The following is a 69,388-nucleotide window of genomic DNA, read 5'->3' as shown; positions in this document are numbered from 1 at the left end:
ATGGCCCATGCCTCTTCGCACTTTTTGTATTTTCTACCCCCTGAGTCTCGAGCCCCGATGCCCCCCCACCCACACTTAAAAGGCCCAGTTGCCTCTGAGCAAGTCTGGAGGGTGCTGGGGTCTTTACCCAACTGTGCAGTTACCAATGTCCTCTGTGTTTATCTGACCCACTCTCCTGGCAAGCCCCTCAGACCCCTCCAGTAGTGGAGGCAGCAGCGTGCAGGAATCCCACTGTTCAAAACTCAAAGGCTGGTCTGGGGCAGGTCGGGACCCAGGCTTCCCCCTTCTGGTAGGGCCACCATTCCCACAAAAGGTAAGGCCCCAGGGCACCCCGGGGCCTGCCAGAGCTACCAGTTGGCTGAGGCCCTCGCCCAGGCCCCCACGGCTCTCCCTCTCCGAGGACCCAAGGACAGTCAGACCCTGACTCCGCAACCCATTCCCATGGCCAAGCCCTCCCAGAAGCCAACACGCCTGGGGTCGCGGTCTCCAAGCCCTGTGGTGGCCTCTGTGCCCAAGTGGACTTTCTCTCTGCAGCACGACTCCCCCTTCCTCCACCAGCCTGGTGCCACCGCCCCCACCCATGTCAGGAGACCCCACCCCTTGTCCAGAGAGCCCCTCACCCCAGGTCCCGGGACACCCCCACCCCCCACCCCACTTAAGGTCTAGAGACTCCACCTCATGTCCGGAGACCCACTACAGATCCGGGGACCTCGCCACCCTAGGTCCCGGGACCCCACCCCAGGTTGAAGCCCCCCTCCATGTCTGGAGACCCTGCCCCAGATCCGGGGACCCGACCCCCCCCATTTAGGGTCCGGAGACCCCACCTCACCTCCGGAGACCCACCCCATGTCCAGGGACATCCCCTGCCCAGGTCGGAGCCCCCCGCAGGGGGATCCCTCCACCCGGATCCGCCCCCCATTCGAGGCTCCTCGCCCCGGGTCGGAGCCCCTCTCCCCGTCCGGACCCCGCCGGGTGGGCCCCTGGCCGCGCGCACCAACCTTGGGCGTCTCCGTCGGTCGTCGGCGCAGGCAGCGCGGCGGGCAGCCCGACCCGGCCAAGGCCCCAGGCTGCGGCGGCGGCGGCGGCGGCGGCAATGGCGGCGCTGTGGGGATCTGCCAGGCGCTTCCGGTGGCGCGTGCGGGCCGTGCCGGGCGGAGCGCGGGGCGCGGCAGGTCTGCGGAGCGCGAGCTGGCGGGCGCAGGATCGGGGTCCGCGCGGGGAGGCGGGGCGGGGGCCGAGGGGTCCGCGCCGGCGCCCTTTCCCCGCGGGGAACAGCGCGGGGAGAGTGGCCGCCTCCCGATCCCCCGGCCCAGCATTACCTGTGGTCCCGACCGTGGTGACGGTGGCTCATCTCCCGAGGTCACCAGGTTTCGCACCCTGCGCACCCCACTGGACAGGCCTCCCACCTCCTCCCCAAGGCCCCGTGGGCGCACACAGCAGGTGCTCAATAGATGCACGTGCAGGGAATCAAGGAGGGGACGCTGAGTCCGGCGGTCTGCGCTCTGTGGGTGCCATGGGGGAGCGGAGCACACTCTGCTGGTCCTCCTGGAGCCACCAAGGGTCATGGACCAAACCAGACAGCAATCCGATGACCGCGAGTGCTGGGCCTGCTACCGGCTGGGCACACAGGGCGGGGGTGGGGTGGTGGTTCCCGGTTGGGGGGCTCCCCCAGAGCTGGCCACAGTGCCACCATATCTGCCACCGTAGTGTGGCCGGTCCCACGCATGACAACATTCTCCCCACCACATCCCTGCAGGGACCATCCCCCAGACCCTACCCCTGGACTGCCCCACAGGGAGTGAGTGCTGAGGTGCTGGAGCAGGGACAGGGGGAGGGCTCCTTCACGGATAGGGTGCTGTGGGAGGAAGATTAGCGGCTCTGGCCAGCTGTGTGCCACCCGGCCTTGGGGAGCAGGGCTAGGTATACCTGCGGAGTCTGGGGAGGCGGTCACCAGCTCCTGAGGTGGGGATGGAGGGCTGCTCTCGGTGGCTTTGCTGGCCCCTGGGCCCCCCTTGCTGCACGTGTCAGGCAGGACCTTCACGATTAAAGCCCTCAGTCCTCATGCTGCAGCTGCTGTGACAGCCCAGGCCATGCAGGCTGGCAGGAGGCCATGCACCCAGAGTTCTGCCCCCACACTCAAGGGCAGAAGGGGGACCCCCAGGGCCAGGGTGAGGAGGAACAAGTAGGGCCTGGGGACGGTGCCAACACCTAGTCAGCAGGGTCTGATTTTGAGCCTCAGCCTCCACTTCAGCCCCAGAGCTCATGATAGGAACATGCCTGCCCCATCCAGGCAGGGGGGTGGCAGACGTGGCCCCTGAACAGGAGCCAGAGTGACCATGATGCCGGTGTCACCTGTCCCCTAACCCCTGCTGCCAGCAGAGAGCGTGCAGGGGGGACAGCTATGGGGACGCTCCCCCAGGTGGCTCCTGAGGTGGCCAGCGGCCTGTGGGTTCACGGGGGCCTCCACCTCCCCAGAACGCTGTTCCCGAGGCCTCCCTGTCCTGGTGGGGCTCCGCTCTTTTCAGGCCCCATACCAGCCGCTGTGTTCAGGGAGGAGCAGAAAATCAGAAGAGGGTGGGCTCAGGACACAGGGGCAGACACACCTTCCCGGCTGAGCCCCTGCATGCGGGAAAGGGAGCCAGGCTGTGAGGTGCCCCAGGGCACCCCACAGAGTGCACGGGTGCGTCCCCAGCTAACACCCTAAGGGCAGCACCCGCCCTGCCCGTCTTGGGGTCCTTCAGGGCCCTTCCTCCCCCACAGTCTACCCAGACCCCCCAGTTGTTTAAAGGCAGATTTCCTGCAGTGGAGCCTACAGAGGCCCCACGGAGGCCTCTGCTAAGTGCTTATCAGACAGAGAGGGCTGCTGGGCGTGCACGTGGGGAGAGCCCACCGCCAAAGATAAGCCCACAATCCACGCAGCCAGCTGCTCACGCTGCCCTCTGCCTGATAGAGTGGGGCTGTGGGGTGACACAGCCGAGATCCTGTAGTGGCGGCAGGAGGGATGGGCATCTGCCATGGAAGGTAGGGACATTCTCCTGGTCAGAGCCTCCCTGAGCAGCGGATATGAGAGAGCAACTGGATGCAGCCCCTAGCTGCCTCGACCTCCCTGCCTCCCTCCCCACATCCTGATGATCTTGTTATTTCTTCCTCCCTCCATGGGGAGCAGGCCGGAGCCTGGTGCTGTGGGTCCCCAGCTCGGGGCTCTCACAGGTTGGCCACACCTAAGGACACACCTGCCCTTGCCGTCCCCCTGCTTCAGTTGTCTCTGGCCTGCCTTCCGTGCCAGCATTTACAGGAGACGGATAGCGGCTTCTGCAGGGAGGAAGGACTCCAGCGGCCTCTGTGCTGGGGGGCAGGGGTGGAGGGTGCAAATGGCCTCCAAGGAACCCAGAGGCGTTTCAGAGCCGCTGTCCTGCCAGGCCCCGCCGGGCACTGAGAGAGGCCAGGCCGTGTTGCCCAACGCAGGGGCCGCCCTTGTTCTCCCTCACTGGTGACAGAGGGTGACCTTTACAACGGAAAGACAGGTGGAGTCAAGACAAACGTTTTAATCCCGTGTCTGCTAGAACGTTGGGTGAAGTTGAGTTCAGGGCAGTCCTGCCAGTTCAGTTACCTTCCTGATGTGGGGAGATGGGGATTACACCCCCGCCAGCCTCACCTGCTTAGTCTCGGGACCTGGACAGACAACATGCACCCCGTCATTGCCTCCTGCCTGCTGGGGGATGTGTGGTCACCCCATACCATCACAGGACGGGACTCCGATCCCCTAAAGTGGACCCTGTACCACACTGGAAACTGTGGCCTCCTGGGATCGCGCCCCAGGCTGCTCCTGGTCCTTCCTTCTCAACGTCTCCCCCTCACCCCTGCAGGGCGGCAATGCTATGACCTCCTGGTGATTGGCGGTGGATCCGGCGGCCTAGCCTGTGCCAAGGAAGGTACGTGTCCTGCGTCCTGCATCCCGCCAGCATGGCAGGGCCTGCAGGCTTCCAGGTCTCCTGGAGAGGGCAGTGGTGCTCTCCAGGCTGGGTGGGGATCCTCCTGAGCAGCCAGGAGCTGAATGCATTGTCTCTGCAGTTGGCCCACTCCTCCCGCTGCAACCCCAGGCAACCACTGATCTGCTTTCTCTCATTGTAGATTAGTTTGCATTTTCTAAAGTTCTGTCTAAATGAAATCATGCTGTGTGTATTCTTACTTTCTGGGCTTCTCCCACAAAGCACAATTATTTGGAGATTCATCTGTGTTGCTGTGTGTATCTAGAGTTCACGCCTTTTCATTACTGATAAGTATTCCACTGTATGTCTAGACCATGTTTGGTTGGTTCATTCACCTGTGGATTGGGTTGTTCCAGTTTTTGGCTGTTGTGAACAGTGCTGCTGTGAACATTCGTGCGTGTGTGTGTGTGTGTATGTGTCTTTGTGTTTTAAATCTCTTGGATAATCTAAAAGTGGAACAGCTGGGTCATGTGGTGTATCTCTCATTTAGGTATTTTTTCATTTCTTTCAGCAGTATTTTGTCATTTCAATATACAGGTCTTTCACATCTTATGTCAGATTTATCCCTAGTGTTTCATATTTTTAAAACAGCTTTACTGAGGTACAAGTCACACACCATACAGATCACTCATTTAAACTGCCTATTTCAGTGGATTTTATATTCACAGTTGTGCAACCATCACCACCACCAATTTCAGAACATCTCATCACCCCCAGGTACTCTGTACCCACTGGTAGTCACCTGTCCCCCTCCCCTCCTCAGCACCAGGCTACCACTAGTTTCCTTTCTGCCTCTATGGACTGGCCTGTGTTCTGGATGTTTCATAGAAACGTGTGGTTTTGCTCTCACTCAGCATGATGTTTTTAGTGTTCATCTGTGATACAGCGTGTGTTAGTACCTCGTTCCTTTTTTAGGGCTGAATAGTGTGGATGAACCACATTTTGTTTATCCACTTGTCCGCTGGTGGATGTTTGGGTTATTTCTGCTTGGGGCAGTTATGAGTTATGCTGCTCTGAACATACCTGCAGGTTTTGTATGGACGTGTGCTTTTATTTCCCTTGGGCAGATTCCCAGGAGTGGAATTGCTGGGTGATAGGATAGCTCAAGGTTTAACCTTTTGAGGAGCTGCCAGACTATTTTCCAAAGTGTCTGCACCATTTTATATTCCCACTAGGAAGTGTGGGGTTCGAATTTCTCCACATCCTCGCCAACACCTGTTACTGTCTTTTCTATCGTAGCCCATCCTAAGTAGGTGAGAAGTGGGTGGTATCTCATTGTAGTTGACTTGTATTTCCCTCATGGTTAATGGAGCATCTTTTCATGTGTTTATTGGCCATTTCTATATTTATGGAGAGATGTCTATTTAGAACCTTTGCCCATTTTTAAGTTCAGTGGCCTTTTCATTATTGAGTTATGAGAATACACACACACATACACAGACGTATATTCTGGATATTAGATCCGTATCAGATGCATAATTCTCAGTTACTTTCTCCCATCCTGGGGGTTATCTTGTCACTTTCTTGATGGTGTCCTTTGCAGCACAAAAGTGTTTAATTTTGATGAAGTCAGTTGATCTGTTGTTTCTTGTGCTTTTGGTGTCACATCCAAGAAACAGCATCCCGATCCAAGGTCACAAAGACTTAGGCCTGTTTTCTTCTGAGAGCCTCACAGCTTCAGTTCTTACATTTAGGCCTTTGGTGCATTGTGGATTAACATGCAGACGTGGTGAGGTCATTGCCTCCGGGTGCACCTTTCCGTGTCACGGTCCCCCTTCAGGTGACACTCTCCCACCAGTCACGTTCCACTTCTACATGCTACAAACCCCACAGCACATTGTACAATTTTTGTTTAAACAGTGACCTTTTTTTTTTATACTGATTATTTTTTTGTTGTTTTTATTTTTATATATTTATTTATTTGGTTGCACTGGGTCTTAGTTGTGGCAGGAGGGCTCCTTAGTTGTGGCTCGCCAGCTCCCTAGTTGTGGCATGCAAACTCTTAGTTGTGGCATGCACGTGGGATCTAGTTCCCCGACCAGGGAACGAACCCGGGCCCCCTGCATTGGGAGCACAGAGTCTTAACCACCGCGCCACCAGGGAAGTCCCTAAATAGTGACCTTCTGAAGAGATTTCAGCGATAAGGAAAAAGCTAACACACCTGCCCATGTGGTCATCATTTCTGGGGCTTCCGTTCCTTTCTGTGGATCTGAATTTCCACCCGGCATCATTTTCCTCCTACTGGAAGGATGTCCGTGAACATTTCTTGTCGTGTGGCTCTAGGGGTTATAAATTCTTTCAGCTTTTGTGAGTCTGAAGACATCTTTACTCTGCCTTCATTTTAAAAAGATATTTTCTCTGAGTATAGAATTCAAGGGGACAGTACAGCCGGCCCTCTGTATCCACAGTCTCCACGTTCACAGATTCAACCAATCACAGATCAAAAAAATATTTTTATTTTTATTTATTATTATTTATTTATTTATTTATTTTTTGCGGTACGCAGGCCTCTCACTGTCGTGGCCTCTCCCGTTGCGGAGCACAGGCTCCGGACGTGCAGGCTCAGAGACCATGACTCACGGGCCCAGCCGCTCTGCGGCATGTGGGATCTTCCCGGACCGGGGCACGAACCCGTGTCCCCTGCATCGGCAAGCGGACTCTCAACCACTGCGCCACCAGGGAAGCCCCAAAAAAATATTTTTAAAAAAATTCCAGAAAATTCCAAAAAGCAAAACTTGAACTTGCTGCATACTGGCAACTATTTATCATTTACACTGTATTTACAACTACTTACGTAGTGTTAACGTTGTGTTAGGTGTTATAATCTAGAGGTGATTTAAGGTAAAGGTTACTGCAGATGCTGCACCGTTTTCTGTAAGGGACTTGAGCATCTGGCTGCTCTGGGTTGTCCCAGAGCCCATGAGCGCTCTTTCCATTGTCGATAGTTTCTATTCCTGTTTTCAAATTCACTAATAAAAGAGTGTGCGATGTCTACTCGACCATGAACCCCACTCGGTGCAGTATTCATCTCTACAGTTCAACTGGGTTGGGTCCTTTTTTCTATCTTCCATGTTATTTCTTGACTATTTGAACATGTGGAATACAGTTAAAACACCTGTTTTACTTTTTTTCCCACTAATTCTGACGTTGGTGTCAGTTCTTGGTCAGTTTCCATTGACTATTTTTCCCTTTAAGGGCTGTATTTTCCTGCTTCTTTGTGTGCCTGGTAATTTTAGTTTGAGTGCCAGACACTTTGGACTTTACCTTGCGGTTTCTGGATATTTTTATATTCCTAGAAATATTTCTGGGCATGTTCTGGGATATAGCTACAGACAGTTTGATCTTTTTGAGTCTTCTGCTTAAGATTTGTTAGGCACTCTGGCACTGTGCCCAGTCTAGGGCTAATTATTCTCAACTGCTGAGGCATGACCTTCCTAATGCTCACCCAGTGCTCCAGGAGTTAACGTTTCTCCAGGCTGGCTTCTGGGAGCAGCACTGTCCCGGCCTTAGGTACTTTCCCCTCTCTCTCCTCTCTCTCCTCTGTCCCAGGAACTCTCAGCCCGGGAGCCTGCTGGACCTGCCTGGGCCCCCTCCGTGCTGTGTCCTTCAGACTCTCTGGTCGCGGGGCTCACCTCGTCCCTTTCCTGTCTCTCAGAGATTGCTGGCCTTTGTTTTCGTTTATTCAGTTTCTTGAAACCATTATTTCACGTATTTTGTCAGGATTTTTGGTTATTTTGAGCAGCAGGCTAACTCTGGTCCCCGTTGCTCCATCCTGATCAGACCTGGGAGCCGGGCGTTGGTATGTCTGAGGTGTCCCCTTGGCCAGAGACTTTAAATCAAGCACTGGGATCCCATCTTGATTCAGTTGAATGAAATGGTTTTGTTAATGAAGACTTCTAAAATTTGGTTCTATCTTGGTAGCTGGTAGCCATGAATCAAGCATGTTCTGTAGTGTTTCAAACACTCGTGAGCTCGTGACATACAAGTGGGGCGTGCCCTCGGGGCCGTCACGGCCAGGGACCAGGGCTGGCTGATGCAGTGCCACAGGCAAGCCAGCGGGAAGTCCGTGATTAGTCCTGGCCTCAGAACCTGGGGCTTGTGGCTGGGGGAGCCTGCTGATAGCTGGGGGCTCCAGGCAGGGGTGCAGTTTGGAGCCCTGGTCTTGGGGCCTGGCTGACCTGGACCTGCCATTTGACCTCCGAGCTTCCATTTCCTCACCTTGAGAGGAGGCAGCAAACGTCCACCTGGGGGCTTTGACCAGGGTAGACCGAGGGGCACCCCACATGGTGTCTGGGGAAGAGAGGAGTGAGGGAGGGCCTGAGGAGCGAGCCGGGGGCCTCCCTGTGATGCCTCCAGGGAGTGTGCTTGGGGTGGGCCCTGGGCCTGTGCTGGACTTGCAACCAGGTGGCGGGGGGGCACATCCCAGCACTGCTGTGGTGGGTGGTGCAGAGCCTGCGGTCAGGAAGAGGTCGGGGTGCCCATCTAGGGGCAGCATAGCTGGGAACAGAGGCAGTGGGAGACCCGGCTGCATAGCTCGTGGGCGGCTGCTGGCCCGGTCCTTCCCCAGCCTCCTCTGGGCCTCATGGGCTCCTGGGGTCCCCGACCCTGAATCAGTCCCTGGTTGTACTCACCTGCCTGCTTCTCTGGTCTTTCTAGCCGCTCAGCTGGGGAAGAAGGTGGCCGTGGTGGACTACGTGGAGCCTTCCCCCCGAGGTAGGCAGCCCCCACCGGGAGCCGCGTGTCCTGGGGAAGGTGGGGGGATCACATACAGAGGGTGGCTGAGCCCTGGACTGCTTCCCAGTCGCCGGACGGCGTCCTGCTTCTTGGGGAAGCTGCCATCACTGTAGGTTCCTCATCCTCCTCATTTAAACCAAGTCTGAATGCAACCGCAGCCGACGCGTCCACACGGCAGGTTCACCTGGGCCGCGTTGGAGTTAAAGCAACTAAAAGGAATTGGAAACAGCTGTAGAGCAGGGCTGGCCTGGCTCACCTGAACCCTGTCTGTGTGCTCTTCCCACCTCCCCAGGCACCCGGTGGGGCCTTGGTGGCACCTGCGTGAACGTCGGCTGCATCCCCAAGAAGCTGATGCACCAGGCGGCGCTGCTAGGGGGCATGATCCACGACGCCTCCCACTACGGCTGGAAGGTGGCCCAGCCCCAGCACGACTGGTGAGAGCGCATGGGGGACGGCCGATCCCATCAGCCTCGCAGGAGCTGCAGGCACGATTCTCACCTGGGGACACGTCTGGGCCCCCAGCAGTGGGCAAAGTCTAGAGACGTTTTTGGTGATCTCCACAGTGGGGGCTGCACATCTCCTGGGTGGAGCCTGGGATGCTGCCACTTGCCCCACGGTGCCCAGGACACCCCTGGAAGGACGCTCGGCCCAAAGGCTGCAGTGCTTCAGGCCTGGCGGGTGGCACGTGGTCCGCTCGGAGCCCCTCGGTCTGAAGCCCCAAACCTAGCCTGGGGGCGGCAGCCGTGGGGACAGACGTCACCTTTACCACCTTGAGAAACCCCTCTGCCTCTGGGCATTTCTGTTAAGGGCTGTTTGCCTCTAATAATCTGTGGCGGGACCTGCAGCTGACACTTGTGTGGTGGCTTTACACATCGTGCTTTGTGTCAACAGGGGGAAAATGGCAGAAGCCGTTCAGAACCACGTGAAGTCCCTGAACTGGGGGCACCGGGTCCAGCTGCAGGACAGGTACTGACACCACGCTAGGCTCTGGGCGGGTCCTGGGACACGTGAGGACTCCCTGGGAGGAGGAGGCGTGAGACCCGGGTTAGAAAGCCCAGCCACCTCGCCCCTCGCGGTGCCTGCTCTTTCCGCCTCCCTGCTGGGCACCCCCCTCACCAGCAGGAGGTCCGTGGGTGTTTTGGGGGGAGGGTAACTGGATGCATGTGGGGGCCTCCCCTTCCTGGTGGAGGGTGTCCAGGTAACAGGACTGACCTCGGGGGAGGCCCGGCCACCTCTGTCCTCACACACCGGGGCTGAGCTTGGGCCCTTAAGACACCCCTCCATGGCAGCTGTGGTCACCACGTACCAGGGAACCCAGGGGAGACAGCAGCTGCTCCCCATGCTTCCCGGTGCAGGTCCGCACACTCCTTTTGCTCCTCGTGAGCCGTGGGTGGCCCGAGCTCACATTGTAGCCATCTGCCTAGTGCTCCCTATTTAATCCTGAGGTGATGCCTCATTTGCAGAGGAAATGTTTGAACATCCTATTTTTATTTTGCAGAAAAGTGAAGTACTTTAACTTCAAGGCCAGCTTTGTCAACCCACACATGGTTTGTGGTGTCTCAAAAGGTGGGGAAGAGGTGAGCGCCTGCATCCCGGGGCCCCTGGGGCAGCACGGGCCAGTCCATGAGTCAGTCTGTGGCCCAGGCGGGTGGACCTCAGCTCTGCTTGGTCTCAGTGCTGTCCTTGGAGATCAGCACTGCTGGGATTGATAGGACGTTCCTCTGGGCCGAGGCCAGTCTAATTCTTTGTGAAGGAGGAAGTGACCACGCCAGGCTGCCCACTGCTCAGGCGGCTGCAGCCCTGCAGGGGTTTGTGGGGATTCCAGGAGACCTTACACCCCGTGCAATGCTGTGTAAACTGTGAAGTGCTTGGACTTAGAGGCTCTCCTGCCAGTCCCTGGGGCTGCTGCCACAGGGTCCACACTGCAGGGCAGAGGCTGTGATGGGGAAGCTGGTGGAGCCCTCGAGTGGGGACTGCAGGTGACCTGGGTGACTGGCTTTCTCGGTTTCTTCTCAGACTCTGCTTTCAGCCGACCACATCGTCATCGCCACTGGAGGGCGGCCGAGGTACCCCACGCACGTGAGTGTCCTCAGGAGCCCCCACCCCTCCACCCTGTTCATGGTGTGGTGACATGCACCTCCCACTCCCCGCTTTCCTCCAAGTGGCCCTGTGCTCACGGCTGTCACTTTCTACTGCCCGTGCTCTCGAGTGCCCTCTGCTGAGCCAGGTTCCCACATCCCCACTTGGCTGAGTCCCGAGAGCGGCTCTCACGTTCCTCAGCTGCTGGGCCGGCCCCCGCCTGCCCTCTTCCTGTCCCCACATCACTTCTCCTCTATCTCCCTTGTTGATTCCTCCTTTTTAGCCTCAGAATGTTGGAACATTTGGGACTTAAGCCTGGTTCCTCCTCCCCCAAACCCAAATCTTGTTCTTTAGTTGACATGAAACTCACATACCATAAAATGCACCCTTTCAAAGGGTACAGTCCAGTGAGTTCCAGTTTATTCAGAGTCGTTCACCCGTCGGACCCACTACTGAATCTCAGAATGTTTCATCCGCCCAGAACGAAACCCTGGCCCCATCAGCCGTCGCTCCCGCCCCCCTCCCCTGGCCCCAGCAGCCTGCTCTCTGTCTCTGTGGATTTGCCTGTTCTGGACGTTTCACATCAGTGGGATGAGATGCATAGCCTCTTTGACCAGCTTACCGCTGAGTGATGTTCCACGGTGGGTGTGACATTCTGTTGTCCGCTTGCGTGGTGGACCTCTGGGTTGTTTCCACTTTGTTATGAGTGACGCTGCTGGGAGCCCATGTGGATGCGAGTTGTCCCTTCTCCTGGGCAGACACCTGGGGGTGGAGGTCCCAGGCCCCGGGGGCGGGGGGCAGCCTCACCGTTTACATCCCCACCTGCAGTGCGTGGGGTTCATCCTTTTTGGTTTCTTCTCGTGTCTTGTGATGTTTTGCTGAAAAGTGATCATTTCAAATAAAATGACATGTTCACTCTGGAAGCTAGGATCTCCCTCCACTTTGGGATTTCGTTTATTGCTGCTTGGCTGTTGGGTGATTTTTCTGGACCGATTTTGTAAACTCTTTATTCTGTGTCCTGTGAGGCTACTGAGGTCTCTGCTCAGTGGCCAGCTAGTGACTGGGCAGAGATGTGCTTAAACACCAGACCCAGGAAGTCTTCCCGTCTTTGCGAGGCGCCCCACCCTCAGCGCTCAGCCTGGTGGGGGACGCTCTGCCTTCTCCCCCACCACCTGCCTCTGCGGGGCTTGGAGGCCAGTGCTCAAGGCCGCCCCAGACCCAGACATAGGCCCAGACAGGTGGATGGGGAGGACCAAGGGCGTGGTTCTGCGTCCTCGCAGACTCATAAATCTGAACCTCCGTCCAGTTCTGTGCTTCCACTGGAAACAGGAGCTGGGAGGGCGCCAAGGCAAGTGCACACGCCAGTTCTCAGGACCGCAACGCGGCCCCTGCCGCTGTCAGCCCAGCAAGAGCAGCTTCCAGAGGGGACCAGACAGCTGTACCAGGTGGCCCTGGGCAGGACGTGTGGCTCCATAGGAGGGGAGGGTGCTTGTTCCAGTAGCCACATAGGCAGGGGCCAAGTGGTGACCATCAGTGATCCCTCACCCACAGCTGGGCCCACGTTGGCTCCACTCAAAGCCCCTGATGGCCGTGGTCAGTTCCTGGGACCCAGGGATCAGCTCAGCTCCACCCTGCACGTGGCTGCCAGAGTGCCTGCGAGGGGACTGGCCCGGCCTCTCCCTGCTGTCCGCTTGCCTGAGGGGCGGGGTGGGGGTGGGGGTGGGGTGAAGCGGGAGCCTCGGGTCCTGGGGAAGCTCAGTGACCACTCTGCTCTTGGCTGCCCGCCCTGGTGCCTGCCAACACTTGTTGTGTTTTAGTCCCTTTGATATCCAGACCTTTCGATCTTCTTGAGCAAACTTAAGAAATTCCTGACTTTATTTTTTTTGCCAATTGGAACCGTAAACTGTTTGAAATCCATTTCCTCTCTCCCAGCACATCTGACTCTCAGGGGCCATAGAGAGGACGTGTCCTGTGTCCCCCACCTGCTGGGGTATGGGGTGACCTGGACAACTCCCAGGCACAGGGCCCACCATGCTGTCCCTCAAGGGCCCCCGGTCGGTCGCATCCAGCCTCCAGCCTTCAACCTGGTGCCCTGGGAGCCGGCCCACCCCGCTTCACCCCTCGCTCCCCACAGCCCTGGGTCTGGATCTGGGGGGAGTCCTGGAGAGCGAGAGGAAGGAGCCGCTGCTCCGGGCCCCCCAGGGAGCGGCCGTGTCCCCGTCCCAGAGGCTGCACCCGAGGAGGTACAGCCACATGTGGGAAGGTGGTTCTGGCCCAGTTGTGTCTGCAAACTGGGCGTCCTCTGAGGGAGCCCTGGGGGCAGCCGGGGACGCGGGCCTCACATTGACCCTTTTCCCGGATAGATCGAAGGTGCCTTGGAATACGGAATTACGAGTGATGACATCTTCTGGCTGAAGGAGTCCCCTGGAAAAACGTAAGGCCTGGGGGTGCCCAAGAGGCCCCACTCCCCTGTGCACAAAGCCAGGCGGGGAGCACATGCCACTGCCCCTCTGTAGCGCATTCTTTCCTGCCTACCTGAGGGAAGGGCAAAAAGCCCGGCCCTGTGCCCGTTTGGGGCTGACACTCTCCCAGGACTGAGTCACAGTGCGTGGCCGTTATTGTCTGGGGCGCAGGTTTTCACCAGGGTTCCCAGGAGCCGCAGGTCCCAGCGGGTCCTCAGGGCCATCTGGGTGGGCGGGTAGGTGGGTGGGCCCTGGGGGAAAGCCCTGGTCCCCCTTCAGCTCCAATCAAACGTCCCCGTTTTCATGTTTGTCACCTGGGCTTCCCTGAAATCAGCAAAGGCTCGGGCTGCCAGAAACCAGAGCCCAGCTGTGAAGCCAGGCCTGCAGCGTGACTGGCCCCCCCGTGGCCAAGGCCCGGCTTCACTCCTGGCATGGGGTCCAGGTCTGGGTGCTGCTGCCTGGGCACTGAGGAGACCTCATGCTCGCAGGGACCATAGAGGCCACCAGAGGGCGAAAGAGGCTCAGCTGTCACAGTGCTGGGCTGCGGGGGACCAGCTGCCGATGGCCCGAGGGCATGCCTGGGGTGGGCAGGCGTGTGCAAGTGTGTGTGTCAGCATGGGTGAGGGCATGTATGTGTACACGTGAGCACGTGTGTGAACACGTGAGCACATGTGTGAGACCTTGTGCGTGTGCTCGTGCCGTGCTCTGCTTGTCCTTGCTATCCCAGCCTCATGAGGTGTCCTTGTTCAGGGCTGGGCACAGCCCCTGGCATGGGGGTGGCTTGGTGTGACCTCCCACCACTCACGGCCACCTCATTGTGAAAGGCTGCAGTGAAAACCCCGACGTGCGTCTTCTTGTTGTCTCAGTGTTTCTTATGGGTCGTGTGCGCGGTCAGGGCTGTGTCCGCAGTAGAGAACTGCGGTCCCGGCCAGGCGCCTGTGCTGAGGTCCCGGCTGGGCGCCTGTGCTGCGCTCCCTGCCTGATGCTGCCTCAGCATTTCCATGGGGCCTGAAGGGAAGGGAGCCTCTCCTGCTCCCTGTGGGGGGGTGGAGGGAGTGCAGCCACTTCCATCTGCGGTCAGGCTCCTGGCCCTGGCCACCGCCTCGCCTCCCACAGGGGCCCCAGGCTGTGGTTGGTGCTTCGACTTGGCAATAGTTGTTAATTTTTCTGATGTCACATTTATCACATTTTCTCTTTACGCCATAGTGTCTGGGCTATTTGTTGTTTTGTCTCTGACTAGTAGGTTAAATGTGGCCTGGTTTCATTTGCGTTTGCTATTATGTGGTCTTTTGTGTAATTATTGGCCATTTAAAATTGAGTGTGTGAGTCGTGAGTGTGTGTCTGTGAGTGAGCGTGTGTCTGTGTCTGTGAGTACGAGTGTGTGTGGCTGTGAATGGGGGCTGCTCGCTCCTGGGCCTGCTCTCTGGCTTTTCTCTTTCTTATCTTCCTGCAGGTTTGCTGTCAGGGCTGAGATCCCATGTTGTTTACAATTGCAGATTTTCTCAGCTTGTCCTTTTAACTCATGTAACATACAAATGTGACATACAAATGTTTTGGGTTTTTTTTTTTAAGTGTAGCTTAGGCTCTTTTACACTTAATGGCTGTTAGATTTATTGCATGTTCAGGAGGGCCTTTCCCCCCCCAAGATCTTTTTTGACAAAAGCCCTGGACTTCCTGTGGGTCCCGGGGCCTTGGGGCGTCTGCAGCACATCTGCAGCAGAGACGGGGTCCCATGCATCCACCACCAGCCCTTCCCACCAGCCTGGAAGCTCCTCCAAGCAGAGCCCAGTCCTGCTCTGGCCCTGATTCGGGGTCCCTACCGCCGCGCAAGTGCCCAGTGTGATCTTCAGACCTGCGTTGTTTTCTTGCGCATTGATTTCTCTGGGTCACTGAGGCACTTTGCCAGCCTCTCCGAGGTGGACTGTGGAGACCATGGTGCCGATGGCCTTCAACCTGCGGCTGCCTGGACACTGGCTCCCCGCTTGGTGCTTCTGGCCTGGCCGAGGCCGCCCGTGTGGCCCGGTAATCTCCGCCCATTACCGAAGGCCAGCAGTTTCTGAATCCTGGTCTTTTCTTAAATTAGTTCCTGTGCGTTTTATTTTCTCTTGTTTGCTATTTCCCTGTTACATTTTGAGAGCCAAGTCTACCTCCAGGAGGGGCCGGTGTCTGGTGGCTCTCACTGCCCGCTGCTCACCGGAGGCTGGTGCGCGGAGAGGCCGCACAGGCCGGAAGGAGGCCCGGGCGCAGGGGCCCCACGCAGCTGCCCCCAGTGACCACGTGCTGGGGCAGCGGCCTGCGCAGCCGGGAAGACAGCCCCAGATATTGGGGTCAGGAAAGTGTTTATTTTCTTCAGAAAAAAAAACGTTTAGAAGACTTTTTTTTCAAAAGCTCTTTCGTTTAGAAGGAATCTAGGTATGTTATTGTTTAAGGAAAAAAGTGTTTGCAATGTATCAGTCACCCGTTTCGTTCTGAGCATGATTTATGTGAGGAAATGGTTTTTTTAAAAATTAAGCTGGAGATATATCCCTGTACGATGCTTCTGTGAAACGCAGCTTTTGTGCGGAGCTGTGGATGCAAGTTGTAACAGTGTGATACGGGAGTCAGTGTTTACTCCTTACATTCCTGCCCGCAGTCAAAATAAGCCCGAGGGTCTACAGTAGCATTTCTGTATTTTATCAGCTTGGGCTGGGCCGGGGGGGCCTCTGCTCACACTCCGAGGGGCTGTTTCTGCCAGATTTATTTGCCTTATAAATATTCCCCGTGTTTATTTTAACTCGCCTTTAAAATGGAGCTGAAATGAATATGGACCCGGGGGCTGCCCCCGGCCCTGGAGGCCTCCCGAAGCCGGGCGGGACCTTTCCACTTGGCCCCGGCCAGGAGGCCAACCGGCGGCTGAGGGTGCCCAGTGTGCCTGGCCTCGGCCTGCAGTGGTGGAGCCTCCACTGGCCGGCTCCCAAGGGCCCGTGGGCTCCGTGGTGTCCTGTCTTCCTCCCCACGATGGGGTGCGGGCCGCGGCTGGCGGCTCAGAGGCATCTGCGTGAGGCTGGGTGGCCAGCAGCTCAGGCCTGGAGAGCCGGCCCTCAGCCTCCGTGGTTGCCCCACCTGCCTTTGCCCCTGAGAGTCTTGGTGCTTTCTGGACATCCTGTGTCCAGCTGCTCCTGGGGGCCCCGAGCTCCGTGGCCCCAGCATTTCCTGCGCTGGCGGGACAGCTGCAGGGCCCCCATGCTGTGTGGGTGCACCCCCGGGGAGCGGATCGGGGCCTTCAGACTCAAGAGGCAGGGGGAGAGCTCTTTAAGCTGGGGCTCCAAGGTCTGAAGGAAGGCTTTGTTTCTGCTTCCTCCCCCTTCAGACTTTAAGGAGAGAGCCAGCCCTGTGATCAGGCTAATCCCACGGCAGTTACGCCTTGGAGTACAGTGTTTGCAGCACCGAAGGGCACACAGGGGGGCTCCCCGAACACACACACAGCTGAGCGGGGCTCTGGGTGCAGGTGGAGCCCCCGTGGGGTGTCCTGCTGCAGTGTGAGGCCGTGTGTCCAGTCCTCAGAGGCCCTGCCACCCCAGGTCCTTCCTTTGCTGGCAGGGCCTGCCCTGGGCACTGTGCCTTGGCACCAGCCTCAGCCCCACCCAGGCTGGGGTCTCCTAGGTGGCCGGCAAAGCCCATCTTCAGCTTCAAACCTGCCAATAAAAACGCAGTGTCCCTTCAGGGCTGCCTGCACCCCACCCGCAGGCGCCAGCTCCATTTTTGCTGTTTTCTCACTCCAGCCCATTTGAAGGGAGTTCTCTAGTTAAGACCTTGAATCCTGCATTTTTCGAAGAATAATACTTATTTGATGAACTGGGGGCAAGGTGGAGTGAAAACCAACACTGTTGACCGTCTTTCCTCTTGGAGACAAGATGAGGCCCAAGGTGACCATCAGGGCCAGTGGACGCCTGCCCACTCTGAGGTTTCAGCCGCCCATGCTTGGTCAAGGACGCCCACTGAGGCCCAGCCTGGCTAGTGCCTATCCCCCAGATGTGCCCTCTGTTGGCGGCTTGGAGCCAGTAGCCTGGGGCTCGGGGTACCATGACCTGGAGGTGGGAGTGGGGGGCCCACCCCGCCTCCCTACCCTACTCCCTGCAGGGCTTGGGGAGGTGCCCGGGGGCTGCAGGAACAAAACGCTTTTGCCAAAATCAGGAGACCATGTTGCTGCGTTGCCTGGAGCTGGGCTGCGGGCTTCAGGCCGCAGCCACCGCCCCCCGCAAGAGGGTCTGCTCTACGGAGACAGGAAGGCTCGGACGAGCAGGACAGCCCAGCAGGCGGGCAGTGGGCTCCCCGGCAACTGGATGTCACAGTTGCCCAGGCCATGGCCACCCTGAGTGGGAGCACAGGGCACTGTGAGGTCCACACGGATGCTCTCCATTGGTCCTTGCGTTGGGGCAGGATGTTCAAAGCAGCTCAAGCCTGTTTGCATTTTAAGTAACTTGTAGTTTCATATTTTAAAGAAAGGCTTGCCCCCTTCCCCATACACGTCGAGACTGAGGGAGGGCAGATTGTGTAACGTTGAGTGTACCCACACGCAGACATGTGCATTGTGCCTATGTGTGTGCGCCTCACACGCCGAGCTCTCCCCACTCACCCTGCACAGGATGCCAGCAGTCCTGTCCCAGCTCCTGAGAGGAAGCCGTGTGCCAGTTGCTTCCCGCAGGGCACTGGCAGCAGTATTCCCAGAGATGTGCTGCTGTTTGAAATGGAATTATATCATTAGTACCTGCTGGGATCAGAGCTGACATTTGCTTATCCATCCTTGCATCACCTCCTCTCGTTCAAAGGCTGAGGGGTGATCTGACAAGCCCACCCACACGCCGCCCGGGCTGGGAGTCTCCACTCTGTGTTCAGTTCTGTTCATGGGTACACGTGTGCAAGTGTGTGTGTGTGTGTGTGTGTGCACGTGTATGCATGCAGGGTGTGTGCAGCTGAATAACAGGAGAGGACCTGCTGGGTCCCAGCGTCCTGTGTCCCTCTCCCTGGCTGCCCTTGCTCGGGGAGCTGACTCTCCTAGCCACAGGCCTGTGTGCAGTGGGGCTGGGTGGGCATGGGGTGGGCCATCTGCCTGGGCCCCATGGTCCCAGAGTGTTCTGCCCACAGACAGGGCTTCTAGGAGCCGCCCCACGTCTGGCGCCTCCCCGTCTCTTTCCAGCCTGGCTGCAGGAGGTCCAGAGGAACCCAAGGCAGAACTTTCCTTAGGAGAGAAGGAAAATCCTCCTGCTTCTTCTGACTGGGTTTCGTCCATGTTTGTCCCGCCTTCAGTCCCATCCCCGGGACGTGCTGTTTTGTCCCTGGCCACTCATTCCTTCGCCACCAGGCAATTTCCCAAACCAGCAGCTCTGTTTGTCATTCACAGCTGGAGCTCCGGGAAGTGGGTTTTGTACATTGGGACAGCCTGTTTGAACAGTTAGCCGCAGGGACCCCGCAATAGTGACATGTCAGCTGACAGGCGCCCTGCATGAATGCTGCAGGGCCCCGTCCCCCTCAGAGCCCCACCAGGGACGGCTGCGTGCATCATGGCGGCCACATGTGAGACTCAATTTCTCTCTCTCTGTCCATCTCTCTTACAGGTTGGTGGTTGGGGCCAGCTGTATCCTTTGCTGCGTGCAGGTGACAGACAGATAGACAGCTGTGTTCACCATCCTGAGAGTGGAAGCTTGGGCCCCAGGCCCGCCTCCCCCCCTCACCGCACTCTCTCCCATGGGGCTTGCCCTCTGCCACCTGGAACCAGGCACTTACAGGCACTTACAGGCCCACTCAGGGCGGATGACCTGTGCTCGAGGGATAATTTGAGGTTGACCTTTGAGGCTGGGGCTTCCTGGAGGCTCTTCCTGAGCCACTCGCTGGCTGGGCAGCTGGACACAGCCGTGAGGCAGATGGTCCTCCCTGGAGAGCAGCCCCACTCAGGCCGGTTCCTTAAGAGGGAGCAGTAACACCAGGGAGGGTGGAGGGCACGTCTGCAGGAAGACGGAGACACTGAGGTCTGGGCACATCTCCTGTCCTTCACCACACAGGCCCCTTGGTTAACCTCCAGGGAGTCTGGACAGAGGCCCCGTGGAGGCAGAACCCGCCTGGCCTGTGGGTGCTGAAGGGAGCCTCCACCTTGCCCTGGACGTGTGTTTGAGAGATGGGGGTGGTGGGGAGAGTGTCTCTGCGGCCAGTGTTGGAGACTCTTCTGGGCTGCTGGGGACTGGTGGAGACGGGGGCTGCTGGCGGGGGCACCGGGGGTCTTGCTGCCTAGCTCTTGTTAGCGTTCCTTAGCTTGCTCTGGCAGACGTGGCCCTGGAGTGTGCTGGCTTCCTCACTGGGCTCGGCCTGGATGCCACTGTCATGATACGCAGTGTCCCTCTCCGGGCCTTCGACCAGGTAATGCCGGGCCGGTGTCCCCTCCACCTGTGGCCCGCCCAGGCAGGTGCAGGTGTGGGCTGGGAGCGAGGTCTCAGTCTTTAGAAACTGGCCCTTGAGTCGAATGAGGAGATTGTTGGCAAAATAAACACCTGCCAGCGTATTGCAGCAAGGGTCAGCATGTGGGGAGCGTGGCAGGGACCAGAGGGACACCGTGGGCATGCTGGCCAGCTCACGGGCCGTGAGGTCAGGTCACCCAATAGTAAGCGGCTGGCGTGTGTGGGCAGAAGTGCTGTCCTGGCTTCCTCGCTGAGCCCCCTGAGGTCCGAGGAGCTCCACTATCCAAGGGCAGCATGGACAGGGAGCAGGCAGCAGCTGGTGAGGCTCTGGGTGACCGTCACGGGAGATGGTGGCCCGGCCACCATGGACTGGAAAGACGTGATGCTGAGCCAGGCCACTGCAGCCTCGCCACCTCCCCGTCCACCATGCAGGGCAGCACCGGCCCTGGGGCGCAGACTCTCTCCCTGATGGTGGACGTGCCCACGTTATGAGCGCGTGGAGTTTTTTTTAAACCAAAAACCCTCCGAGGAGATGTCACTTTAAAATCCAGGTCTGGGTTGTCATTGTCAAGACACCAGGCTCCTGGTGCCCTGCAGAGATGGGCACTGTCCATTGCACAGCTCTGGGGCAGTGCACCCCTTTGTCCCGTCATCTGCTCAGTGCAGACGCCCGAGCACCTGCCGCGGGGACACACGTCCAGGGAAGGCCTCGAGCCTCATGCTGGACGCAGGTGGAGATGGGGCCCGAGAGGCAGAGGCCCTCAGGGACGTGGAGAAAGGGGCTGATGAGGCTGAGCTGGAGAGCCAGGTTGGCGGGTGGTCATGGTAGCAGGAGAGGGAGAATCTGCATGTGGTTGGCACACAGAGACGGTGGGGTCACCAGGCTGGAGTCGGGGGAGCGGGGGGAGAGCAGGCTCCAGGTGAGGCCCTGTGGCCTGCCCACCTGTTCCTGGGGGACAGACAAAGCTCCTCATGCTGGGGTGGCCCCTGAGTCAGGGGAGTTAAACAGTGACTTGTATTTTCTCCTGATGGCTTGTTTGAGCCCCCACCGTGGCCCTGGGGACACAGCTGCCTGGGCTGGGAGGGAGGAACCCCCTGCAGCACCTCCTCATGCCGTGCCACCTCCCCTAGCAGTTCTTGGTGGGAAGCGGAGGTGCCCATCTCCACTCCCAGCTACCCCACTGCTGACCCCAGCCAGGGCGGGGCAGGCAGGCAGAGCCCGGCAGAAGGGGTGCGTCTCTGCCATTTCAGTGAAGACTCAGTTAACTAACATCTAAGGAGAGTCCAGAGGTCACATGCACCCTAACGGAGGGCCTTGGGTCCTCAGATTTGGAGGGAGTCGGGGCGCCAGAGGCTCTCCCGGCTTGGCCCTCAGCTCCATGGAAAGCAGGGCACTCGGAGCGGGGCGGCCTGTGTGAGGTGTCCTGGAAGAAGGCGTGGGGCCCTGACCTCTTCCTTTGGACAGGCTCCCCTGGGGCCCCGGGCCTTTTCAGGCTGTAGGCCCAGGTCCTCTCCACAGGCCTCAGCACTGATACTCCCACTGCTGCCCGGTCCTCAAGGCATGTCCTCTTGTGCTTTGCAGCAAATGGCTTCCTTGGTCACAGAGCACATGGCGGTTCATGGCACCCGAATCCTGAGGGGCTGCACCCCCTTGAGGGTGGAGAGGCTCTCAGACGGGCGGCTCCAGGTCACCTGGATGGACCTCGCCTCCGACAAGAAGGACACAGGCACCTTTGACACCGTCCTGTGGGCCGTAGGTAAGGATGCTCAGGACCCCGTTCTCCTGCGCGCACTCGGGGACCAGGTGCTCCTACGCACGCTCGGGGGACAAGGCGTGCCGCCTTCCCCTCCATTGGGCATCTTGGCCCCCTTCTTGCCACTCCTGGTGCTTGTCACCCTGCTGGCTCTGGGGTGGGGGCTGGATAAAGGCCATGGGGCGGCCCTGACCAGCCTCGCTCCTCCTCCGTCCGAGCACACTGTGCTCTCCTGGTCTTTCTTCCCCAGCGCTCCTCGTTCTGGAAATGAAAACCAAGGAAGAGCTGTGGATGGTGGGTCGCAGGCAGCTGGGTTTTCGTTGGGAGACTAGTTAGTTATACAGGCGGTTTATCGAGGCCTCGCGTACATTTCCTACTAACTTTAAACCTTGGTGTAGATGTGTTTTTTTAGTAAATTAGACTTGTTTTCCACCATAGCTTCAAGATAGTTGTTTATAACATACAAACGATAATGGAGCTTTTACCTTTTTTAAACTGTTTTAACATATAACATACAATTTACTGTCTTAACCATTTTTAAGTGCTCAGTTCAGTGACATTAAGTACATTCACACACCACCCTCCATCTCCAGAACTTTTCATCATCCCAAATGGAAACTCTGTCCCCATCAGATAACCCCCCACCCCCTCCCAGCCCCTGGCCCCCACCCTCCTACTTTCTGTCTCTGTGACTCTGATGACCAGGTCCCTCAAGTGAGTGGGACCCTACAGTGTTTCCCTTTTTCTGTCTGACTTACTTCACTGCCATCGTGTCCTGGAGGTTGTCCGTGTCGTAACCTGTGAAGGTGGGCAGTGCTGCATATGGCACACTAGGCTCATCCGGGCATTTGCCGGTGGACATTTGGGTTGCTTCTAACTTCTGGGTGTCTTGGAAAATGCTGCTGTGGACAGTGGCACGCAGAAGCCAGCTGCTGTTAATACGTGAACGTAATGGAGATGCGAACGTAATGGAGATGTGTAGCTTCTAGCCAGCTTCTCGTTGCTTCTGATGCGTCCCCCTGGCCACCTTCAGCTCTGTGGGTCATCTCGTGTTGGGAGTGGGTGTCCTCCCGGCCTTGCCAGAAATCACACTTTGCAGATTTGCAAAGGCAGCGTCTAGTGATAGGGCAGAGGCCCCGGGCCTTTCCCAGCAGGTGTGGGCTGGCCGCCACCCTGCCTCCCATTCCCTGAGAGGCATGGGTCCACCTGTTTGTGGGGGTGAAGGCCGAGCAAGCGTGACCATGCAGAAACGGCTTGTTGGTGACCTTGTCGGGCACACTCCCTCCCAGGCTGGGCCCTCCCTGCACCCGACTGCCCCCACAGAGAAGGGGAGAGTGGATGTGGGGGGCCCCTGCCAGGGCTGGGACGGTCAGCCTGGAGAGGAACGGGCTTTGAGGGTGGAGCAGAGAGTGCAGGCGCCTTGAGGGGCTCCCCACAGGGGGGCTGCGGGTCCTGCTCCCGAGGGCGTGTGGGCTCACCTGCCGGGACACCCACCTGCCTTGGTGCCTGCGGCCCGTGGGCTTGGGACCCTTTTTCCTGATCTGTCAACTTGCATTTTAAACGTAGGGATGGTCAGTGTCTTCATTCTCCCGTGTTTCCAGCCCGTGGGTCTCTTCGTGCTGAGCCCGGTCACTCGTCCCCCGTCTGGGCCTGGGCTCTGAGTCCGTGTGGTCATCAGACTTGTTATCCGGCTCCACAGCACTTGGCGAGTGTGCTGAGCCCTCAGAGGGCCTGTCCCCCAGCGTTTGTCCACCCCGGCTGCCCAGGCCCCCGCGTCCCCGGAGGTGGGCCCAGGCAGCAGTGCACTTCTGAGAAGCTGAGATGCTCAGAGTAGCGGGAAATCAGAAAATGAAATAAACTCCGGAGGAGTCAGCGATTCACTTCTGAGGAACAAGGCAAAGATCTGAAATGCCCCGGAGTGAACTTACTGCCTCTTGACCAAAATCCACTAAATTACCAGAGGAAATCTTCTTGACCAAATTGTAAAAGTAAATTTTACGTAGGTTTATTTTGATGAACGCTACTCAGACCCAGAAATGTAAACTGATTGTTATTAATTTAAAATCCGTTCTAACTGGCGAGGTGGCTGGTTCCCCCTCCCACTCATACCCCCATCCTCCCGCTTGGTCCCCAACGCCTTTGTACTAAGGTGCAGGCCTGCACCCAGATGCCATCAGCTGAGCCCACGCTGCTGGCGGCAGCCAGAGGGCGAGGGGCCGGGCCCTCGGAAAGCCTCAGGGTCCTCCCAGCATCCAGACGACCCTGGTGGGCGGCAGGCAAGGCCCTGGGAGCCCTCCCCAACTGGTTTTGTTTTCTGTATTTTCAAAAAGAGCATCCCCCAGACAGTCTGCCGGGCATGATTGATGCTGGGGGTGGAAGCTTTTCACAGTCCTTGGCCTCTGACCTTGCTTTCCGAGGCGGCGCTGCGGTGGCGGGTTCCTGGCACGCCTCCTGGGTCTGCACGGGCAAGTGCTGGCGGGGCCACTGCTCCCGCCGGGTTTTGTAAACATTCAGGAACCATTTCCCAGTTTAACAACCGGGAATGTTCTCTGCCCGTTTACCAGGTAAGCCTTGAACCAAGTGTTATTTCTACTTGCAACAAAGGGTGATCCTGGAGGTCAAAATACAACGACCTGGGCAGCACGGCTGAGGAGGCAAAGAGCTCACAGACTGTAGGTCTGCCCAGATGCCAGTGCTGCATCCACACCGGCTGGACTTGACGTGTTAAAAATGAAAAGGGAAAGATGCGCCTCGTGCTCTGTGGACGGTCCACGTGGACAGCCTTGGCCACAGCCGACGAGGCTCACAGATGCGGGGATGGGACGTGGACCCTGCAGTCTGCCAGCCTCTTCCTCGGTGCAGCCTTGATCTCCACGTGGTGGATTAAACACATTAGCAGCTAAAGCAGTTAATTGCTGTGCAGGGGGCCGGCTCATTGTTTGTCTGTGAATCACCCACCCACACCAGGTGTCTTAGATAACAGGCTGGGAACTCGCAGGAGGAGGATTTCCTGTCTGCAGATGTGCCGATTACGGTGCTGAGTGAAGACAGTCAGCCCGCCTGCCGCAGGCTCGTGTTCACCCGCACAGTTAACCACTTGTGGCCTGGAGCCTGGCTGTGGGGGGGTGGGGGTGGGCACAGGAGCAGGACTGGCTGGCCCTGAGTGGACACCTCCGAGCAGGAACCCTCAGCTTCTGTGTAGCTTCCTCTTGTTTTAAAGAATGGCTGGAGCACCATGGCCTCGGAAAAAACAGGAGCTGAAATGGTCCCGGGCCCCTCAGCATCTCCAGCCTCCAGGGAAGGATGAAGGCTCTGGCACGTCCATCCCTGGGCCACAGGAGTCCTGCCCAAGTTGGAAGAGCCCACCCAGGTGGCCGCTGTTACGGGGTCCAGAGTGCCTGCCTCGAGACAAGGCAGGGGGAGTCAGCCCCTGAAGCCATCTCCTCTTCTTCAGGCTTTGTCTTAGCAAAAAGCCATTGCCGTTTACCTGTGTCACGTTTGAGCCTCAAACGTGGGGAAAGGGAGCTCGTGAGACCTGGCTCAGGACTGGAGGCCAGCTTCCCAACTGCACCCAACGACCACACTGAAGCCCTCGGGCCCGAGGACACAGTGATGGGGGCCCGAGGTGCCCAGGATGCCTGCAGCCGGGACCCCTTCTCCGTCCAGAGCCACCTCTTGAAGGTTAGGGAAGAGCTGGCAGTCTGAGCGCAGATGCAGCCTGGTTGGGCCAGCCTCGGGCCAAGGCTACCAGACCTATTCCCCGGGACCGCGTCTTGCTGTGGCTGCGGGAGACCCCTGTGTGTCTGTGTTCTCTTAGGTGGGGACCCCACAGTGGCCTGGCTTTGCCCCCTGGGAGGGTCGCCCAGGGTGGGTCCCTGCCTCCCAGCACTTTGCCCGGGCTGCCTGTGCACCCTCGCTGCGGTCTGTCTGACCACAGCCCGTGCTCACCTTTCACACTCCTGCCGGCACTTAAATCTTCCCTCGTTACACGATCCCCCTGCTCGTCGGGGAAGTGTGCTCCGAGGAGGCGTGAAATTGGAGGGAATGCCCGTCTTCCTGTAACGGGAGGCAAGGGGCATGGGAGAGGACGTGTGTCTGGTTGTGTCCCCGTGTGCTGCAGAGCAGGTAGCCATGACCAGCTGGTGGTTCTCCCAGTGCGACCAGAGGAGGCTGGACTGGCCCGGCTGCACTGAGCGCTCTCGGGCGCAACGCTGCCCTGGGTGTCCTGGGCAGTCGGCGCTGGGAGGGAGGGCCATCCCAGCTTCGAGGCACCTGGGCTCACACAGTGCCCCCGAGGGACTCTGGCCAGCAGGCGAGGGGCAGCTCCAAGGGCAGGGTGTTTGGACATCGCCTCCAAGGAGGAAGCTGGGTGTCTGCTCGTACGTGGGGTTCTAGTGCTCTCATCATTTGTAGTAAGCACGGCAGCGAGTCACGCGGGTTTTAAGGAAGAAACTCTTACAAGCCAAGAGAATCACGAGGATGCGTATAAATGAATGAAAAGGGCAGTATCGGACATTCTCAAGAGGAGATACAGCTAATCTAACATGTGGCCAAAAAAACACCGAGTTTTACTAGTAGTCAAAGAAGTGCAAATTCAATCCTCACAGTCCCCCCTCCACCGCCCTGCAAATGAGCAGATCTCACTGCCACTGAGGAGGGGGCAGCCCTGCCTGCGCCCCGAAGCCCCCCTGAGGATGCCTGGGGGCCCACCAACCCCGTGCAGGGCGAGGAGCAGGCAGCCTGCATGCCAGACAGGGCAGTGTGTGACCGTGACAGGCAGGGTGACCGGGACGGGCTTCTACCAATCGTGGGAGGAGCACTACCTGCACACAAGGTGCGAGGGAGGCAGTCGGAGGACGATGTGACCGTTGCCATGTAAGCCCAGCCTGGGCCTGAGCTGGCGCCCAAGCGACCAGCCACTCGGTACCCCCCTGGACCCCACGCCCGTTCTCCATCTTCCTCTGGGGCTCTGGGCCTGAGCTGAAAGGGAGGGCATGACCCCCTGCTCTGAGCACGAGGGGGCAGCGTGGCAGAGGGCGTGGGCCTGTCCCTCCCTGTGTGACCCCTGTCTAGGACTTGCCCACCCCAGGCCTCACCCGCAAGGCCCAGCTTCCAAGCCCTGAGGTGCCTGCGGCTGCCCCTGGGGCTTTGCCTGCTCCAGTCCCTCCCTTTCTTCACTGTTCATTCTGGAAGTGTCAGTGTAGTGCCTGCTGCATGCGGCCTGTTCTTCACTGTACTGCCCCCCACCCCCCATCAACCATCCATTTATTCTTTTTACCAGTGGCCTGGCTCACACATCCCACATACTTTCCAAGTTCATGTACGCAGAACGTCCTAAAAAATCCTGGCTTCAAAATGGACTGCAGAGGCCACCTAACTCCAGCATATGTTACCGTCTCCTGTTACTACTTTCAAATTTATCTTTATTTCCTTCAGGATCTGGGATACGGTTTGCTGGCATCTGCAAGGTGTGTAGTTACCATGGTTACCACAGGCGCAGGAGGAAGCACTCTTGACCTCCTGTGACCAGCCAGGCAGGGGTGCAGGGGGAGAGCCTGGGACAGCGTGGCCAGCATCAGAGCAGCTGGTCCAAGTGCTGCCGGCTTTGCCCTCGGACTCTCCAGCCCCAGCCCAGAGTGTCACCGGGAGGCGCAGGGCCCGGGGGCCTGGGGAGGAACCTGAGAACTGAGCTATGAGCCCCTGCATAAAGGACTGTCGCCCACTAAGCCCATGCCCTCCAGTCCTGCCTGTGGGGCCAGCTCCTTCCTCTCTGGGAGCACAGTCCAGTCCCCTCCCAGGTGCCCACTGGGTCCCCAGGCACCTTGGCAGGATGCTGGGCAGGCGGCAGGTCCCACTCTGTACTCATGGGTCTCCATCACGACCATAGGGCCAGTACTGGTGCCGTCAGAAGGTGGGGCCCTCCTGGCCTGGCACTGCCCGTGTCCAATCTGACGGCGAAGGGCGCCAGCCCTCAGCCCCCGATTCCTGGGGCCGAGCTGAATGCAGAGGCCGGAGCCATCGGCTCAAGAAGCAGGCTTAGCTGAGCCTGTGTTTTGACTTCCTGCCAGGAGAGCAGCTGGAGACTTAAGGCTCCCCTCCCCGGGCTCCACCAGCCGCCACCCTGAGCCGTGGAGGCTGTGGGAACTGTGCCTTTGAAGCCATGCGTCCTGCCGTCGGGATCCCCCAGCCACAGTGACGGGGGCCACCCGCTGCCCCCCTGGGGTCGGGCAGGAAGAGCGGCCCTTGCCGCCCTGGCTCGACGAGGCCACATCGTCTGAACCGGGAGAGAAAGGGTGGTGAGGCAGCTCAGCTGTGACGGGGCCCAGGCTGTGAGCACACGGAACCGGCAGTGCCTGGCACTGCCCCTCCTGGCCTCTCCCCCAAGAGCAGGGTTCGTGCGCTGACTGCCTGCAAGGATGGGTGGGTGTGCAGTGCAGGCCCTGGAGGCTTCGGAGCTGGGGCTGCCCCGGGAGTGGGGGGGCGAGGTCGTGCACACTGTCTGCCTCCTTTGGGTCAGCTCGCGCGCCATGGGTGCCAGGGGAACGGCCACTGCCAGATGTGGGGACACGAGGCCACAGCCTGGTGGCAGAGAGAGGTAAACCCACGTGGAGCGCCGTCCTGCCTCGCACAAGCTGCAGGAGGGGTGTCTTGGTGGGGGCGGAGGCCAGCCTGGGGGGCCACGTGAGGACCCTGAGACACCCCTGCCGGGAAATGCACACAGGGGATGGGGCCCCAGTGTCTGTGAGGCCTGGGTCCTGTTTCCGACTTCCCCTTGGGCTGATGCCTTCAGAGGCTGCAAGGTCCTGTCGGGCTGAGCCTGTGGCCGTGCTGATCCTTCCTGTCCATCACTCCACCATGTGGCCTGGGGTACCTGGCACCTTGGAGTCCGGCCCCTTCAGTGGGGAGGGGCTTAGGGATCACAGTCTGGGGCTGGGGGCACATCGCCCTTTCGTTGCTGCTGCTTCTACACCATTTCTGTGGTCAGAGCCAGGAGCCTTGTATTCTTTTTTTTTTTTTTTTTTTTTTTCTTTGCGGTATGCGGGCCTCTCACTGTTGTGGCCTCTCCCGTTGCGGAGCACAGGCTCCCGACACGCAGGCCCAGCGGCCATGGCTCACGGGCCCAGCCGCTCCGCGGCATATGGGATCCTCCCAGACCGGGGCACGAACCCGTATCCCCTGCATCGGCAGGCGGACTCTCAACCACTGCGCCACCAGGGAGGCCCGAGCCTTGTATTCTTAAAAACTCATGAATTTCCAATTCAAAGTTGACGTTACCGAGTTTGAACCGTCCTCTTTGAGTGGCATGTAGGACCTGTTAGTATCTTCACTTGTGGGGACGTGACCCTCGGAGGTACAGTTCCAATGTGGGTTCGCAGGGTCTCCCGAGTTGTCTTTCCACGTGTTCTGTTACAATAGGCCCCTTTGTTTTAGGTTGTTTACGGGTTATAGGGATTTTTTTCCACGTTTGATTTTACTTTTTGAATATGTGTATGTATAAACTGTGTAGATGATTTAAAGAAACAAAATTGTATCATAGGATGTGTTTAGGAGAGTCTTGTTGCTGACTCTCCATCCACCCCATTTCCTCCCCATTCCTGCTCCGTCCTTTCATTGAGTCTCTATGCAGGTGTTTGTGCACATGTATACACACGTGTGTGTGTACGTACATACATGTGTGAGCACGTGTTTGAGGCCCTTGGCGCTGTTGGTGCTTTGATATCTTACCAATTCTAAGTGGACATTCTGAGAAGAGTTTTAAATAAAACAAGGAATCTCAGTCAGAACCACTAACGAAAACCTCCCTGCCTTGCTCTTTGTGTCCTTCAGGCCGAGTTCCAGAAACTAGAGGTCTGAATTTGGAGAAGGCTGGTGTGCGTACCAACCCCAACACTCAGAAGATCCTGGTTGACGCCCAGGAAGCCACCTCCGTCCCCCACATCTATGCCATCGGAGACGTGGCAGAGGTACGGCCTGCGCCGCTGCCTCCCCGCACCCCGTCCCCCAACCCTGTACCCCCGCCTTGTGGCTCTCACGGGCTCTGCGCTGAGCCCCAGGAGGACTTGGCATCACCCCCGCCTCCACGCTCCTCCTCTCTGTGGACGGGCGGGCAGACAAGGGGACACCGTCCACAGATCCTGCCGTGAAGCTCCTCATGGGTCAGCTCTGAGGGATGGTGTCTGTTTGCACACCATGGAGCGGCCTTGACCTCCTGGCCTCGGTTTACCTCTGATCTTGGGCGGTCATCACCCCCATGAGCCCAGCTTGGGAGGCATCGGTCAGTGGCCCCCCTTACGGGCCCAGCAACACCGGGGGCTGCTCAGCTATGAGCCCCGGCGCCTCAGGATCAGTCGGCCTGTCCTGCACGCGTGCATCACGTCCCGAGGAGGGCAGCCAGGGCAGGGTCCCAATCATAGGCTGGGCCCCCAAACCTAGCAGGCCTCTCCACAGTGCCGCCACAAAGTGCCACGAACTGGGTGGTCAGAACAGCAGAATTTGTTCCCGCCTGCTCTGGAGGCCCAAAATCCGAGGTCAAGGCATCAGGGCTGCGCTCCCTCCTCTGGGGAGGACCCTCCTCGCCAGGTCCAGCTTCTGAGGCCCCGGGTATCTTCACAAGCATCTCCTCCGGGGCCTGCCTGTCCCTGGATTTAGGGCCGCCTGAATCCAGGCTGACCTCATGTCAATCCTCACTTTAATTACCCCTGCAAAGACCCCAACTTCCCAGGAGGGCACAGTCTGAGGTTCTGGGGGGACATGAGTTTGGGGGTGCTGTGAAGCCCACCGTGTTGTTAGTTTATGTTCATTCTTCACACACTGAGCACCAGACACTTTTCTGGGTTCTGGGGTCACTGCAGGAACAGACAGAAGTCCCAGCCCTCGTGGAGGTGATGTTCTGTCACAGTCAGAGTTGACAAGCAAATGAGCTATTTCAGGTGTCAGGAGACGCTCAGTGTGGGGGTCAGAAAGGTGGCAGTCGTCATCGATGCTGTGGGACCGCCCCTCCCTCAGCCTCCCCAGCCTCTGCTGCAGCTTCTGATAGGTGGGGGGCTTCCAGAGAGCCTGGCACACAAGTGGAGACGGGCGGGGTGGGGAGGCCATGCACGGCTGGGCCTCCCTTTGTTCCCGAAGGGCCAGCCTGCTCATCTGGAGACAGTCTGTCCTGCACTACAGCCTGGCCCTGGTGTCCCCATTGTACCGGAGGGGCCGCCCCCGCTGTGGCCAGTGCTCAGATGGGAGCCAGTTGGCTGCCGCTTGAGCCTCGAGCCCCCCATGAACCCAGGCTCATGAGATGCTGCATGGGAAACCCCTGTGTTGCGACCACGGGGACAGCCCGCTGGGTGCGTCAGAGCTCCAGCCGCTCCCCCTCGCTGGGTCATTTGGCCACCTAGTTGACCCATTGGTGTGGACAAGGCTTCACGCTTGCTCGCTGCCCTGGGGACCTGACCGCTTAGCTGGGCAGTGCTGTGTCTTAAAACACTCAGCCTGCTCCCTCAGAAAGGTCACTCTGAGCAGCAAGAAGCGTTAACCCCCAGGGGTCTGGCGAGGGGAGGCCGTGGTTCAGGGAGACCTCGTGTGCCGTGTGCCGTGTGGGCTGTGTCCCCGTTAGTCAGGCCGGTGGAATGCACGGGCTGCCTACGCGGCTTTATCGCTGCCGATCTCCATTCATTTCTGGAATGTCAAACAACATCTGCATTTCCTGCTGCTGCAGGGGTGATTGGCAGCCAGCCCCAGGCCGATGCGTGTGGGGACACGGGGGCTGTGCCACCCCCTGCTCCCCGGCAGGACACACCCTGGGGCAGAGGCCTCCATGGAACGGTGTCCGATCTGGGCTCGGTAATGGGCTTGACGTTCCAGACAAGCTGTGTGTCGGAGCCCACTGCTGCTCCCAGGGCCCGTCTTAGCCCGAATCCGTTAGTGCGAATGGGTAAATGGTGGCTGGGTCCCTTTTGAGCTTTGTTGTGGGGGCAGCTCTGCAAAGGCACTGACGTGAAGGAGGGGTCCTGAGAGAAGTCACAAGTGGGTACGGGCGGTATGGCCAGTGTGGCCGGGTTCGTTAGCGGCTCACCCCCTTTTCCAGGGAAGGGGCCGTGACCACAGGTGTCTCCCCCGAGCAGGACAGAGGGGAGCATGCGGGACCAAGCAGAGGCAAAATGCGTCTGGGGGAGACGCCCCACTGGGAAGGCGGTACCCCCACTGAGGGTCAAGCTGAAGTAACCCCGTGCTCCCACCTTCCAGGGGCGGCCAGAGCTGACGCCCACGGCTATCATGGCCGGGAGGCTCTTAGCCCAGCGGCTCTGCAGTCGGTCCTCAGACCTGATGGACTATGACAACGTGAGTGCCCCTCTCTTCAGACACCACTTCCAGCCTGCGGGAGCTGCAGCTCGTTCTGGGGGTGCACGTGTGTCTGTGCGTGCGAGCATGTGTGTGTGTGCGTGTACGTGTGTGCCTGTGTGTGAGGTGCAGCCTGGGAACAAGAGAGAGGGTCGCCCATCCAGAGACTAGCCTGCAACTACTGCTCTCGGTGTACCCCAGTGGGGTCCTCACTCTGGTGCCTGATCCTGGCCCACCCTCCAGGTCCCCACGACGGTCTTCACACCGCTGGAGTATGGCTGTGTGGGGCTGTCAGAGGAGGAGGCCGTGGCTCGCCATGGAGAGGAGCGTGTGGAGGTGAGTCAGGGCCCCGGGGAGGGGGCTGCCAGGACACAGGCCTGTGTGGCCCTCCACCCCATCATGGCCGTCCCCCACAGAGGCCCGCGGCAAGCGGGAGTGTTGGCGTCCTGCTTCCCGGGGCCTGCAGCTTGGCAGGGCGGGGCGTGGGGCCCGGAACGATGGCTGTGATGGGCTGGCGGTGCTGGCAGGCAGCCCCGGGAATGAGGGGGCCTTTGGGCTGCGGCCCACCTCAGCGGGGTGCATATCTGCCTTGACCTGAAAGGCTCCTCCTGCCCTCCGACCTCTGCTCGCCTCCACCCCTGCCCTTCTGCCCCCGCCTGGCCCTGTGCCTCCTCCATGAGTCTGGTCCTCATGGGCCTCTGACAGCCCAGACCCAGGCATCCACCCCGGAGGGAGGGCTTTGTCATCAGACGGGGGTTTCTCTGGGGTCTGCTTTGGCCACGGTGTGTGCCCCAGGTAGCCTGGTGGGCTGTGGGTGCTGTGGCAGCTTGCAGGCGGGCTGGGAGAAACCGGACCCACGTGGCCACCAGAGTGGTCAGGGGCCCTTTGGGAATGAGCGCCCCGGGCTCCAGTGCCTGCCCTGCATCCCTGCGCCCCGGTCCCCTCCATCAACGGCACTTTATTTGCTATTTTTGTTCGATTCATCACAAGTGCCCTGGGACATGTGTCCATGGCATTCCGTGATGTTGTTTTATGTTTCACAATGTTGAATGGTCAAATGCCCTTTGTTTGTTTTCTTTTCAATTCTGTCTTCGTTAGAACAATATTCTCTGAAGCTGCATTAATTAATAATGGCTGTGCAGCACATGTGAGGGCTCTGCTCATTTTTTACTCGGCCGCAGCCCCGAATGCGCTATCGGCCCTTCTCAGGCGCTGAAAGCCTTTGTCCAGCAGCTCCGGTGGGGGCCGCGCCCGCCCTGCCTCCTGGCTCGAGTGAGGGCCCGGCAAGCACCGAGGTGCCCGAGGGAGGCCAGATGGGCAGCCGGGCCCCCCTTCCACTGCCCGCGGTCGCCCCGTCCATTCTCTGCAGCGTCCACCTGGGCTGTGCTCCTGGGCGGTGCCTGTGCCTGCACTGAGCCTCGGGCTCTGGGGCAAGTCTGGCACCCGTTCTGCTGCTGTAGTTCTTGGGGGTCTTGGGCCTGGTGGGAGAGGGTCTGTCTGCAGGGTGCCGTGCTGGGAGGAGAGGGGTGCCTCCGAGGCCAGCCGAGCCTTGTCCTTGCCCCAGACCACAACCTGCGGGCTGAGCAGGCAGTTCCGGCCCCCCCCTCACTGTGCCCACAGCCTGTCGAGCTATAAAATGCCCCTGACCCAGGAATCCGTGTCTTGTCACCCAGGTTTATCACGCATATTATAAACCACTGGAGTTCGTGGTGCCTGAACGGGACGCGTCCCAGTGTTACATAAAGGTGAGCATCCCCGTGGGCCTGGCCAGGATGAGAGAGAGCCCCCACAGCCGCGCACGCCCCTGCTGACCGTGTGCCTTTCAGATGGTGTGTCTGCGGGAGCCCCCACAGCTGGTGCTGGGCCTGCACTTCCTTGGCCCCAATGCTGGCGAAGTTACTCAAGGATTTGCTCTGGGGATCAAGTAAGTCCACAGGAATGTCGGCCGTTACGTGACACTCAGGCTGGGGTCCCCCGAAAGTCAGCGGCACCGCTGTCGGAAGTCTGCCGCATCAGGGTCACTCGTGGTCATGTTTTCAGAGATGGTCTGCCCAACGGGACGGGTCCAGTCGGTCACCTGAGAGGTGGCCATGTCCATCTCTGGCCGGGCCATCGGGGGGAACAGGTTTGTGTCCCCAGACAGCCCTGAGGGGCACGGTGGGTCTTCTCTGCTCAGAATGAGGGTTGGGAGCTGAGTGCCCAGGCAGTCAGGAGCAAGGCCTCGGCATCAAGTGTGCTGGGAGGGCCTCCCCGGGGGCATGTGTCCTGTGGGGCCGGTCCCAGCTGCAGGCTGTGCATGGCGGGGCCCCGGGGCCCGTGCTGTGGAAGCTCTGGTGGGGGTTGGTTTTTGGGTGTGAAGAGGCCAGGCAGCTGGTGAGGGGCTGTCAGAGGCAGGAGGGCTGGGGTGAAGCAGAGGGAGGGGGCTAGACTCAGAGAGGAGGGTGAGTGGGCCTGTGTCTGGTGGGCTGGGGGCAGCAGGAGACCAGGCCAGGCAGGTGGGAGGTGGGCCCGAGGTGGGGCTGCCTGGCTGCTGCAGGCTCGGGGTGTTTGCTCCAAGGGAGGTGGGGCGGGGCCAGCATAGGTGTTGGCAGGTGTTCCTGGCTGCCAGCTGGAGAAGAGAGGATGGGGGCTAGAGCTGGGGGACAGTGATGAGACCGTGACTTCCCAGCTTTCCCCCGTGTGCTGCCACCTGAGGATGGGGGCGGGGGGGGCACTCGAACACGCCTCCCTGCACTGACTCGTCCCCCGAATCCCCTGTCCCCGGTGTGCAGGTGTGGGGCCTCCTACCAGCAGGTGATGCGGACGGTGGGCATCCACCCAACCTGTGCCGAGGAGGTGGCCAAGCTGCGCATTTCCAAGCGCTCGGGCCTGGACCCCACCGTGACCGGCTGCTGAGGCTAAGCGGCCATCCCTAGACCCGGGGTGCTCAGCATGACTTCTGCCCCCACAGCCAGGCTCAGCGGAGGCTCAGATCCAGGTATGCATGTGGGGTAGGTCCTATATTTAAGGGGAGTAGGGTGCCACTGTGAATTGCTCTCCAGGTACAGGAGAAGCTGCACCTGCCGAGAGGGCCCCACCCCCTACAGGGCATTCTAGACCCCAGCCGGGTTGCTGCTACTCCTCATGTGCAGGCGGTGTCTGGAGGCCGGGGTCACCCCGTAGCGCCTGTCCTGGGGGCGGGGGGGTTGGGGACTCGGGGTGTGGAATGCTCATTGGGCCTCCCTACCACCTGCCCCGCTCAGAACAGCCCAGCTCCTTTCTCTCTTGCCCAGAAGGTGGAGACGCAGCCTCGTGCTCAGAGCCGCCCGCAGTCTGGTTCTGTTAGACTTTGCAAAGCCGGGCTGAGTGGGCTGCCCGAAGCCCCGGGGTGTGATGTTTGGCTTGAGCCTCATCTAGGAGGAAATAAGCAAGTCCCTGCCTGACCCCAGCCAAGGGGATGCCTGTGGTTGGGGCCTTTCCTCCTGTCAGCCTGAGAGGGGCATCCCCTGGCCGTCGGCCCCTCCTGGGTTGGGGTCCCGCGGGCCCTGGGGGACTGTGGAAGAGCAGTGAGCGCCCACGGGATGCCCACAGGTGGGCGTGAGGGGCCAAGCCACGGCAGAGGATCAGTGGGCAGTGGGCCAGGCCCAGAGCCTCTCCTGGGGCACCCAGGGCACTGGCTCCTCCACAGCTCCTGGACAGGGCTGCCTCTGATGAGCTTTATCATTTCAGGGTGTTTCTAACAGTTATGCACGACCTGGTGGGGCAGGGCCACCTCTCGGCTGGTTTCTCCTCTGTTCCCCGAGAGTCCCTGTGTGCGGGCGGGTGTGGGGACGCGGGGCCACCCCATGCTGACCCCCATCCTCGGCAGGCAGGATGCTGGAGGCCGAGCCCAGGCGAGCTGCACCCCTGCCCAGTGCATCTGGACCAACCGCCGAGCGCCCTGCAGGGATGGCCCAGGCCTGCATCTCGCACCCCCGCCCATGCCAGATGATGACGACTTGCTCAGAAACCCCCCGCGGGCTGCCCACGTCTGAGTCCACTGGCATTTCCAGGGCACAAATAAAGAGGGTGTTTTCCGGAAGCGTGCCCTGCCCATGATGTCCCCGACGCGCCCGGGGTGGCCAGCTGTCCGTCACCATGGGGAATCCCTTCCGAGTCATGCTGTGCCGGGGTCAGCATGCAGGGGGTCCCCAGCACCCCGCCCCGGAGGACCCTGCCTTTCCTCCTGGAGCAGAGCCTCCTGGGAACGCAGGCTGTGTTCCAGAGCCACCTGCCAGCACCATGGCCGGTGACAGGAGTGGGATGGTGCTGAGGCCCTGTCCCCCGAATGTTCCACTTTCCTGGGGCCCTATCCAGCTTGTCGGCTGAGCTCAGGCTAATCTCGCACATGGAGGCTGACAGGGAAGGAGGCCCCCGGCACCTGTCAGTCACCTCAGAGAGATGGCGCTGACAGCGACGGGCAGGGCCCAGCATTGTACTGGGGCTTTAGCAGCGGTTAATCTTGTGTCTTCCCTAAGAAAACATCACTTAGTCTGCCGCCCGGGAGCCCTGGGTGGGACCCTGCTTGTCAGCGAACAAAGGAATGTCTTTGCGCCTTAATGGGCCTGCGGGAACTCAGACGCCGCTCGCGTGAAGCGTGTGCAGCGGCCCTCAGACGCCCCATTGAGACGCCAAGTGCCGGGAGGGGCCAGGCCTCTTGACAAATGCAGCGCGATCAGCCGTGTCCCGTTTAACGCCCGGCTGGTGGCCCCGCGAGGAGGTTCCCTCTGCGCTGGGCGTGGCCTCCCGGCCTTGGAGGCAGGGGGTGGGCTTTGCGGGGTCAGCTGACCGGGATGGGAGGGGGGCGCCCTGGGCACTGGGATGGCCGCATGGGGCCAAAGAGGGACCTGAGGCGGTCTCGCGGCTTATTGTGATGCCGGGTGATGCAGTCGGGCTGGGAGCCCCACGCACCTGCCAGGCGGCCGCCCCATGTTGGTCCCCCTGCAGCCCCTTTCCCAGGGCAGCCTCCATCCAGCTGTGCCTGCGACATCCTCTCTCTGGCCAGTTCAAGCAGCCTGTGTGGCCACCGAAGGGAGAACAAAGCCCCCACGGTGCTCGGGACAGCCCTGGGGCGCTGGACAGCCCTGGGGCGCCGCCAGTGTGGAGGCCCTTCCCCCACGCGGCGCTCACCCCCTCCCCATCCCAGGCAGGGGCCTGGGCCTGTTCACAAACATCAGGAGCCACAAAGGGCCCAGCCATGTCCCTCGTGCCCCCTGCCCTGGGGGCTCCAGTGGGGTGGTGTGTGCAGACCCAGGCTTCCCTCGCTGACCCCCAGTCCCCCCACCCCTGCACTTGGGGAGGCACCCACTGTACTCTTGGGTCTCAGGCCGGAGCTGGGCACAGGGCATTCTGTCCTGCTTGTGTGTCCCTCGGGCCTGCCTGGCTCCAGGGTCGCTCACTGCATGGCCTGAGACCCCTCCCTGGGCAAAGCCCGGCTCCAATCCCTCCTCCCAGGGAGCGTAGGGAGGGGCCAGAACCCCACAGGCCAGGTGCTCTCCACCTGGGCCCAGGGCCGCCTCCTGCACCTTGGCATGTTTTTACGATGCAATGAAAATATGACTTTAATTCCTCGGATTGTTCTGTGTAACCTATAATGACCCCGCGATGTCCTGCACTCATCTGTGGCTGCGGGTTTTGCAGTGACGTGGGGGAGCTGCCGCTGGGGCCAGCCCACCCCTCCCCTGCCTCTCCCTCCGTTGGAAAGCCCTCTGCCGCCACCGCAGCCCTCCCCCAGCCCCCTGAGGTGCTGTCCCCGAGGTCCCGGGCCCCCGGGGAGGCGGATACACAGGGGAGGGTGACCAGTCCTCAAGGGCTGGGCTGAGGGCTGCACACCCTCCGGAGGCCGGGGGTGCCCCCCAGCATCCCACAGCCATGTGGGGACCCCCAGTGTTGCTGGGTGGGTAACAGGGAACACCCACCCCACACATGCCTCAGCCATAGTTTCACGCGGCGGCAGGCCTGGCTGAGTAGGTGACCGCCAGGTCCAGCCAGGGACCCTCCAGGCGGAGTTGCCCTGTGAGAAACAGCCATTGTCAGGTGGTGCCAATAGGTCGGGGCATCTGTCCTGTGGCCACAAGCCAGGCAGCAGCTCAGAGACGTGGCTGGTGTCCTGGCCTGAAGCAGGCCCCAGTGCTGGGCCCAAGACCCTCACCCACCCCTCACTGCCTGACGTTGAGCTTCCAGGAGCTGATGCAGTGCAGGTGGCCCAGGGCCCTGCAAGAGGGACGCCGTGAGTAGGCTGGGCAGTGCGCTTGTCCAGAGGCCCAGGGCCACCAGGCCACATGACTGAGCCCTGCGGACCCTGTTCAGGCTCTGGGCGCCCGGCCCACCCCAGTCAGGGCACCCCCCACAATGAGGCCTCAGTGCCCGGCACTCACATCACTCACGGAAGCATCTGGTTCTTACGAGTCCGCCATGAGAGGCTCCTCCGTGGTGGCCGGGTCTGGGCCAGGCCACCAAGAGCCCCAGGCTGCCCCCACTCATCCCTGAGCCCCTCTGGGAGCCCAGGGCCCCTGGCTGCTCTCACCTGAGCCATGGCCTCTTCCTGCCCAGCTTGACCAAGCCTGCCCTGAGCTCCACTGCCCACCTCCTTTCAGGTCAGCGCCCACTGGTCCTGCTCAGCCCACCCTTGGGTCCTAGTCCGGGTGCACGTGGGGGGACACTGTGGGCCAGTCACTGCCAGAAACAGTTTGGGAGATGCCCCCACGCCCCCCCGGGGCGAACAAGCCCAGCAGGGTGCCTGGGCCCGAGGTGGCCACATCCCAAACAGCCCCACGAGTGTCCCCTGCCCTGTCTCTGCTGTAGCGCCAAGGTCCCACAGCACATCCCTCTGCTGACCCAGTCCTGTCGGGAAACGTCTTTGGTGGAAGCGATGCCTGATCCCGATGGCCACAGATGGCACCCCCTTGGGCTGGTGCCATGGTGCCTGGGGACAGTAACTGGGTTGTCCGCCCTGAGTAGCCAGGGTCCGGGAGGAGACCCGCTCCTGCTGATACACCGGATCTTTTGGGCAACACTGGGAGGGAGAAGACTGTTTTACAGATGCTGCTTCTTGGTCTGCAGGAGCTCGGCCTCAGGACAGGTGGGCTGTGGCCTTCAGACCTGGGTCTGACATCTGTTGGGGGAAGCACAGCCTAGTCTGCCCTGATGCAGACCCCCGCTCTCCCCATTTGCTCTCCCCAGGCTCACTCCTCCCCATTGGCCGGCCCTCCCTGCGGCCCAGCTCCTGGAGATCTCTCGGGTTTCTGGGCCTGCCCCGAGGGCTCTGGGAACCCTGCACGTCCTGGGCCCCAGCCAAGCACCTGTGCCTTCCCAGGGCCAGCAGAGCATCTTAGAGCTGAGCCCGCCTAATCCCAGCCAAACGTGGCTTATGGTGCTCGGGTGTCCCTAATCCCGAAACCCAAGCCCGGGTCCCAGCAGCCATACCAGCACCGTCCAAGTGGGCAGCAGGAGGACCACCACCCTCTGCGTGCCTGTTGTTTGGAGCTGACCCCCACTGGGGACAGGGCACCCGCAGGGTGAACACCCAATCCTGACGAAAGCAGGTGAGCTCAGGAACCACCGAGCCCTTACTGCCTGGCTGGTCCTGCTCCAGCCTTGCCCCAGGGCTCCCCAGCGGCAACAGCAGAAGCAAACAGGAGAGGCAGGCCTGGCTCAAGCCTTGAGACTCTGGCCTCTAGGGTTTCATGGGACAGTGATCCAGCCTGCAGTTCCATGAAATTAGTTTTGCTGGGGTTTTTTTTTTCCTAATAAATGTGGGATCTTTATGGCATAAAATTGATGATCAAGTAACACCAAAAGCTTGGGAATAAAGTGGAACCATGAGCAACAGGCACTGTGGCCTTGTTACGTAGCAGCTGGGGGTCAGGAGCCTGCAGGGCCCAGCTCCCTGCCTGGCCACCAGCCACTGACCCAGCCAGGGCTCCAGGCACTGGGCACGGCCCCCCACGGGCCCCCTTTTCATAATTATGTTATCGAGGCATGCAGCCCATGATGGCAAGAATGGCTAATGGCCCCTGATGGTCTTAGTATCTTTGAAGAATTTTCATACGCATAAGTTCCCCCAAAGCAGATGTAAGTGGCTCCTGAGCTACCAGGGTCAAGATGTGGGACAGAACAGGAGGCAATGGAAGCAACATCTGGACGTGTCTTCTTTGGGCCCCCACCTGACAAGTGAGAAGGCTGATGCCCAGACCCCCAGGTGCCCCGTGGGGCATGAAGTTGCGGCCAGGCCCCTGCCTGTGGGAGAGGGTGGATGGGAGGCGAGCCCTCTGCGGCCTCAAAGGCGCATTGTCCTGCCCCGGTGGCTGGAACTGGGCCGGGTGATTATAATAATAACGTCCTGACGCTCAGCAAGCGGTTGGGTTTCCATAGCTCAGGGAGTATCTGGTTTTCAAAGGGGAGACATTGTACAAGTGGAGTGTTGTTCACATCAGCCGTTTTCTGCAGGTCAGAGGCCCGCCCGGCGCCTGCCTCCTCCCAGAGGTGCATGCCTGGGCACACTGGGCGAGGAACTGCACCGGGAGGCCCTCCCCACCTGCCCTACAGGGCTGCGAGGACCAGGTCCTACCGCAGGGAGGCAGAGAGTGGGATCACTTCCCCCACGGCACACGCCTGGCCCTTAAGCCTTTGCCAGACTGTGCCTCCACCTTCTGCCTGGCCAGCCCCCCTCCTTGGTTACGATTCAGTGCAAGGCTCTCCCTCCAGGAAGCCTTCCTGGAATGGTGTTTCTCCCTTGCCCTAAAGGAGCCTCCCTTCCTTGTGTCTCTGTCCCCAGCATGGTGCCTGGTGTGTAGTAGGTGCTTGAGGCACAGCTGTTGATGAACCTGGGCATGAAGCCTTTACATTGTGTTTTCCGTCCTGACAGGTCCGAGGAGCCTGCTTTGCAAGGTCTGAGCTCCACACACCGTGTGTCCATGGAAAGGGTTGCAGCTCAGAGCCGACCTGACTTCCTGCAGCTTTCCTCCTCCAGCTCTCATGTGCCAGGGCCACACAGGGGAGCAGGAGGCCAGGTCTGCTCCAAGGCCAGGTCTGTTCCACTAGGTGCTGTGAGTCTTAATACAGGCAGGCATAGCTGGATTGGTGCTTGTGAGACAGATGTACAGGGGGCAGAGGGGCTGGTCTGGGTGGTGTCTGAGCAGCTTATATAAAGCTAACTTTTTTGCAAATAAAAGTGATCAACTCCACACAAAATAGAAAAGATACTGTCTGAAGGCACTGAAGATCAACCAAAAGCAATCAAAAACTAGAGGGAGGGGCTTCCCTGGTGGCACAGTGGTTGAGAGTCCGCGCGGAGCGGCTGGGCCCGTGAGCCATGGCCACTGACTGAGCCTGCGCGTCCGGAGCCTCTGCTCCGCAACAGGAGAGGCCACAACAGTGAGAGGCCCGTGTACCGCAAAAAAAAAAAAAAAAAAACTAGAGGGAATCCAGCCACTGGAAAAAGAAATGCACTGAGTGAGATTCGCGTGTATATGCTTTCCCCCTAAGGGTCCTCCCTAGGGCAGGGCACCAGTGACCAGAATAGGAACAGGAAGCTGTAGTCCTGTTGGCTTGAGGTGCCAGAGAACAGCTGGGGTCAGCCAGAGCATCTGGAAATGAGGGAGAAAATCCCTGAAAACCTGCATGTAAACTCCCATCAGATTCTTGGTTGATGACTGAACTGCTTGTGTGGGAGCGAGCCTCAAGGAGGAGAGAGCAGAGATTTCAGTGATCATCCACTGCAGGGGGACAGAGAGTTTGGATCTCAAGTCCCACCAAGTCACAGGGGCTGTGCAAACACTGTGGGCCTTCCCCTGAAACTACAGCAAGTCCACACCTTAGGAGAAAAAATTAGGTTCCAAGACTAACGGGTTTGTGTAGGACTAAAGGCAAAACTGCAACAGATCCACCCTCACAAAAATAAAACCATGCCCCCAAAAGTTCAAAGTGGAAGGCCTGCTGAAACAAAGGCCAACACACTTCAGAAGATAACAGACTCCAAAGGCTCTACAAAATGCCATCAGTGTCCAGAACGCAACTAAAAATGACTAGATGTGTGAGGAACGTGGAAATGTGATTCCTAGCCAGGAGGAGAAAGCAGTTCCTAGAAACCAGCCCCAAGGTGATCCAGATGTTGGAATTAAATTTTTAAAAAATAAATTTATTCATTTATTTATTTTTGGCTGCATTGGGTCTTCGTGGCTGCGCACGGGTTTTCTCTAATTGCAGAGCAGGGGGCTACTCTTTGTTGTGGTGTGTGGGCTTCTCATTGTGGTGGCTTCTCTTGTTGTGGAGCATGGGCTCTAGGCACGTGGGCTTCAGTAGTTGTGGCATGCGGGCTCAGTGATTGTGGCTCACAGGCTCATTAGCTGTGGCACACAGGCTTAGTTGCATTGCAGCATGTGGGATTTTCCCAGACCAGGGCTCGAAACTGTGTCCGCTGCATTGGCAGGCAGATTCTTATTTTACTTATTTATTTATTTATTTATTTTTGCGGTACGTGGGCCTCTCACTGTTGTGGCCTCTCCCGTTGTGGAGCGCAGGCTCCGGACGCGCAGGCTCAGTGGCCATGTCTCACGGGACCAGCCGCTCCGCGGCATGTGGGATCTTCCCGGACTGGGGCACGAACCCGCGTCCCCTGCATCGGCAGGCGGACTCTCAACCACTGCGCCACCAGGGAAGCCCCGACAGGCGGATTCTTAACCACTGTGCCACCAGGAAAGTCCCTGGAATTAAATTTTAAAACAGCTTTTATAAATATATGTAAGTTCTCAAGGGAAAAATTGGCCATAATGAATGACCACAGAGAATTTTAGCAGAGAAACGGAAATGGTCAAAGAGAACCAAATAGAAATTCTAAAACTGAAAAGTATAACAATAAATGAAAATGTTACTTGATGGACTTTAACGGATTTTAAGAACAGTTTGGAGATGGCAAAAGAAAGGGTCAATGATCTTGAAGACAAATAAATAAGAATTCTCCAATCAAAAGAATAGAGAGTAACAATAGAGGTAATATGGATCTGAGAGACCACAGTAGAAAGTCTAGGGACTTCCCTGGTGGTCCAGAGGTTAAGACTCTGAGCTCCCAGTGCAGGGGGTCCGGATTTGATCCCTGGTCAGGGAACTAGATCCCACATGCTGCAACTAAGCGCCTGCATGCCGTAACTAAAAGATCCTGCACGCCGCAACGAACATCTTGCATGCAGCAACAAAGATCCCACGTGCCGCAACTAAGACCTGGCACAGCCAAATAAATAAATAATTATTTAAAAAAAAAGAAAGTTTAATATAATGGTGCTTCGGAGGGAGAAAAGAGAGAGAATGGGGCATAAAAAATTTTTGAAGAAATGATGACCTGAAATTTCATGAATTTTGGATCAACTTATAGATCCAAGAATCCCAACAAATCTCAAGCAGTATAAACATAAAAACAAACAAACAGCCAGGCATATCATAGTCAAACTCTTGAAAATCAAAGACAAAGAGGAAACTGTGAAAACAGTCGGAGGAATAAGGACACGTTACATGTGTCTGACTGCACATCGAAAAAATGAAGGTGAGAAGAAATGGAATGAAATCTACATTCAGAAAGAAAGCCAACCCAGAAATATTATTCAAAAATGAGGGAGAAAGGAAGACACTTAGGTGACAGCTGGAGTGATTTCTTGCACTACAAGAATTAAGGTAGGGGGCTTCCCTGGTGGCGCAGTGGTTGGGAGTCCGCCTGCCGGTGCAGGGGGCGCGGGTTCGTGCCCCGATCCCGGAGGATCCCGCGTGCCGCGGAGCGGCTGGGCCCGCGAGCCATGGCCGCGGAGCCTGTGTGTCCGGAGCCTGTGCTCCGCAACGGGGGAGGCCACAGCAGTGAGAGGCCCGCGTACAGCAAAAAAAAAAAAAAAGAAAAAAAAAGAATTAAGGTAGGAATGACCAGAGCGAATTTGAACAAAGAAATGGCAGGAATGGTTCTGGGTTCTGCTGTCCACCAGCTGGCTCTAGGGACGGGCCCTGAGGAAGGTCCAGGGGCAAGCAGCACAGGCAGGCTTAACAGGCTGGCAGTCCTCAGGCAGCTGGCGTTACCTCTTGGGCTGCGTGTCCCTGTTGCTGCCCTGGCTCTGGGGAGCCACACATCTGACACCAACCCTGAACACTTCAGAGCCTGACGACTGCCTCTGGGCCTCCCAGTTCAAACACACATCCAGGTCCAATAAGCACATGAAAGGTCCATAAGCTCAACATTACTAGTCACTAGGGAAATGCAAATCAAAACCACAAGGTACCACATCATGCCCATTAAGATGGCCATTATTTAAAAAAAAAAGAAAAAAGAAAAAGCAGAAAAGAACACCTGTTAGTGAAGATGTGGAGAAATTGGAACCCTTCTGCATTGCTGGCGGGAATGAAAACTCATGCAACCACTGTAGAAAATTTGGCAGTTCCTCAAAAAGTTAAACATAGCATTACCATATGACACAGCAATTCCACTCCTAGGTATATACCGAAAACAATTGAAAGCAGGGACTCACACAGATATTTGTATACCCACATTCACAGCAGCATCAGTCACAACAGCCAAAAGATGGGAGGAACACAAGTGTCCACCAACAGATAAATGGATAGACAAAATGTTGTATATATGTACAAAGGAATATTATTGTCTTAAAAAGGAACAATAATTCTGATAGGTGCCACACCATGGATTAACCTTTAAAACATTCTTCTAAGTGACATGGCAAATAATATGTGATTCCAACTATACAAGGTACCTAGAATAGGCAAATTAATATAGACAAAGTAGAATAGAGGTTACTGGGAGCTTGGGAAAGGGGTGGTGAGGAGGAGTGTTTAATGGGGACAGAGTTTCTGTTTGGGGTAATGCAAAAGTTCTGGAGATGATGGTGGTGAAGTTTGCATAATAATATGAATATACTTAGTGCCACTGAATGTAGACTTAAAAATGGTTAAAATAAATTTTATGTATATTTTACCACAATTAAAAATATATATACATAGAAGATGGCCTGAATAACAACATTAAGTTTTGGACCCAAAAAGGTATTTTCTGATGGTGTGGCCCAGTTGGGTGGGTGTGGTTGGGTGTTTTGCACAAGTCTGCTGCCCACTCTCCGCTGACTGCCCTGAGTTGGCCTTAGCTGCCAAACTGTCGGGAACTCTGTCAGGAACTCCCCCTCTCCTTTGAAGCAGGAAGTTTAAATTATCAGGTCAATTAGGAAAGACACAACCGAAAAATACAAGTTTCATTCACACTTCCAGAAGGCGTTTCCTGGCTGGGTGCCACCTCTATTATTTTTGGCGAGGCTGCTGAAAGCCCCACAAACCCTGAGAAGGTACAGTGTAATCTTTGATTCCGTTTCAAGGATCAAAGCAAGTGAGTTTGGCTGTAAATGCAGATAACATTTCAGAGATGGTTTCATGAAAGAAGTCGCTAGACCAGGGCAGAAAGGGAGCTGGTGTTACATCACTTCCAGTGACCTCCGCCGCCTTGGCCCTGGTAACCTGTCCCCACCTGGGGGCCCCGGGGCACGAGGTGCTAGAGGTCTCGCACGTAGGGCAACAGCTCTCCCCCGCACCGGCCCTCCCTGTTGCGGGGCGCTGGCTGGGCAGCCGCTCGGGGTCCAGCCTTAAGGGGTGAGTCGAGCCAGCCCGCCCACGGCGAGGGAACCGGGCCCTCAGGGGACGGTCCTCGGGGCCAGCCCCGCCGCGTCGCTCCTGGGCGCACATACGCGCCCGGGCCCCTGCCGGGTCTCCAGCTACGGGTACTCTGCGGGCACTCCGTCCAGGAAGCGCTGCAGCCCCTCTGTGCCAACCCTCCCTGGTGCCCTCGGCCCCCAACATCCCTCCTGACGCTCAGCAGTAACTCAGGGCAGTGGTCGCCGCGTCTGTCCCTGAGTCCCAGCTAGAGCCAGGTGGGTGCCACAATCCCGCCGCACCGAGCCGCTCCTCAACGCAGGACGCCGCGGGCGCCTGCGCACGCGGCCCCGCCCGCCCTCGGACTCGGCCCTTCCTGCGCCTGCGCACGCGGCCCCGCCTGCTCTCGTGGCACTCGGCGTGGCGTCCAGCTGAGCGCCCTCCCATCAACCTTCGCGCCCTGCTGCCCCGCTGGCAGAGCCCGGAAGCGCCTGCGCGACCGAGGCTTCACGACGCAGGGCGCAGGCGCGGCGCGGCTGGGCGGCCAGCGAGGGGCGTTCCGGGAGCCGGCGCGGGGACGTAGTGGTCGGCTGCGCGCACGCAGGGGGCGTGGCCGCACGACAAGGCGGTTCTCAGAGTCGAGCTGCTCGTGGCTGGGTTCGCAGGCTGCGGCCGGCGGGTTAGTGCGTTGGGGTCCGCGCCCTTCCGTCCCTTCCCGACCCCGGTCCGCGCCGGTCCTGGCCTCGCCTCACGGCGGCCGGTCTCGTCCGTTTTGTAGGTGCGCTCGGACTCGCTGTCGAGGGAACCGGACCGTCGTGGCGCCGCGTGGCCGCAGGTAGGTGGGCTTCGTGCGGCGGCGCCTGAACCGGGCACGGCCTCGGCTCCGCGGGCGCACGCTGTCCTGTCCTGGGGAAGGGCCGGGTCCCTCGGCGCCGGGCAGTCTGGGGACCTCGCTCCCCGAATTAGCGAGAGCCAGGCGGGGCGGGGTCCCGGGCGCGCACGGCAGCGGCTGCCTCCCCTCACAGGGGTCAGGAGCGGGAGTGGTTCGTGGTCACCGTTTTTTCAGAGCTCGGTGAGGAACTGGACTGGACGGCATTTACCTGCTGTCTTGGGTCTCTGCCGCCCTAGCGTGTTTTTAGTGTTAGGATGGGACGGGCTTTCTGGTGGAAGACCCCCACCCCCCGCCTCGCCACCAGAGTTGGGGGGTTGGGGAGGCAGGTGCTGGGGGCCCTGGCGGTTCCAAATGCTGCAGGCCGCCCTGGGAGGTCCTGGGCGGAAAGACGCAACAGGCCGTGCCCCCTGGAGGAGCTCCCGCAGATGGGGGTAGGTAAACACGTGGGAAGCCGCCCCGAAGGTGAGTGCAGACTGGCGCCCCTAGGTGGGAGCCGGTGGAGCAGTGGGGGGCGGGTGTGTGTGTGTGTGGAGGGCTTGTTGGGGAAATAGCGCCAGGAGGGGTGAAGCAGAGAGCGCTCTGTGCAGGCCAGGAGTGGACCTCGTGTTGCAGGGAGACTGGGGAGGTGGCTACCCTCAGGCTGGACTGCGGGAGGGCTCCTTGCATCCGACGGGAACTGCACCTCCTTTTTTGTTTTGCGTTTCTTTGTGCTGCTCAGGGGTGATGACCACTGTTCTCCAGGCCCTTTGCAGGGACCACCTTGGGGTGGGGAGAGTAGACAGAGCAAGTGGAGTTTAACTCAGGGGATCGGATTCTGGGCTGTTGACAGGGAGGGGAATGCAAGGAGGATGTGTTTGGGGTGGGGGTGGCTGCACTGTGAGTAGCGACATGAGTCTGGGAGACACAGGACGGGTGTGGGGGTGGAGGGAAAGCTGGAAGGCACACAGGTAGTGCTTGCCATGCTTCTGGGGCTGTGACGTAAAAAGATTTTATGACACACTCTGCACCTGACGGTACAGTGCTTGGGCGGCTGGGAGACGGTTCACAGGACTGTGAAGCGTAGCTTGTAAATAGCGTGGTGACTTGTGGTGGGGTCAGCTGCCTCTGCCACTTACTGTTTGGCTTGTGTGTGGCCACAGACGAGTGACTTTACTCACCACCGTGCCTTGGGGGTGGCGAGAGGACCAGCCTCATCGGGGGTCAGTGTTGGGCATGACTAGAGCTGTCAGTGAAGGTTGTTCTTGTCACTCTCCTCCTGAAATTCTTTGACAGCCATCCAGGCCGTCCAAGAAAGCCCAGGGGGATCTGATCTAGCCCCCTTTTTCTTCTCCTGGGATTGACATCACCGCCATCACATCTTGCCCTTGAAACATCCCAGGTGCCGTGTACCTGCCTTCTGGGACCTCCCAGGCCGGCCTCTGGGCCCCCTTGCATGGATAGCTCCTGGTGGGGGCCCAGGGTCGGCTTCCCAGTGGTGGTGGTTGGGCGTAGTTCCCACTCTTCCCACCTTGTTTTTGGACAGATCGCCTCGGATGGTGGCCTGCGTCTGACAGTCCCATCAGCTCTTCTCAGCTCTTCTGAGGCCGCAGTGGTCAGCTCCCCGCTCAGCACTTGCCTGGAGCACCCCTCCACAGCCGTCTGTCCCGTCGTGTCTGCGCGCCGCTTCTGCCCACCCTCTGGGCGCCGTCCCTCCCTCCTCTCCCCGTTCTTTCTCTAGTTGACGTGGCAGCTCCCGTCTGCTCCCAGCATGCCTCGTGGCCGGCGCCAGGGCCCTCGCAATCCCATCCGGGCGGCAGCCAACTACGCCAATGCACACCCCTGGCAGGAGGACGGGACCACTCCTGGGGTTGCGTACACCCCTCTAGTGGATCCCTGGATTGAGCGGCCCTGCTGTGGGGACCCTGTGTGTGTGCGCACGACCATGGAGCAGAAGAGCTCGGCGAGTGGTGCTGTGGGCGGTAAGCCCGCAGAGAGGGGCCCCCCGGCAATGCACATGGGCCCGCGGCCCCTCAGGGTGGACTTCCACTGGGTGCCCGGCTCGGACCCAGGCACCTTCGATGGCTCCCCTTGGCTGCTGGACCGCTTTCTGGCCCAGCTGGGCGATTACATGTCCTTCCGCTTTGAGCACTACCGGGACAACCTCAGCCGCGTCTGCGAGATCCTCGGGCGCCTGACGGGCCGAGCCCGGGCGTGGGCAGCCCCCTACCTTGATGGGGACCTGCCCCTGCCTGACAACTATGAGCTTTTTTGCCAGGATCTTGAGGAAGTTATTCAAAACCCAAACAGCTTTGCTGAGTACCACGCTGCAGGGCCCTGTTCTTTGCCTCTGGCCTTCAGCCAGCCACCAGTGGCCCCACAGCTGCCTGTGGTGAGACAGTACTTAGCTAGGTTCTCAGAGGCCTTGGCCCTCAACATGGGCACTCCCCCCAGGTCTGTCCCCGCTGCTCTGGCCACCCCCACTGTTTCTAGTTCCAATTCCGCATCTAGAAATGCTCTATCTGAGCAGCTGCTAGCCATGGAGAGCAGCCCTGGGCCTGCGGAGCCTCCCGCCTTGTCCAGCTCTGCAGGCAGCACTGGTCCTGGTCCCGTGGGGCCATCTTCCTCCGAGCCAGGGGAGGCGGCCCCCAAACCTGTCCCTGCAGTTGCAGAATCTGCTGAACCCCCTGCCCAGAAACCAGGTCCCACTAACCCAGGGGGTCCAGGACCCCAGAAAACAAAGGAGGAGGTTTCTGAGACAGAGGCAGGCCAGGAGGCATCCTTAGGTACCCCACAGGGGGCAGTGGACACCCCAGCGACCCCAGGAGAGCCACCATTCTGTCCCACGCCCCAACCCACAGCACTGGATTCCGAACACAGCCTGGGCAGGTGTGGCAGTGCCCCCTTGTCATGAAGTGGTCTGCGTGGCCAGGGAACCCCACGGCCCCCCTGTCAGGACAGTGGGGTATTGCCAGCTCACTCTAGATGGGGTGCACCAGGTAGTGCCCTGTCCACTTGCCCCGTTGCTGGGCAGGAGATGCACTTGCTTGGCATCTATCGTGTCTGAGCACAAACAGCTCCCCTTAAATCCCCACCCCAGGGCACAGCAGGACAGTGGCCTCTGTCCTGTGCCCCTCATTCTCCAACTCCCTCAGTGGCCCAGAGGCTGCCTCCCACTGGGCTCTTGGCTGCATCCCAACACCTTGTTGGGGAGCGCCTTCTAACCTGGCCTGTTCCCGCTAGTTGGAAAGAGTTGCATAGATCAGTCCCCATCAAGTTTGTACAGTCCTTGTAACTAGTCCCCCCCAAAACCACCCCCTTCAGTGCTGGGTGGGACTGGGCTGTGTCCGCTGTGCCAGCCCCTTTGGACCTAACTCCTATGGTGTCTGCTTTGACTCCTGCCCCAGTCTCTGCTCCCTGTGTCCCCTATCCTCCGGACTGGAAGTTAAGGAAGGTTGCATGGAGGAAGCAGCTGCTTTCATTATTCAGTATAAGTGGGAGGGTGTCTTGGCAGAGAAGGGTGCTTCCCTGCGTACGGGCTTACCAGCAGCCCTGGCCCACTGGGACAGCTTTAATGCAGGAGGATGGAGTGGAGGCCTCTTTGCCAGTCTCAGCTCCCTTCCAGGCATTTGCCTGCTATGTTAGCATCTAGTCTTGTTTTGGCCTGCGCTGCCTTCCCCTCTGCTCTTCAGTAGTCCTGCCTCCATACCCACTTGTGCACTTGGCTGCTTCAGCACTTACGCCCAGCGCTGTAATGACTTGTGTCTCTGGATGTACTGTGAGTCCCTAGGGCAGGGCTCCATCAGTCAACCTCATGTCCCTGCCACACAATCGGTGCTATTAAACATGAGTTGGATCCATGGCTGAGTGAGTCCTTGTCCATCAGTGGGAGCAGAGCCTGGGCCCAGCCGCGAGTACCCGGCCAGCATTGCAGGTGTGGTTCATGACAGGGGCTTGGATCATTGCAGGGTCTGGCTGAATGGGTGGGAATGGGAGGCTTGGTGGGAGGAGTGTGGCCTTGAGAACTAGCTTCCAGGCCAGCAGTGAAGTGAGGAGCAGACAGCAGGCCAGGGCTGTGAGTCCCCAGGGCCGAGGGTGGAGTGAAGGAGGACCCGCTCTGCACAGGGAGGGTTTTCTAGTAACAGCTGACTGGGAGGCTTCTCCAGCCCAGGTCAGCACAGGATGGGCACAGAGCATCTGCTCCAAGGGGCAGATAGGCAAACATTTCAGGCCCCTGTGGGTCCTACAATTGGGAAAACAAAACACCTTCCTGGAGAGTAGCAAAGAAAAAGAAGTGGAAATATAACTGCAATCAGAAAGTCATTTTAGGAAGGAAAGTAATAAGCAAATGGTAAAAAATTTTAAGTAAAATAGATGTTGTTGGGATTACTTCCTTTAGTAATTTGCTTGAAAAGGTTCTGGGTTCAGGTGGTTTTATTGTGAGTTATTTTATGGCACAGACACCTCGTAAGTAAAACAGCTGCGAGTCTTAGAAGTAGGTGGGAAGCTGATGTAGCCCCAAAGTGAAACAAGCAAGCTGACAAGAAATCATTGTGCACCCTTGGTTCTGATCCAGTGGAGAAATTTGGATGTTCCAGCCCAGCCTGGTCACGCTGCTGCCCCCATGCTATTGCTCAGGCCCGGGCCCTCCTGCAGGCTGTCCTGGTCAGCTGTGGCCTGGCCCACCTGTGGGTCTGGTGTCATTGGCAACATTGGGGCCCCAGAGCTGCCCTCTGTGGCGGGTGGCCCAGTCAGCAGCCCTCTGCACAGGCTGCCTCTCCCGTCTCCACTTAGTGGACCTGGAGTGAGTTCCCTCAGTCCCAACATTTCCATCTTTCCTTCTGACCCCCGGTTTCACTGGGGGCTTTTTCCCCCTTGGGCCCCAGATGGCTCCTGCAGGCTCGGGTTATGGTCCAGCATACCTCTCATGAGGGTCATCTCTGCTACGGCAGGCCTGGGGGCTTTGGGGAGAGACTGGACAGATGACCTGTGGAAAATGGGTTCTGTTGTTGTGCCCTGGCCATGAAGAAAAGGACGGAGGGGCAGGCCTCAGTTGTGAGGGCAAGGTCACCCATTCCTGGGGTCGGGAGAGGGTGGGAGGGCGCTGGCCTTCCAGACAGGCAGTGCCTATGGTTCCGGAAAGTGACTGCCCCATCTTTAGCTGGCACTGTGCCCTGCCTTTGGGCAGATGTGAAGACCCAGCTGCTCTCCTCTCGGGGGGAGAAGGAACACAGAGGGCCAGGAGAGGGGGCTGTGCTGTGCGTGGCAGGAGAAGGGCCCTTGGGTCATGGCCACTCCTGGCTCTGCACACATAGGCATCCCACCTGGAGGAGGGTGCTCTGGGCCTGGCAGTGTTGCTGGATGTGCTCAGGGCGGGCTGTGCTGGGGCGTGCCTTCCAGACCATTGTGTCTGTCCCTCGCTTCCCTTGGAAATACCCGGAGGTCTCATTTTCTAAAGCTGGGACACGGTGGGCACTGTAGGAGAGTTTGTAAAGCGCCTGTGTCCAAGGAAACTTCAAACACCGGAAGTGTTGAGGATGAGGTACTGTGAGATACAGAGCATTTTTTAAAGCTGCAGGAACGAAAGGACATGGAAATTGGTGTGGAAGGATGAGCAGAGAACTTGGAAATAAAGCCGAATAAATACAGGGGTTTAGTTCACGCTGGCAGGGCTGTTTCCAATTAATGGGGGTAAAGTGGATCATTCAGTGAGAGGACTTGGAGCAGCTGGTCAGTTGTCTGGAAAACAGTGAAACTCACTCTGTGCCAGCCGTGCTCCAGGTGGATTAAAGATTTAACGGTAAAAAGTCACAAAAGCACCATGGGGAGGTACGGGCAGATTTTCTGCTGTGATTCCAGGACTCGAGATGTTCTAGGTGCCGGGAACCGCAGGAGGCCTCTGGGCGCGCTGAACCCTGGCCCGCATGCAGGTGGCGGCTGCTTGGTCTCGGCTGAACCACGAGCCATTGGAATCACCGGTCCTCAAGGGGGCGGGGTAGGGCTGAGTGCCCAGTGGGGGTCACCGCCTTGTTAACAGCCTGGAGGTCTGGCAGCGAGGAGTGCGGTCACCAGGCTGCTGGCGCTGTGTTGGTCAGGGCAGGCCGACTGTGCTGCAGGAAGAGAACCTCCACATTGTGGCCACCCCGTCCGCTGTGGTCCCTCGGGCCGTGCCGACCGCTCCACTGGCTACATTTCTCCACGACCGCAGAAGCTGGGGAAGGACCGCTGTGAACCACTAGTGGTGCGCGTCACTCCTCTCCATTCCCCTGGCCTGAGGGAGCTGCTGCGCCCTCCTGCGAAGTGGGTGGGGCCCTCAGCGCCGAGCCGCGGGACACAGCCGTGCAGCCATGAGGGGGGGCCACATGGGCCGTGGGGAGAGATCCCCGTGCGCACCTGCTCAGGCTGCGTGGCCTAAGCGACAGGAGGTGCTTCCTCCCGGTCCTGGAGCCTGGGCACCCGAGATCCAGGTGTTGGCAGGGCTGGCTGTTCCCGAGGCCCCTCACCTCGCTGTGTGTCCCCCCACGGTCTCCCTCAGCATGTCTGTATCCTTGCCCCCTTATGAGGACACCGGTCCTATTGGATCAGGGCCCACCATATGACCGCATTGAACCTTAATCCCCTCTTTGAAGCCTCTGGACACAACCACGTCTGAGGTGCTGGGTGTGGAGCTTCAACATGGGAACTTCGGGGAGACAGCTGGGCCATCAGGCCGCCCGACGTGGATTTCTTTGTTTCCCATCTTTGCAGCCTTGGGCAGTGCTGTCGTGAGCATCCTTCTGACGTCGCCCCTGTGTGCAGAGCTGCTCCAGCCCCGAGCAGGACGTGTCCAGTTGTTCTGTATCTGAGACCCCTACAGAGGGTGCGAAGACATTACTCTATATTCCCAAGTTTAAACATTCTTCCTTTCACGTGACTCTGGAATCTCCTGGCCTGCAGGGCGCCCTTGACAGCCCGTTCCTTCTCCCCGGGTGCCCTGTCTCCCTGTTGGCGGGGCCATAAGAAGGTGAAGAGGGACGTCCCTGGCTGCTTTCCACCTGTGCGTCCGAGCAGTGCCGGCCTGGGCCAGCGGTTGGGAGTGAGCCCGTGCCCTTACACCTGCCTGTGCGGGTGGCAGAAGTGCAGCCATGGTGCAGGGACACCTGCTGGCTGCTGGGAGTGCCACATTGGCCCCCGAGAGGCCTCAAGTGATAGCGTCCTTCACCACCACCATGCTTAGGGGCCCCTCTCCAAGTGGGACTGGGTTCACGGGAGCTTCCTGGGCACCAGCCTGTGGGCATCGGCCCCGTCCCAGGCCCTGGGGAGGGCCGTCTGGGCACTGATGTCAGCCCTGGGGAACTGGCCCCTGTGGACCATCCCTCCTGGCAGAAGTGGGCCCCAGAGGCCGGTGCTGGTGCCTGGGAACGATCCCACTTCCTGTAAAACATGGAGCTTTTCTGTGTGTTTACCGGGAACAACCAGGGCAGCAGCCCATTGCTGGCTGGTCTCACCCCAGCCCGTAAGTGCCAGGCAGGCCGGCTGAGAACGCCCAAGTGGCCTTCCTTCCTGCCATCTCCAGCTCCTGGACCAGTGGCTCCTCACCCTGGCATTTCCTCCTGGCCCGGCAATGATGGCCTGTCCCCCCATCCCAAGGAGTCCAATTGGCGCCTCCAAGCCCTCGGCTGTAGGAAGTCCTTCGTACCTTGTGTTGGTCAGGCCACAGAGGTGCTTAGGGGAGAACGGGCTGTGCTCACCTCTGCCCAGGCACCCATCACATCACATGGACCTTGACCCCAGCGGAGGAGCCTGGTCCTCCGTGGCCATCTTCCCCAAACACTGGGTGAGTTGGAAGGGACACTCACAGCCCCCAAGGGGCTTCACACAAATTGCTGGCAGCTGCCCAAGGGCCCAGAATGCTGCCCCAGGGAGATGAGGTCAGCGCTGCTGCTGCCTGAGCAGTGGATCCTGCCAGAGGGAGCAGCGTCCCTCCCAGGCTTTGCAGGAGCAGGTGACTTGCTTCTCTTGGATTGAACAAGAGGCTCAGGCCCAGGATGGGTGGGTGGCTGTCCTCCCCGGGCCTCAGGAGCACAGCACTCAGCTCTACTTCGGAAACTCATGTCCACAGCCATCCCCGAGTTTGCTTGTGGACCTTCCAGCTCACGGGGAGGTGCCCTGCCCACGGGGGGCGGGGTGGGTAGGCTGTAGTCGGGACTCGGGGGCCTCCTGCCGGATGGGCTCAGGAGTCTTCCCCGTGCATGTGCAGAACAGCCAGCACGGGCCTGCCAGCCTCAGGTCGTGCGCAACCGGGCACAACTGAGGCCACCACCTAGGCTCCTGGGCGACGCTGTACCAGAGGCGGGCAGGCACACACGGACACGTCAGGCCCCAGGAGGCAGGCTTGACTGGGTTGGGGGAAGGCAGTGTAGGGATGGTGCCCGGTTCCCGCCTCCCCAATGGGCTCTGAGGCCCACTAAGCACGGGGCCACTTGTGGCACCGTCCTCCTCTCCACCCCCTCCCCGGGCCAGGGAGCTGCCTCCCCGGAACCCCTCCCCAGGATCCGCATCTTTGAAGCCATGGATACTGACAGAGGATTCAGTGAATCCAAGGTCGCCAGCCGGGCGTTGACAGATGCCCAGCCACGATACTATTTCTGATTTAATAACCGAATGGGAGGCTGGCCCTTGGTAATAATTAGGGCTAATTACTGAGGAGGTGTTGACAGAAAGGCTGAGAGGAAACAAACTACCTTTATCCCGGGGCTTAGAGTCAGATTACACTGTGCTATCTGCCTCTCAGAAAGGAGACGCTTCAATCACTCACCAGAGGCTTCAAAGGGGAAGGGGCCCTGGCCGTGCACGGGCTCAGGAGGGCTATGAAGCATGCCTTTGACTCCGAATGGCCACGCAGAGCCCACTCCAGAGATGGTTTCTTTGTGAAGTTTGAGTTCCCTGGGCAAACCTGCCGCTGCACCCGGGCCTAGGCGGGGCTCTGCAGGCATGGCGGGAGGGGCGGGCCAGGGCTGGTGCTGGGGCCAGGTCTTCCCTGGGCTGGGCCCACGCGTGGCAGTCCGCAGGAGGGCAGGGCAGCTGGTGCATTTTCCTTGACCCAGGGAGCGAGCTGCAGGGAACAGGGTAGGGCTGTCACCCAGTAGGCTGTCCCCTGTCTCACCTGGACCCCTGAACCGCAACTTCTCCACAGCATTGTGGGCCAGTCCGGCCTCCTCGGAGGGGGCTGTGTCCTCGGCCTTACTTATTGGGGGACCACTCCTGGGGGCCTGGGTGTCACTCACTGGGCCGCCCTCACCCAGTGAGCCAGCGCCATGGATGGAACGCTGACCCACAGGGACCTCGGTGACGAGAGGCTGACTACCTAGAGGGTTGTCCTGTGTCGTGGGCTTGTTTCTGATGCGCTGTGTGCTGACTCCCCTGGACCTCCCTGCGTTTCAGAGATGGGGGAGGGGCGGTGGTCAGACCTCCATGTCCTGCTGTGAAGCAGGAGGCTTCCCAGTGATCTGGCCTGGACCGCCCTGGGGCCGCCGCGTCTGTAACGTGACTTCCAGGGGCCAGTCCTGGGATTTGGGTCTTGCTGTGGTCTGAGCTGATCAGGAAGGTGGAGGGCGACGGGGTCTGCTCAGGATGGCCTGTCCAGGTGTGGCCTGGGAGGTGCAGATGGACTAGGTCTCGGTTCCTCCTGGCCTGGAGGACCGGCCAGCTCAGAGTTTTCCTGCTAGAATGGCCGTGCCGCATGAGAGAGAGGGGACTGCTGTGTCAGCATCTCCCTTCCCTGGTGCTGCTCTGCTTTGGGAGTAACAATGAGCATGAAGATGATAAAAGTTACCAGTAAATTGCTTAGCTGAGTACTGACTACCTTGTGTTGGGGCGCTATGGATGGATTTAAGTCTATTTATATTAGGGCAAAAATAGGATGGGAAATCACTTTAAATAGGAGAAGCACTTAAAAATTGGCGTTAAATCTGTTTAAAGTCACCTTAACTGGAATGAGAAATTGTATCTAAAGCCAGAAAAATCTAGGCAGAAAACTGGGTTTTCATAATACCTTAGTGGTAAATCAAATACCATTAACTGTAGGTCAAGAAAAAATAGCCCCCAAATATTGTTCAATATATGTTATTTGAAAAATAGCCTCCTCGAAAATGGCCAGGAGGGTGGCGGCCCAGTGGTTGCCCCATGCCTGGAAGGTGCTGGTGCCCTCCCCTTGCGACCGTTGTGCGTGGGGACGGCATGGTCGTCCTGTGATGAACAGCCTCGAGCACTGTGATCCACCCAAGTCTGCAGCTTATTCCGATTTCCTTAGTTTTCCTCTTGTGTCCTTTTCCAGGACCTCAGCTAGGACCATGTGACACTTGGTCACATCCCCTTGGGCCCCTCTGGGCTGTGACACCTGACACAGTTTCGAGGCGAGTACCCTCCTCTGGGATTTGCCCTGTGTGTTTCTCGAGATCAGCCTGGGGTCTGGGTTTCTAGGAGCAAGACCTCCAAGATAAAGGGCCATCGCACAGTGTCAGACCCAGGGAACGTGCTGTCAGCGTGACCTTGATCGCCTGGACGGTGGCGGTTGTCAGGTCTCCCCTGTGAGGAGGGCTGCCTCCACGCACACCCTCGCAGGCAGGGGTCCAGCTCCACCGCCTTGCAGGTCACTTGGAATTCTGCTCAGATTTGTCTGCTCTCCCCGTTGGTCTATTTCTTCAGTCGTTTCCTTCATCACTGTGGACTCACAGTATCGATCAGGACTGATTGTTAAGACACGTACTTACAGGGAGTCCCAACACATGTACAGAAACCTCTCCGCGGTCAGAGCCCTCCTCTCGCTGCCCCTTGGTCATGAGCCCACCCCTGACCCCTGACCCTGGCCCCTGGCACCTCCAGTCACGCTGTCTACCTGGCCCTGCTGTTTCCAGAATGCCGTGTGAATAGGGCCAAGCAGTATGTAGCCTGTTACTCTCTCTGATTTTCTGGGGAGGCGTCCATGGTGTTGCGTTCATCAGTACTTTCTTCCTATTTTATTGCTCAAGGGTGTGTTGACATTTCGCATTCGGGCGATATTCTGAATAGAACAGACCAGTCAGATACAGGTTTGTTTGCACGTATGTTTTCATTTCTCTAGATTAAATATCCAGCGGCGGAGTGCTGGCAACTTGACGATCGGCTGTTTTGTGCTCCAGGGACCTGCTGGGCTGTCATCCAGGGCGTGTGTGCAGATTGTATCCTCACCGGCGGCTCAGCGGCCGTTGGCTTCCTCGGGGGTTTGTCTTCTTCATTTGAACTGTGTTGTTTTCATTTGCATTTCCCTAGAGGCTAAGGATGCTGAGCATCTTCTTGTGCTTATTTGCCATCTGTACACCTTATAGGTGAAGTGTCGTCTGTTCAGATCTTTTGTTTAGTTGCTGTTGAGTTTTTTAAAATATTACTGATATACTAAAACGTGCACATATTGAAAGTGGATAATTTGATAAGTTCCAACACCTGTGTAAGCATCATCATACCCAAGACATGAATGTGCCTGCTGTCCTTAGGGAATCCCTAGGGTTTCCTCCCAACCTTCGACCTTTGTAAGGCCTCTCCCCACTCCCTGCAGCACCCCTCCCCAGGTGCCACTCGTCTGCTTCCTGTTGCTACTGGGTAGTTTGCACTTTTTAGAAGTTTATGTAAATAGAATAGGATATTTACTCTTTTTTTCTGGCTGCTTTTAGTCGATATATGATTTTGAGGTTGATTCGTGGGGAGGCGTGATCAGTGCCCCTTTGTTGTTGAGTATGGGTGTACCACCGTTTGTTCAGCCTTGACGGATATTTGGATTGTTCCCAGTTTGGGACTTTTTTTGGAGAAACAGCCACACTTTATTCCAAAGCCATTGTACCAGTATGCTCATAGGAGAGTTCCTCTGCTTCATGTGCTTCCCAGCGGCCAGGGGTGTGGTCAGTCTTTAATGTGGACCGCTCCCATAAGCGTGTAGTGCAGGTGACTGTGGCTTTCGTTTGCGTTTCCCTGATGACCAAAGCTGGTGAGTATGTTTTCAGGTCCTAATTTTCCATTTGCATATCTTGACTATAGTGTTTATTCACATCTTTTGCCCTTTCTTTTTAAATTTACTTTCTGTTTTTATTTACATTTTCTTTGCTTTCCTAATGAATTTTGAGGATTCTTTATATATTGTGGATGCATGATTTACAATATTTTCTCCCAGTCTGTAGTTTGTCTTTTCATTTTCTTAACACCATCTTTCAAAGAGCAGAAGTTTCTAATTTTCTTGAAATGAAATTTATCCATTTTTCTATTGTGGAACATGCTTACTGATAGTTTTTAAAAATCATGAATGGATGTTGAATTTTGCCAGATGCCTTTTCTGTATCAGTGTAGCTGATATGGTCTTGTGTTTTTTCTTCTTTAGTGTGTTAATGTGATGGAGTTATCTCTGTTGATTTTGGAGTATTGAATCTGCTTTGTGTTCCTGAAGTAAACTCTAGTTGGTCATAGTGTATTCTTTTTTTTTTTTTAACTTATTTATTTTATTTTTATTTTTGGCTGCATTAGGTCTTCGTTGCTGCGCGTGGGTTTTCTCTAGTTGTGGCGAGTGGGGGCTACTCTTCGTTGTGCACGTTGCACTGGCTTCTCATGTTGAGGAGCACAGGCTCTAGGCATACAGGCTTCAGTAGCTGTTGCACATAGGCTCAGTAGTTGTGGCTCGCAGGCTCTAGAGCACAGGCTCAGTAGTGTGGCGCACGGGCTTAGTTGCTCCACGGCATGGGGGATCTTCCCGGACCAGGGCTCACAACCATGTCCCCTGCATTGGCAGGCAGATTCTTAACCACTGGGCCACCAGGGAAGCCCCCATAGTGTATTCTTTTTATATACTGCTGGATTTGATTTACTTTTTTTTTTTGAGGATTTTTACATCTGTATTCATGAGGGATATTGGCTTGTGGTTTTCTTTTCTTGTACTGTCTTTATCTGGTTTTGGTATGAGGATCATGCTGGCCTCAAAATGAATTGGGAAATGTTCCCTTTTTTTCTGTTTTCTGGAAGAAATTATATAGAACTGGGGCTATTTTCTCTTTAAATGTTTGGTAGAGGGCTTCCCTGGTGGCGCAGTGGTTGAGAGTCCACCTGCCGATGCGGGGGACGCGGGTTCGTGCCCCCGTCCCGGAGGATCCCACATGCCACGGAGCGGCTGGGCCCGTGGGCCGTGGCCTCTGGGCCAGCGCATCCGGAGCCTGTGCTCCGCGGCGGGAGAGGCTGCAGCAGTGAGAGGCCCGCATACCGCAAGAAAAAAAAATGTTTGGTAGAATATGCCAGTCAAGTCATGTGGGCTGGAGTTTTCTTTTCTTTGCAAAGATTTTAACTAAAAATGCAATCCCTTTAGTCGCTATAGGGCTATTCAGGTCATTTCTTCTAGGTGACCTAGAAACCCCCTAGTCTGTGGTCTTCAATTTCTATTTCATCTAAGTTGTTGGATTTATGTGCACTGAGTTATTTACGGTATTTCCTTATCCTCCTTTTAAGGTTAGTGGTGTCTGTAGTGATAACCCTTCTTCCATTATTATAATTTGTTTCTTCTCTTTTTTCAGTTGTCAGGCTAGCTAGCGATTTATCTATTTTATTGATCTTTTTAAAGAACCAATCTGTGGTTTTGCTGATTTTTCTCTGTAGTTTTACAATTCTCTGTTTTATTTATTTCTTTTCTGACCTTATTATTTCCTTCCTTTTCCTGGCTTTGGGCTTATTTTTCTCCTTTTTTCTAGTTTCTTGAGGTAGAAGCTAGGTCATTGATTTGAGACCTTTCTTCTTTTCTTTCTTTCTTCTTTTTCTTTTTTAAAGAAAACCTTAATTTTAATTTTTTTTTTTTTTTGCCACACTATGAGGCTTGCGGTACCTTAGTTCCCCAACCAGGGATTGAACCCAGGCCCACTGCAGTGAAGGCACGGAGTCTTAACCAGTGGACCACCGGGGAATTCCCCCTTTCTTCTTTTCTAATTTGGCATTTGATGCTATAAATTTCCTCGAAGTCCTGCTTTAGCTGCATCTGACAAGTTTTGATATTTGATATTTTCATTTTTATTCAGTTCAAAATATTTTCCAATTTCTGTTGGGACTTCTTCTTTGGCCCATTGATTATTTAAAAGCATGTTGTTTGTTTTCCAAATATTTGGAGATTTTTCCAGTTGTCTTTCTGTTATTGATTCCAGGTTAAATCCATAAGGTCAGAGAACATTGTGTGCTTTTGGTTCTTCTACATTCTTTTGAGATATAATTGACATATAACATTGTATTAGTTTCAGGTGTACAACATAATGATTTGATAGTTGTATATATTGCAAAATGATTGTCATGATCAGTCCAGTTAACATCTGTCACCTCACGTAGTAACAAAGTTCCTCTATATTTTTTAAGTTTTTTTTTTTTTTTTTTGGCTGCATTGGGTCTTCATTGCTGCTCACGGGCCTTCTCTAGTTGTGGAGAGTGGGGGCTACTCCTTATTGCGGTGGCCTCTCTTGTTGTGGAGCATGGGCTCTAGGGGCGTGGGCTTCAGTAGTTGTGGCACATGGGCTTCAGTAGTTGTGGCTCACAGGCCCTAGAGTGCAGGCTCAGTAGTTGTGGCACTCAGGCCTAGTTGCTCTGTGGCATGTGGGATCTTCCCAGACCAGGGCTCGAATCCGTGTCCCCTGCATTGGCAGGCAGATTCCCAACCACTGCACAACCAGGGAAGCCCTTAAGGTTTGTTTTAAAACACAGGCTATGGTCTATCTTGATAAATGTTCCATGTATATTTGAGAAGTATGAGTTGTTCTGTTGGTGGAATGTTCACTTCATGTCAGCTCAGTCCAGTAGATAGATAGTATTAGGTCTCCTGTACTATTTTCTGGCCACTTGTTGAGTTGATTGCTGAGGAGGAGTTTAAGTCTCCAGCTGTGATTATGTATCTGTCTACTTCTGCTTTCAGTTTTTCCTTCATGCGTTGTGAAGTTCTGCTGTTAGTGGAGTACATGTTCAGGACTTTCGTGTCTTCTTGATGAATTGATGCCTTGTGTCATTGTGTGTTTTCTTCTCCCTGTTAATAGTCCTTGTTTTGAGGTCTACTTTGTCTGATAATAATGTATCCATTACACCTTTTTTTTTGTTATTTGTATAGTATATCTTTTTTATATTTTTACTTTCAATTTATCTATGTTTTTATTTTTTTATTTTATTTACTTACTTATTTTTTGGCCACTCTGTATGGCATGCGGGATCTTACTTCCCTGACCAGGGATCGAACCCATGCCCCCTGCATTGGGAGCACAGAGTCTTAACCACTGGACCACCAGGGAGGTCCTCTATGTTTTTACATTTAAAGTAGGTTTCTTCTAGATAATTTACAGTCGGGCTTTTCAAAAAATAGCTTATAGTTGTTGGGTCTTATAATAGCATGTTGAGAGCATTTATGTTTATATTAGTCATTTTTATGGTTCTATTTAGGTCTTCCATTTTGTTTTCTCATTTTCCTGATGCTTTGGCCCTCTCTCCCTTCTTTCCATCCTTCTTTTGGATTATTTGGATATTTTCAAATACTCTGTTTAAATTTTCTGTTAGCTTTTTGTCTGTATCTCTTATATATTATGTTTTTAATAGTTAGTAGAAGCCTTATATCCATATGGGTCCCCTTACCCTCCCCCCTTCATGTTATAGCTGTCAGATTGCAAACTCCAACAATATACATGTTCACTTAAGAGGTGGAAATTTGTCTTTTATGTTTACCATTTCTCTTCCTCTGTCTTCTTGGAGTTCCACATTTCTTTCTGATCTTTCTTTTGAGCTGTAGAACCTTCTTTAATATTTCTTTTAGAGGATATCTTCCTGCAAGAAATTCTCTTGGCTTTCCTTCACCTGAAAATACCTTTATTTTGCCTTAATTCCCAAAAGATAATTTGCTGGATATAGAGTTCTTTTGTTTACTCTAAAGATGTTCCACTGTCTTCTGACTTCCATGGTTTCTGATATGAAATTCACGTTCGCACAGATGATTATTTCCCTATGTGTAATGTGCCATTACTGTCAGGATTTTACTGCTGTTATTTTTCAGCAGTTTAATTATGGCATGAGTATGGTTTTCTTTGAGTTTATCCTGCTTATGATTCATTGAATTCTTGAATTTATACATTTTTGTCTTTTCCCAAATTTGTGACATTTCGGGCATTATTTATTCAGGTAATTTTCCTACCCCATCTCCTTCTCTTCTCCTCAGACTCCCATGCATGAATGTTAGACCTTTTTCTATTATTCTGCAGTCCCTGATACTCTAATCATTTATTCCAGTCTTTTTTCTTTCTGATCTTATATTGGATAATTTCTTTTCACCAGTCTTCATGTCACTGACTCTCTCCTTTGTCATCTCTGATTCCATTATTGAATGTCTTTGTTTCACATATTGTATTATTTAGTTCTGGAACTTCCTTTTTTTTAAAAAAAATTTTCTCTCCTCTGGGAACTTTCCTTCATTCATTTCAAGTGTGTTTACCTTTGCCTCCTGGAGTATAATCATAAAAGCTGCTTTAAAACCCTTATCTGATATTCCCAACATCTGAACTGTCTTGAGGTTGGCATCTGTAAATTGTCGTTTCCTTTGAGGATTGACCTCATTTCCTGGTTCTGTGTGTTGAATAATTTTGTGTTGTATCCTAGACATACCCTGGACTGGGTATTACATTGGGTCCTCTGGAGAATGTTGAGTTTTGTGTTAACAGGCATTCAGTCTAACTGGGGTTAGATTGTCTCACCCTCTGTGGGCTACAGTTTTACTCTCATTTCCATTTTCAAGGCTCCTGATACACTGCTTTGGGTCTGTCCCACTCACCAGCCACTCTGGGGTCAGCCTGAGACTTGGGCAGTGGTTTAGGTCCTAGTTCAGGTCTTAAAGCTGGTGCTGCTTTGGGTCTATCCCACATGTATGCAGGTCAGAGAAGAGCCTGGGGCTTTTGTGGGTTCATTCACAGAATTAAGGGATCTTTTTCTTTAGCTCTCTCCTCTCTGCCATTCTCATACCCACATAGGATCTGGCAGGGTTCTTTCTCCATGGTTCCTCTGACCAGAAAGACAGGGGTCTCTTAGAGTTACTTCTCCCACATAGCTCTGTGTCCAGGGCCCATCCTTGGGGCAGGGCCAAGAGAGAAGAGAAACACAGGCCATCAGGGAGTCAAACCCTAACTTTTTAGAATCTAGGATTCTATTGGCTTTTTGACTATATTTCTCGTATTATATATTATGTTTTTAACTCAATCTAGGACTTAAACTAATCTCAGTGCAAAGAAAAAGTGTCTCTCCAAGTTTTAGCTACCACTGCCCTGCAGCAGTGCAACTTGGACCCACCCTCAAGGCAGTGCCCCAAGACATAAAAATAAAAGCAGGAAGCTGGTGCCCATTCAGATCAATTCTCCAAGTTTTTGCTTGCCTCCAAAGTCTGTCTGCTATTGTTCACTTTTCAGAGTTTGCAAGTAATTGCTGTTTATATTTTGTCTAGAGTTTTTAGTTGCAATCTGCCAGATAGAGAGGAGAGAGGCTGTAGTGAGCCTGCTTCATCCTGGCCAGAACCAGAAGCCTCTTAAGGTGGTATTAATTTACATTTCTCCATGAGTGGGGTTAAGCATCTTTTTTTATGTTTAAGGGCCATTTTCATATCTTTATTTGTGAATTGTCTATTCATGTCTTTTGCCCAATTTTCTATTTGGCATTTAGTCCTTCTTTAATTTTGAAGATTTATGTGTTTTAAAGATGCTTTGATTTTTATCTCTGTTGATGTGTAAAAGTTAAAAAATTTATTGTTAAGTATTTTATCTTCTTAGTTGGTATTGTAAGTGGGATTTTCTCTGACGGGTTATTGGTTGTGTACATGGAAGCTGTTGAGTTCTCTTTGCTAGTTTTATTTGCTGCTACTATCACTGAAGTTTTCCTTTAATGTTTGTTTTTTCATTTGTTTGTTTGCTTGTTTTTTGGCCGCGGCCATGGCGCACAGCATGCAGGATCTTAGTTCCCCGAGCAGGGATCGAACCTATGACCCCTGCAGTGGAAGCACAGAGTCTTAACCACTGGACCTCCAGGGAAGTCCTGTTCTTTTAATGTTTGGATCTGTTTTATCATTGATTATCTAGGGCTTTCAATGTATACCATCATGTCATCTGGAAGAGAATTTAACATCTTTTCCAATTCATATGCCTCTAACTGATTTTTCTTGTCTAACTGAATCAGCTTAAACCTCCCATACAATGTTGACTAGTAGTGTAGACAGTGGGTATCCTGATCTTAATAGAAATACCTCTGATATTTCTTCATAAAATAATGTGTTGGCTTTAGAACTAAGGAGGGTGTGTGTTTGTGTGTGTGTGTGTGTATGTATTATAATCATTTTTAAGAAACCCATCAATTTCTGTTTGCTTAAGTATTTTAATTAAAAATGGGTATTGAATGTTGTCAGAGGCTTTTTCAGCATCTATGGAGATAATCATATGCTTTTTCTTCATAAATCTATTAATATGATGTATGACATTAATGGATTTCCTAATTGAACCAACTTTGCATTCTAGGATAAATTCCACTTGGTCAGCATGTATTATGTTCTTAATTTGATGTTGTATTTTGTTTGCTAATATTTTATTTGCTATTTTTGTATGATAAGTGATATCAATCTCTATTTTTCTTCTGACCAAAGTTTTAAATATATCTGATGAATCTTGGTATGTAATGTTGTTTTGTCATTTTAAAAAATTTGTGGTTTAGGGGCTTCCCTGGTGGCTCAGTGGTTGAGAGTCTGCCTGCCGATGCAGGGGACATGGGTTCGTGCCCCAGTCTGGGAAGATCCCACATGCCGCGGAGCAGCTGGGCCTGTGAGCCATGGCCGCTGAGCCTGCACGTCCGGAGCCTGTGTTCCACAACGCGAGAGGCCACAACAGTGAGAGGCCCGCGTACCACAAAAAAAAAAAAAAAAATTGTGGTTTAAGTATTTCCCCTTTTACCTAGAAGTCATTTAATAAATTTTTTTAAATTTTTAGTTGGAAAGATCTTTTTGGTTTTTATTTTGTTAATTTTTTGGTTTAATTGCACTGCGATCATGGAATATTGTTTATAATGTTAATATTTTTCTTTGTGGAACTTACTGATGTTTCCTTTGTGACGCAGTATATCATCACAGAGAATGCATTCATGTGCCCTTGAGGAGAAGGTGTAGTGTCTGTTGTCAGAGTGTGGAGTTCCCTACAGTTCCATACTGTTTACCTTGTTGAGTCTTCTGTCTCCTTACTTATATTGTCACTTGGTCTGACTCGTACTGACGGTAGTATATTACATTCTCCAATTACTAGTGAGTTTTTTTCTGTGCCTCTTTGCATCTCCTGTAGTTTGTGCTTTATAAAGGTGTTGTTTCTGTTACTTAGTACATAGATGTTCATACATTCATTGTGAACCGCAGCTTAGTATTAGAAAGTGTCTGGCTTTGTCAAATCTGATGCTTTTTGGGGAGAATAAAACTTTTTTTTAAATTAATTAATTTATTTATTTTTGGCTATGTTGGGTCTTTGTTGCTGCACGCGGGCTTTCTCTAGTTGTGGCGAGCAGGGGCTACTCTTTGTTGCAGCACGCGGGCTTCTCATTGCGGTGGCTTCTCTTGTTGCAGAGCACGGGCTGTAGGCGGGCGGGCTTCAGTAGTTGCGGTGCACAAGCTTAGTTGCTCCGCGGCATGTGGGATCTTCCCAGACCAGGGCTCGAACCTGTGTCCCCTGCATTGGCACACAGATTCTCAACCACTGCACCACCAGGGAAGTCCCTAGAATTAAATTTTGATGTCAGCGTTTCAACTCCTATTTTCTTACTGTTTCCGTTTGCCTGACATACCTTTGTCTATCTTTAATTTCAGCTTTTTGGAATCACTTTAACTTGTTTTTCCTATTGACACATATTCTGAGTATAAGTCCTTTATCAAATATATATTGCAACTATTTAATCCTTGTTTCTAGCCTCATTTTTTACTTCCTTAATGTCTTTCAAAGAAAATCATGATTTTGAACTTCTTCCATGTGACACTGGAGTTTATTCATTTTCAGTTCTGTGGAGTATTCTGTCATATGAATGTGCCAGAAGCATCCCATTCTGCAGTTGATGGTCATTTGGGTTGTTTCTGGTTTTTATTATTATGCACAATACTGCTATGAACACTCTTGTACAAGTCTTTGTGTGCAAGTGTGCAAATTTCTTTAGGGTGTTTAAGCGTGGGGTTGCTGGGTCATAGGGCATGCCAGGCAGTCCCTGATTGTTTTCCACGGTGATTGGTTCCACATAGGCCCCTCCAACGTGGTACACGGTTCCAGTTGCCCCACATTTTGGTCAGCATTTGCCAGGCTGTTTAATTTTTGGCTAATCTGCTAAGAGTGCAGTTATTTCACACTAGGGTTGAACAGGCATTTCCAAGATTATTAATTAGGTTAAACATCTCTTCCTATGTTTGTTGGATATTTATGTTTCTTGTGAAACATCTGTTCAAGTCTTTTGCTCATTTAACGTTTGGTGTTTGCTTCTTTATGTTATTGATCTGTGTCTTTATCTATTCTGGATACAAGTCCCGTGTGGGTTTGTGGCAAGTGTGAAGTAGTGAGTACTTGTGTTCACCGATGGCGGGCATTTTGCCACATTTGCTTTACTTCTCTGCCTGTGTACTTGTATATAGCTAGACACAGGTCGAGGGTTTTTTTTCTGAAACGTTTGAAAACAGATTGCAGACATAACATTTCATCCCTAAAATACTGTATCCTAGGAATAAGGACACTCTTCTACATAAAATACCATTGTTTTCCCCAAGAAACTTAGCAGTACTAATTCTATATTATCTGCAGCCTGTATTCAGATTCCCCCAGTTGTGGCCCCCGTTTCTGATCAGGATCTAATCAAGGTTCACACGTTGCATTTGGTCGACATGCTCTTTAGTCTCTGAATTTAGAAGAGTCACCCTGCTGTTTCTCTCGCTGTTTCTCTTGACCTTGACCTTTGCCATGAGTCTGAGCTGAGTGTCCTGTCTGGGCCCCTGGTGGGTATGTCTGGAGGTTCCTGCACGTTGCTGGCATAGGTGGACGGCGATGGGCCCTTGGGAGATGAGTGATGCAGGCTGTTTACTGTGGGTGGCCCGCTTCAAGGACAGTGCCGGTGGTGACAGCCCGGTGTCCCCTCATGAAGGAGCATTTCCTCTGTGATTCATACGACCTGTAGGCACAGCAGATCTCCTGCTCCCAATAGCTTTTCCCCAGTCGGGTCATTTTCCGGATCTGAGAGGTGATGCTCTCTGCTTGTACATTCAGTTCCATCTTTTTATTTCTTTAAAACCATGAAGCGTTATATTTCAGACCTGAACGCCCTGCTCGGGTCCAGGTCTGCGCCTGCGGTTCCTGGTGCTCCTGGTCCTCGCAGTGCTGGACCTCCTTGTCTGCTTTTACGAGTGTTGGCTGGGAGCCGGCATTTCTTAGGGTTTTTCCTGTGAATTCACAGAGGCCTGGGTTGAAGGGGTCCTTTTGAGATATGCACAGACTGCAGTTGGGGGGCCCCAAGGTGCTGTGATTTGGGGCTGAGAGCTGAGGGCGGTGACGTTCTGGAATCTCCGAGCACAACTTTGGTTCTGGTTCAGCCTAACACTGAGCCCATGGCCTCGGGGACCTCATCTGTAGGGGATACTCCTTCGAGATTACCCACCTCCAGAGGGCTCAAACTGTCCCTCGTGGACCTGGGACTCCAGGTCCCTAGGGCAGCAGGTGCCCTAGGGCAGGGCCAGCTGCAGGCTCTGTGGCCCTGCCCACGCTGCACTCTGCTCCCACACCAGGGTAGTGGAGAGGCCGGGTCCCCCCTCCACAGGAGTAACCCTGCGGCTGTCCTCCGTCTGTGGGCCGGGCCTGGGGGGTCTGGGGGCGTTTGTAGCAATGGTGGAAAGGCTGTCACACTGTCTTTTTAATTTTTAAAGGAATGCGTCTCGCAGAACCCAAAGTTGTGCTCCATAGATTAAGTTTCAGGCTCCTTTGCCCTCTGGGTGGGGGGAGAATGACAGGCCAGTGGAGGTGGGGGCAAGGCTGGCAGGCGGCAAGGCCGGTGGGCGGCCATCGTGCTTACCGCTCCAGGTGGCCTGGTGCCAGGAGATAGGATAATATGATTATTCTCAATTAGATTAATAAAGAATAATTAGACGTCATAAATCAAGTCATCGTAGAGTATTGTCATGGGAAAAATATGTAGCTAGAATTAATTAGTTTTCAAATAAAGTGTTTACTTTAATTGCTTGAAATGATGGAGCCCTTAATTGCCGAGGCTTCGTCTTGGCCTGAGCGTCCGGCTGTTGTAACAACATGATGGGTTTATTCCCTACATCCGGGGAAAACAGTGGAGGAGGACTTGATTTCATCACCTGGGAGCTAGCCTGGTGCGGTGAGGTTCTGGAAACGCCCGTCAGGCCGCAGGCAGGTGGCAGGTGTGGGCTGGGTTTCTGCTGGTGCTGCCCAGGGCCACCGTGCTGCCTGCGTGTGTGTGTGTGCGCGCGTGCCTGTGTGAGCACATGTGTGTGTGTGTTGGGGGGCTGCACGGTGGGAGCCTGTGCGGGAGTGGCCTGTCCCTCTGCCCCCGGAGCCCCTTCCCGACGGCCCACTCCGGCCCTTTCAGTTCCCCCCTCTGGCGGCTGTGTGGGCTTCTCCCCGCTGCTGTGTCCAGGCTGGGTGAGGACTGTCCCAGAGCCCAGCAGGAGAGGCCCCCCCAGCTGCCCCAGCTCCCAGAGGGTCCACTCCTAGCCGTCCCCTCTGCACCCTCGGCCCGGCCTGCGGGCAGACATACCTGGCCCTGGCTGCCTGTGAAATTGGGGTGGCGTGGTTGGCGTGGGCTCGGGGGGGACCCTGGCAGCTTCTCCTTTGGGGTGGGTGGGCCCAGCAGGCCTTACACACAGGACCAGTGAGTTGAGGAAGGGTCTGTCCTCTGAGAGCAGCCCTCCAGGGGATGGCCGGGTAACTGGGCCCCGCCCCTTGCCCACACACCCCTGTGCTGGCCCTTCTGCCCCTTGGTGGCAGCGTGCAGGCTCTGGAACACTTCGAACCTGAGCCTGGGAGACCTAGGGCAGCTCACCAGA

The 69,388-nt window shown here is 56.2% G+C and overlaps 2 protein-coding genes across 2 annotated transcripts; both read left to right on the top strand.

The window, feature by feature from the left end:
- The first annotated feature begins 9,059 nt into the window (after positions 1-9,059).
- TXNRD2 (thioredoxin reductase 2) lies at positions 9,060-35,782 on the top strand. The gene is made up of 15 exons (XM_079717371.1): positions 9,060-9,157; positions 9,615-9,689; positions 10,222-10,300; positions 10,740-10,802; positions 13,166-13,236; positions 18,859-18,878; positions 19,563-19,654; positions 21,275-21,449; positions 29,274-29,410; positions 31,680-31,775; positions 32,019-32,111; positions 33,449-33,520; positions 33,602-33,699; positions 34,547-34,752; positions 35,623-35,782. The coding sequence occupies exons 1-14, from the start codon at positions 9,075-9,077 to the stop codon at positions 34,668-34,670; spliced, it is 1,278 nt and encodes a 425-aa protein (XP_079573497.1). The 5' UTR covers positions 9,060-9,074; the 3' UTR covers positions 34,671-34,752; positions 35,623-35,782.
- A 12,273-nt stretch (positions 35,783-48,055) lies between these two features.
- Positions 48,056-49,198, top strand: RTL10 (retrotransposon Gag like 10; the record flags this gene model as incomplete). The annotated part of the gene is made up of 1 exon (XM_079717299.1): positions 48,056-49,198. One exon carries the CDS (start codon positions 48,056-48,058, stop codon positions 49,196-49,198), a length of 1,143 nt encoding a protein of 380 aa, XP_079573425.1.
- Positions 49,199-69,388: the final 20,190 nt, after the last annotated feature.

The sequence above is a fragment of the Hyperoodon ampullatus genome (assembly GCF_949752795.1).
Source record: "Hyperoodon ampullatus genome assembly, chromosome: 13".
NCBI lineage: Eukaryota > Metazoa > Chordata > Mammalia > Artiodactyla > Ziphiidae > Hyperoodon > Hyperoodon ampullatus.
This window is presented reverse-complemented; position numbering and strand designations above follow the sequence as displayed.

Bases quoted from the DNA above. Each gene is read 5' to 3' on its own strand.
- TXNRD2 (XM_079717371.1), top strand. From the start codon at position 9,075: ATGCACCAGGCGGCGCTGCTAGGGGGCATGATCCACGACGCCTCCCAC. The intron at 9,690-10,221 runs GTACTGACACCA...TTTATTTTGCAG, and splicing joins CGGGTCCAGCTGCAGGACAG to AAAAGTGAAGTACTTTAACT. The intron at 10,803-13,165 runs GTGAGTGTCCTC...TTTCCCGGATAG, and splicing joins GGCCGAGGTACCCCACGCAC to ATCGAAGGTGCCTTGGAATA.